Source organism: Lithobates pipiens, unplaced genomic scaffold (genome assembly GCF_037356315.1).
Source record: "Lithobates pipiens isolate NorthernLeopardFrog02 unplaced genomic scaffold, aLitPip1_a1.2 Scaffold_18, whole genome shotgun sequence".
NCBI classification, from domain to species: Eukaryota; Metazoa; Chordata; class Amphibia; order Anura; family Ranidae; genus Lithobates; species Lithobates pipiens.
Genome location: NW_027507758.1, coordinates 227,443,170 through 227,515,258, shown reverse-complemented (window position 1 = coordinate 227,515,258; position 72,089 = coordinate 227,443,170).

The following is a 72,089-nucleotide window of genomic DNA, read 5'->3' as shown; positions in this document are numbered from 1 at the left end:
ACCCGCCTCTGCGTGTTGGATGATCTAGAAGGTGCCTTAGTTGGATATAGGGCCAGAACGGGAAAGAGCCAGTGCGGGAGAGGTTCACCAGATTAGATTGCGTTAAGAATCGACCTCTGAGAAAAAAGTGTTTGGCCAGCATTTGGTCGTGTGGCCATTCTGCCGCTGGAAGGTTTCTGATAAACCCAGCGGAAAGTCCGGATTGTGGTGAACCGGAGTAATGGGGCATACCTTCGCCGAGATTTCAAATTTATCGCAGGTCCTTTCATAAGTGGTCAAGGTAGGCCCAATAAGTGGATGAGCCAGCACCTTGGCTGTTATATGCTCCTTAGCTAGCCACGGTAAATATTGTAGATCTGGATGCGCCACCCGTCCCTCCAAATCCACCCAATCCTTACAGCGTTTTTGTGTACATTCCAGTCGACAATTCGCGCAAGATGCACCGCCCAATAATATCGTTGTAGATCAGGTAGAGCTATGCCTCCTTTATCTTTTGTCAGAGTCATTTTATCCCAGCTGATACGCGCGGCCCTGCCATGCCACAAGAAAGCCCTACATATTGATTTGTACATGCCAAAGAATGAGGTTGGCAAGGGAATAGGCAAGGTCTGAATTTTATACAAGAGGCATGGGAGGACAGACATTTTAAGGATAGACGCTCTTCCAAACCATGATATGTTGGACTTGTCCCATTTTTGTATGTCTTGCTTAATTTGTTGGACTTCTGTCAGAAAATTCCTACAGTACAATTGCGACAGATCTGCTGGTAACTGAATACCTAGATACTGAATCGTATCTTGCTTCCACTGGAAGGGAAAGGTATGTTGGCATTGGGTCATCAACTCCACAGGAAGGGAAATGTTCAATGCGAAGGACTTAGTGTAGTTGATCTTTAAATTTGAGACGGAACGAAAATGGTCAAGTACCCCTAAAAGGTTGGGCAGGGAAGTCAAAGGGGAAGATAGGAAGAAAAGGATGTCGTCCACAAATGTGGCTATCTTAAATTTGCGGTCTTGTACCCGAATACCCCTGATGTCTGAGTTGCCTCGTATACAGTGCAGGAGGGGTTCTAGCGAGAGGATATATAGGAGGGGGGACAATGGGCACCCCTGTCTAGTGCCATTGTGGATGGAGAAGGCATCCGACAGGCGTTTACCTTCACCCGCACCCTGGGATTGGCATATAGGGACATGATGTGGGTCCGCATACCGGGCCCCAGGCCTATCGAGCCCAAAACCGCGTCCATGTAGTCCCATGCCAGCCTGTCGAACGCCTTCTCCGCATCCAACGATAAGAAAAAGCCCTCCTGCGAGGAAGCGGTGAGCCAGTGGTGTAAATTGAGCGCTTTAATGGTGTTGTCCCTGGCCTCTCGACCAGGGACAAACCCCACTTGGTCTAAGCCGACCCATGCAGGCACATGGCGGGATAGGTGGGACACCAAGACCTTAGCGTAGATCTTCATGTCCGCGTTTAAGAGTGAGATTGGGCGATAGCTTGCTACATTAGTGTGATCCTTCCCTTCTTTGGGAATGACCGCCACATAAGCTTCCAGTAGACTCTCCGACTCGCAGGAACCGGTGGAAAGCGAGTTAAACGCTCTGAGGAATCTAGAGGACAAGATTTCCGCAAACGTTTTGTAATATAATGCCGTAAATCCGTCCGGGCCCGGATTCTTACCCGGTTTCGTGGCCTTCAGCGCATCTATAAATTCCTCATGAGATAGCGGGGCTTCTAACGCTTGGGTATCTGCTTCTGATAGGGCTTTGGGGCTATATTCTTTGAGGAGCTCCCTGATCAGGGTCGCACGCTTAGCTGCCATCCCCTGATCCAGGTGTTCCTGGATGAAGGTTATAAAGCTTGTCATAAAACAATTGAAATTGCCTCGCTATGTCCTCATAGAGTGGACTGTACCGCCAGAATCTACTATGTGGTGAATGTAGTAATGTAGTAAGCGACCTGGTTTATTACCTTGTTCATAGAACAATTTATGTGAAAGAATATTGCGATGCCTTGCCAGTTTATGCAATTCCTCCAACAACTGTGACCGCGTTTCCACCAGTTCCTGCGCAGTCTTCACTGCCAGGGTGCACTTGTGAATAGTTTCCAACTTGCGCAATCTGGCAGTGAGGGCCCTAATCAGGGCTTGACTCTCCCTCTTCTTCAACTGGCCACGCACAACACATTTATGCGTTTCCCATAAAGTCATTGCCGAGACATCAGGGGTGTCATTCTGTATGAAGAATTCACGTAGGCCTAATTTTAGGTCTGCTAAGTCACCGGGCTCCATCAGCGTAGACGCGTCCAATCTCCATAGTTTGGAAGATGTCACAATTTCAGGGAATACTAGGGACATTGTAATAGGGTGATGGTCGGAGAGTACCATATTTTCAATAGTGGCTTCACGGAGGCATGGCAGGTCTGCTTGGGTCGGAAACAGATAGTCCAACCTGGAATAGAGATTATGGGGTGGCGAAAAGAAAGTATAATCGCGATCTTTAGGGTGCAGAGTTCTCCACCCATCGTGCAGAGATAATGAGGCTAGTTGGGCCTTAATTTGACGCAGGGCCGAGTAAGGGAGGGTGGAGGTGCCAGTGGAAGTATCCACTAAGGGGTCTAGAGGGACATTAAGGTCACCCCCTAATATGAGAATGCCGGCTTGAAACAGGGTAAGTTTTGCAGTGATTTCTCTAATGAAAGCTACCTGCTTAGTGTTAGGACAGTATACGTTTTCTAGCGTCAGAGGTCTGTCATTCCAAGTGCCTTTTAGGAAGACGAATCTCCCTTCACCATCTATCAGTTGATCCTCTACCACAAAGGGAACGGTTTTGGAGAGTAAAATGGAAACCCCTTTTGATTTTGAATTATGTGTAGAGGCGTGAAACGCCACTGGGAATTGTTTATTGGCAAAATGAGGAACCGATCCAAACTTAAAATGTGTCTCCTGTATAAAAAGGACTTGTGCTTTGAGTCGACGGGCTTCTGATAGTATGCTGCTGCGCTTTTCCGGAACATTAAGTCCCTTGGCACTGAGGGAAAAGATTTTTAGAGATAGAGGAGCTGAGTTTGTGTGCACACTGGCCATGGTTGACCCTGCCCAGATAGCTCTCAGGGCAGAACACCTGGCAATTTAGACAACAAACAAAAAAAAAACATTTGTTGAAGCTGTGATTGGTGGGGGCAGTTGGTGAGAAGAGAGGAAAGGAAGAAGAGCAACGTGCATGGGGTAAAAAAAAAAAGGGGGGGTGAGGGGGGAGAAGGGAGATGACAAACAGAAATAGAGGATAGAGGGTGAGATGAGACGCAGACAATAGAACCCACAACCAGATAAGACTGGAGCTTACACTCCTAGGTTATCGGGTCTATTCCTGATGGGACGGGGTACCCCCTAAACACTGAGTATCCCTAGAATAAATGCCGGAGACGGGAACAGTCCTGCTAACCTGTCTAGAAGAGGAAACTGCGGGGGATTCCGGCTGTTTTCAGAGAGGAACCCGCCCCTCTGGGTTAGGGAATAGGCTTAATGCAAAACTAAGTAGCTGCTACAGCGAACCAGGGCTAACAGCAACTGTGGCTACTTTGAACAAAGTGCTAACGGTGGACCTAAGCTATCCGCTTCGCTCCCCCACTATGAGAGCGGGTCATGGAAACATTATAAGCACAGCTTCTGACTCCGGGCTTCTCAAGGAGAAAGCACGGAGCAAGTTACTGAAGGACATCCGTTACGTGCCTCCAACCCCCGAGAGCCCCGCTTTCGGCGTCCCGACTCAGGATAGCGAAGCCCCGAGTCCAGAGCCCCGGGGCTCCCCTAGGGGCAGCCTCACGGCGGAACCAGGTCCTCACCCCTCCACCCGGTGAGAGCCCCAACATATAAGGACCACCCCTAAGGCCAGGACTGTCCGACGGAGGTCACCCAGTCCGGCCCAGCCCCTGCAATTTCCAAGGGTAGGACACCGGACCGTGAGGCCCCCCACGGAGAGTCGCGATGCACATGGAGTCAAACACACCTCCCAGAGACTCCTGTGATACTCTAACACATTAAGGTATTCTCTATTAGAAAATGCATATAAGAAACGACCATGTGAACATTACAAGAAAAACTGTGTCCGGCACCTCACCACATTAATAACAACAATAACCCATTGTAACCAGGAGATACTGTTCTTTCACTGGAGGATAAACATTGAGTATAGCCAGCTGGTGTGCAAGTATTCAGCACCGCAGGGTCATGTCCAAACATACAGATAATGGTAGGAAAGGTGAAACCTAGGGATTGGTATAGTACCTAGGCCCACAGTGTTCATCTCAGGTTGATTGACACAGTCAGTCCATTGTCTGCCCATTGGAACACAGTGCAGCTCTTTTTTCCCAGTGCAGAAAGGGTTAGAGGTAGCAAAGGGGCGCTCTGCCCAGTGATCAAAACCCCCCAAAACAGCGTACTGCAAAGGTATAGAGAGACTGTCAAATAATGAACATTTGTAAGAGTGGGCCAGTTGCCATGCCTAGTATACAAACCCCACAGAGAGAGCGAGGGTTACCTTATCCACAGCTACCAGTCCAAAGTGCAGTCTTTGATGCGCTGTAAGGCTTAGTACCCTGAAGGGTTGAATCCAATCCAGGTAGGACCTGATTGCCACTACTTGTACTCACCAGCCAGCAGGTCTAACGTAACAGTCCTCGTGTGCATAACCAGTGGCTAACAACAGCCTAGGGCAGTCAAACAGTGGAACAGACTAACCTTGTGTCTTGGTGAGGTGCCAAAGTCAAAGTCTCAGATGTGCAGGGTGCACTAGGCTAAAGACGATCCTCTATGCGCCTACGAACCGATGAGGGCACTGCTCCCAGATCGCGGTCCGAGATGTCATCCAGGCCTCTCTGTGTCGAGTTGGAGGTTGATCTGCGTCGGCGATGTCTGCTGCGGTGCGAGCGTGGGGTTAGTTCTTGCGGGACCTGGATCCACGGCTCAGGCCACATACAGTGCCTTGCGAAAGAATTCGGCCCCCTTGAACTTTTCAACCTTTTGCCACATTTCAGGCTTCAAACATAAAGATATAACATTTTTTATTTTTTGTGAAGAATCACCAACAAGTGGGACACAATTGTGAAGTGGAATGAAATCTATTGGATTTTTTAAACTTTTTTAACTAATAAAAAAATGAAAAGTGGGGCGTGCAAAATTATTCGGCCCCCTTGCGTTAATACCTTTTAGAGCCACATTTTGCTGCGATTACAGCTGCAAGTCGCTTGGGGTATGTCTCTATCAGTTTTGCACATCGAGAGACGGAAATTCTTGCCCATTCTTCTTTGTGAACAGCAGTTTTTAGCTCTTTCCACAGATTCTCGATTGGATTCAGGTCTGGACTTTGACTTGGCCATTCTGACACCTGGATACGTTTATTTGTGAACCACTCCTTTGTAGATTTTGCTGTATGTTTGGGATCATTGTCTTGTTGGAAGATAAATCTCCGTCCCAGTTTCAGGTTTTTTGCAGACTCCAACAGGTTTTCATCCAGAATGGTCCTGTATTTGGCTGCATCCATCTTCCCCTCAATTTTAACCATCTTCCCTGTCCCTGCTGAAGAAAAGCAGGCCCAAACCATGATGCTGCCACCACCATGTTTGACAGTGGGGATGGTGTGTTGAGGGTGATGAGCTGTGTTGCTTTTACACCAAAAATATCATTTTGCATTGTGGGCAAAAAGTTTGATTTTGGTTTCATCTGACCAGAGCACCTTCTTCCACATGTTTGGTGTGTCTCCCAGGTGGCTTGTGGCAAACTTTAGACGGGACTTTTTATGGATATCTTTGAGAAATGGCTTTCTTCTTGCCACTCTTCCATAAAGGCCAGATTTGTGCAGTGTACGACTGATTGTTGTCCTATGGACAGACTCTCCCACCTCAGCTGTAGTTCTCTGGAGTTCATCCAGAGTGATCATGGGCCTCTTGGCTGCATCTCTGATCAGTCTTCTCCTTGTCTGAGCTGAAAGTTTAGAGGGACGGCCAGGTCTTGGTAGATTTGCAGTGGTCTGATACTCCTTCCATTTCAAAATGATCGCTTGCACAGTGCTCCTTGGGATGTTTAAAGCTTGGGAAATCTTTGTATCCAAATCCGGCTTTAAACTTCTCCACAACAGTATTACGGACCTGCCTGGTGTGTTCCTTGGTCTTCATGATGCTCTCTGCGCTTTCAACAGAACCCTGAGACTATCACAGAGCAGGTGCATTTATACAGAGACTTGATTACACACAGGTGGATTCTCTTTATCACCATCAGTCTTTTAGGACAACATTGGATCATTCAGAGATCCTCGCTGAACTTCTGGAGTGAGTTTGCTGCACTGAAAGTAAAGGGGCCGAATAATTTTGCACGCACCACTTTTCAGTTTTTTATTTGCTAAAAAAAGTTTAAAATATCCAATAGATTTCATTCCACTTCACAATTGTGTCCCACTTGTTGGTGATTCTTAACAAAAAATAAAAAATGTATATCTTTATGTTTGAAGCCTGAAATGTGGCAAAAGGTTTCAAAGTTCAAGGGGGCCGAATACTTACGCAAGGCACTGTAAGTGTGCTGTACCACTCGGGGACAGATACTCTCGGTATACCCAGGCTGTCACAGAATGCCGGTAAGTCGGCCGGGGTGCGCAGTGAGGCGGAGCGGTTACCAACAGTCGCCACCAGGCAGTAGGGGAATTTCCATCGATAAATGATGCGTCGTTCCCGCAGGACATTCAAGAGAGGGCGGAGCTCCCTTCTATGTTGCAGGGTGATGGCAGACAGGTCCTGGAATATTTGTATCTGTGGGCCCTCATGTTGTAACGGACCCTGATTCCTAGCTTGGCGCAGGATGTCTTCCTTCTGGCTAAAGCTGATCAAACAGCACACCACATCTCTTGGGGGGTCTGTATCATGACCTTTAGGCCTGAGAGTTCTATGGCACCTTTCCATCTCTATGGGGGCGTCAGGGGGTCTTCCCAGTAGTGTATTACAAATAGCCCACACTGTTTGCTGTAGCTGGGGGTTTTCCACTGACTCTGGGATGCCTCTGAGCCTCAAATTATGCCTTCTCCCCCTATTGTCTAAGTCCTCGATATGCCTGTGCATGTCTAGCATAATCTGCTCTTGTGCACTGGCTACGTGTTGTACCTGCTGTATTTATGCTCCATGGGTCATGGCTGCCGTCTCCACGTGTTTCAGCCTGGTCACCACCACCCTGATCTCCGTCTTCAGATCCAAAATCGACGCGGACAGGGTAGATTTAATGTCCATGGCAACTGTCTGTAGGTCCGCCAGGCAGAGGAGCGGTGAGTGCTGCGCGCCATACGCCGGAGATCCAGCGTGTCTCGGGGAGTCAGGTGAGCCTGCCTGCGCCGCCATGTCCGCGGCCTGTGCGGGAGCCTCCGTCTGCTGGGTCCTGAAAAGCTCGGGTATGGTCCGGCTCAGCTGCGTGCTCTGCTCATGCTGCGAGTGGGGAACCTGGGCACTCCTCCCCGCCATCCCTCGCTATCAGATCGGGCACTATAGCTGAAGAAAAGCTTGTGCTGTAGACCTGGTCGTCGGAGCTCAGTTCTTAAGCGGTCATCACGGTCCTGCGCCAAGCCACGCCCCCCCATGATACAATATATTATTGAGATAAAGTCTGAACAATTCATAATATATACAAAGTATCTCGACATAATATTAAGTCTCAATGTATAAAAATAGTTCATAATATAAAACAATTATCTCAACATGATTAAATAGTAGTAGACCTTGAGCATGCAGACCAAATTGCAATGGTATCATATAGACGTAGTAACAATAGAAGATTGGTTCATTATAATAAAAATGTAACATAGTACAACCATCTCAAGCCATGATTTGGCGGTCTAACCTGGAAGGGCTAAAAAAAAAGGAAGGCAGGGAGAAAGTGCAGAGGCTGGTGTTAAGACATATTATCCAACCATGAGCTATCCTGGCCCCTCGCTCACATGTCCTTTAAAGGCGGTGACCTGTCCAAGGTACCTTGGAGGAAGGTCAGTCAAAGGGATCTCACAGCCTGCATGTAGCACCCAGTAAAACCTAGGACAAAAGCCAAGGAAGAGACTAGCAGCCATAATGACACCAAAAAAGCTGATACTTCCCCTTTAAGAAAGTCACTGGGTGGCACAGTGGTGTAGTGGTTAGCACTCTCACCTAGCAGTAAGACACCACCTGCCTGGAGTTTGCATGTTCTCCCTGTGCCTGCAGTTTCCTCCGGGTACTCCGGTTTCCTCCCACAATCCAAAGACATGCAGGTAGGTTAATTGACTTCTGTCTAAAATTGGCCCTATATGAATGGGGACCTTGGATTGTGGGCTCATTGAGGGTAGGGACCGATGAGAGTGTGCAATGTACAGGGAGAGGGACAATTGTAGACACTCACTCAGGTTGAACTGGATGGACTGGTGTAAAATCCCACCGGGACCTCATGCCGTTTTTATCAATGAACTTTTATGTGTATTGCCGGACTGGCAATTCATTATAGCCGCGAGTAGTTTTAAATTACTTTTTTTTCCTCTAGAAATGTCATTTTGCTGTCAGACTGTTCTAAACATGGGAAACATGCGCCATTTTACAGGCATACTATAGACACCCCCCAGGTACGACATTTAAAGGAATATTACACTTTTACTGTTTCACTTTAAGCATTATTAAAATCACTGCTCCCAAAAAAATGTCAGTTTTTAAAACTTTTTTGCATTGATACATGTCTCCTGGGGCAGAACCCAGGTCCCCAAACACTTTTTATGACAATGACTTGCATATTAACCTTTAAAATGAGCACTTTTGATTACTCCCATAGACTTTTAAAGGGTGTTACGCGGCTTTCGAATTTGCTGCGAACACCCCAAATTGTTCGCTATTCGGCGAACGGGGGCACACAGCCAATGTTCAAGTCGAACTCACGTTCGACTCAAACATAAAGCCCATCCCATATTAAGACAGAGGAAAGTCCCATTGTCTGAATACAATGTCACAGCAGGTGGGATTCCTCGTTCCACATTTATGTTCATTCAGGCCTCTGGCTGAATGAAAAAAAATAAAAAATAATCATCTGTGGCCAGCTTAAGTTCCAAAATAAAATATGTTTGGAGAAGCTGAAAGTGTCATATGATATGTTTTACCCTGCAAAGCTAAGAATTGTTACTTGGGTAGAAACACGCATTTTTGATACACCAGCTGATGCATATTTATTGATTAATAAGAATGAGAAATACTTATTAAATCATTGGCTGGAATAAAATTGCATCTGACAATACTAGAACACAATAGTTTTTCAATTCCCTTTTTTCTTTTTTTTTCTTTTGGGAGTATGAGGCATGTATAGTAGAAGGACTATTCTCTTAAGCCCCATACACACAATCAGACTTTTTCAACCAACTTTCACCAAAGCACGTGTTTTTTCTGCTCTTTATCGCCACCTTTGGTCAACTTCTGCATTGTTGTCTGATCTTTTGCATTGGTTCTGAGCATGCGTGTTTGTAAAGTCTGATGGTTTTCTGTACACACGATCGGACCATTGGGCTTATGTTGTCAAAAAGTTTGTCTGTTCACACAGCCAACATTTGTCTGATGAAAAAGGAAAAAGTTTGTCCGATGGAGCGTACACACGGTTGGATGTCGCCTTAAAACAGCTAATTTGCCTGTTTGTTTTCAAAAAGTCTGATCGTGTGTATGGGCCTTTAAATGTTGGCTGTGCGAACAGACAAACTTTTTGACAACATAAGTCCAATGGAGCAAAGTCCGATCACAGAAAACCATAGCATTTTACAAACAAGCATGCTCAGAACCAATGCAAAAGATAAAACAACAATACAGAAGTTGACAAAGGGTGCCGGTAAAGAGCAGATAAACCATGAGATTTGGTGAAAGTTGGCTGAAAAAGTCTGATCATGTGTATGCTTAACAAGTTCACAGCTAACGCCCTTTGTACAGAAATCCATGGGAAAGTTTGTTTAAAGTCCGATCGTGTGTATGAGACTTTAGAATGACTAAGGACTAATTGCTAATTCAGGGTTTAATGTTGCCCCTTATTTTCCTGAGAAAAGATTTTGAGTGTTTGTGAATTTCTGTTCTTCTCTCCTTCTGGCCCTTTTGTTACTGAACTTGACTATGAATCATTGTCAGTGAGGAATGATGCTTCACATTATAATTTATGTATATTGTGTGATATGAATCGTGGCAGATAATTTAATTTTTATTTCCTGTTTTTTTAACACTGGTTTTGAGCAGTTGTTATCATCACTGGGAAACTGGTGTTATTTCACATTATAAATAATATATATTGTGTGTTTGTTCCACCGACTGGTCCTTTTAATACCAATCTCAAGCTTCTATTATTGTCAATGATGATCCATTATTGTCAATGGGAAATGATGATAATTTAACATTATAATTTATGTTTATTGTGTGATATAAACTGTGAGAGATGTTTTTGTCTCTTTTCTAGTTCTTCTGGCCAGGTTTGAGCAGTTGTTATTGTTAGCTGGGACAAATGCTATTTCACATTACAGTTACAATATATATCACGTGGTTTTAATCGAGGAAGATATGCTATTGACATTTTTTTGGGGGGAATGAAAGTAAGTGACATGCAATTATTCACTTATTTACACGGTGTTAGTAAACTTATACACAGGCTGATATATTTTACTTGCAGGGTCAGCCTTACAAATCAGGGGCCCTCATACAGCCTACCTGACAGCCCCTTTCCCCCAATGTGCCCCCAATACACCCAGATACATGATGAATGGGAACTAACAACTGCACTATAGTCACAAGGCAGTGGAGGTGAGGAGACCCAAGGCAGTTAAGAAGAGTTGGGGAAGGTGACAGGGTGAAGGAAAATGCTATCATGATATCAGCTTGTCAGGGAATTCTATTCAGTTATTTAACTCCCCATTTATTTTATGTAGCAGGACTTTGGGATAGTCCTAATTGTACTAGATGTGGACAGGATCTGGTTAGTATAAGCCCCTGTACACACGGTCGGACATTCTGCCAACCAAATCCGTTGGATTTTGTCTGACGGATTGTGTCTGAAACTTGCATACACACGGTCGGACCAAGTTGTCGGATCTTGCAGTTGCCAAGAACACGGTGACGTAAGCCGTGTACGGCGGGACTTGAAAAGGGAAATTCAGCACCACGTCCGGCACCCTTTGGGCTCCTTTTGCTGATCTCGTGTTAGTAGAAGTTTGGGGAGAGACGATTCGCGCTTTTCACATTAGTGATTCAGATCGCTACTGCTCTTCAGATTCTGCTTGTCTTTGCGTATCTGATAATCAGTGCGTGCAGTCATTAAGTATTTGTTTCTCATTGTGCACTATATCTTGGTATAGTACGCTTTGAAAGGCATTTTTTATTGTCTGCTTGCTTCTGCTATTCAGTTCGTTCTTTCAGGCCTTGCTGTTTATCGGTGCTTTCTGGTGTCCGTTCTGACCAGCCGACCGTTTTAAAACCATGTTTCATCTACGTACTCGTCGTAGAGTTTGTGCTGTGCAGGGGCTTCATGTTGGGGTTCTTACCTTGACACAAGCCTGGTCCATGAACAGGAAGGGCAGGCATTTGTGGACCAAGAATTGGTTGCGCCAGCGTCACTAGTTCTCGCACATGCCTTTGCTCCGTGAGATCCGTGAGAATAATCCTGATTTCAGGAATTATCTCTGGATGACGGACCCCGTTTTTTACCGTCTGCTGGCTTTGCTGACCCCTTATATCACTAGGCAGGATACCTGCATGCGGCAAGCCATCACTCCGGAGCAGGGGCTCATCGCCACGTTGCGCTACTTGGCAAAAGGGAGAAGCCTTCAGGACCTCAAGTTCTCTCCAGGCATCTCCCCCCAGGCTCTGGGGATCATTATTCCAGAGACCTGTTCTACCATCATTCAGGTCCTGCAGAAGGACTATATGAAGTTTTATCCTTAAACATCACATTCAATGTATTTCATGAGTGCTAACGTCTTGCATTTCTTTCCTCATTCCCTAATTACCATCATTGCAATATGCTCTAATTCATATACTCTGCCCCTTTGTCCTCAGGCATTTTTGCCTCACTATATTCCCCACCATGCTCTTCTTGGCCCATAAAACTATAGTCTAGTCACTTACCAATGTCTTTTGTCAGCTCCATAGTATTGCTTTCCCCTAAACACCCCCTAAAATGTCTACAAATGTTATGTGTGTGCTTCAATTCATGCAGAGTGACTTTTTTGAAATTTTTGGGGTTGTGCCAAACTCATTAGTAACCCCCCTCCCCCCAACTGCTAGCTCAGCTGATAGCAATCCTCTATCTGATGTCTTGAGCAAACCCAATACACAGTATACCTACCTTTTTGATGATCACATTTATGGACGAGTTCACCTAAGCATGTAGTGCAAGGGCCTGCCTCAATACTTTCAAATGCTATTTTTTTTTAACATATTAATTATCTTGATATGTAATAGCAGAATGTCAAAATGTGCTTCCATTTTGTTTTCTTTTTGTTATTATGACACTTCTTACCTGTCCGGTGGGCTGCCAATAGTGTAAGTAAGGAGGGGCTTTCCAAAGTATCACACATTATTTAGGCATTCAGCTCTCAATCAAGTGGAGAGGGTTACCTGTCCTAAACATCCCCCCTGATTTTTTAGCAAGGGCACATCAGATGGGGGGATGGGGGGGGGGGGTGATGACTCTCATAAGGGGACCTTATACTTTAGGCTTTAAATACTCATTTCCCAAAATGTTATACTAATTTTGACCAAAAATGTTGGTGTCTAATCTGCTTGCAATGTTGATTTGTCAAATTACTAAATTTTGTTCTTGTTTCACTACACAGTGTCCTTCAACGCCACAGGAATGGCAGACTGTGACCTCCCACTTTGCCAGTTTTTTTAAAGTTGTGTCTTTTTCACCAACAGTGCAAACCCAAGTTCTGAGCGAGATGAGGGGACAGTCTCTTCTTCAGATAATGTTATTATGTTGTGGGTCTGCTACACACACACCTTGTTTTTGTAACTTATGTATGTAGTGCATTACTGACCAAAATCGTGCTCATTTTCAGCACCATGGCAGGAAAATGGCATGATTGTCCAAATTTACACCTCACTGTGGGTGCTTTTTACTAAAGGCACATCCACTATGCACTACAAGTGCACTGCAAAAGTACACCTGAAACTGCACTTGGAGTGCAAAGTGGAGTTGCCTTTAGTAAATCACACTCCTTCTCAGCACAAACTAAAATTTTACTACAAATAATTTTTTTGCGCACATTGTTGATAATTAAACTTTTTAATATAAGCACATTCACATGTGCGTTTAAAAAAGGTTTTTACAACAAACCAAAAAATTGTGTGTATCAAAAACAGAATTTTGTTTACTTGTTGTTTTTGTGTAAACAGGCATGTATCAAACCGTAAAATACAGAACACAGGAACTTACAAAGTTCAACTTTGAAAAGTGAAGACAATATCCGACATGAGTATGTACAAACTGGGCTGATATTGCCTTCATCACATGGGGTGTGACCCCTGAAAAATCCAAACTTGGAAGATGCACAGAGTGTGTCAACATGTGCTATCTCCCATCATGGGGGATCAATGTACATGCTTTGGGGCTGCAACCCCTTCATCTCAGACACTTTACACAAAACACGTACATTAATCCCCCATGATGGGAGATAGCGCATGTTTACACACTCTGTGCATCTTCTAAATTTGTAATTTCGATAAATACAACATTTTTGGTTTCAAATAGCAAAAATAAAACCCTATCTAGTTTTTTGTGTTTCACAATCTCCCCAAAACATCAATGATGTTCTTCATTTTATTTTTAACATCATTGATGTTTTGCTGTATATTTTCCAAATCCTGATTGCACCCCATTATCTCCCCAATCAGGATCTGGGAATCTTCTTCCACATCACCTACAAAACAAAGCAAAAAAACACACCATGTAATAAAAATATGGTGACATACATTGATGAGCTTATCGGAAGCTGTGTTCTCCGACACTCACCTTTTGTGGTGACAATTTGCCCAACCTCCACGATCTCTCCTTCCTCCTCCTCCTCCTGCTCCTGCTCCTCTGTTTCTGCTTTTGGAAGTTGGCCTTCTTTGGGAAGGGTGTGGTCCCTGGCGTCCTCATACTTGACGAGTCTTCTTTCCCCTATGAGAATGTAAACAAAGAATAATTAGTACACAAAGGGCAGAAATAGGAATCTGAAACATTGCTTGGAAGTGTTGTACAATTGTGTTTTTTGGCCGAGTTCCAAGGTGAGAACATTATTGTGGACACTTTGTTAAGCTGGAATACTTCCCTGCAGAATGATGTTTCTTACGAACGAATGAACCCATGAACTTGAAAGTGGCCATTTTAAAATGCACAACATGAAATCAAAGCACATGGAGCAGTATGCAAGCAAGAATAATCATATGAACACACGACAACTACTTAATTTTTTTAAGAACACGCTTGATCCTTATGTACTGCTCGTGCTCCCTCAGTTTCAGGTCTGACCAGCGTTTTCTCAGTTGATCCTTGGATCGGCGTACCCCAAAATTCTTATGAAGACTCTTCACAACTTTAGACATGATCTTGGCCTTTCTGATATTTGAGTTTGGGTAAGGTCCATACTTCCCATCATAGTCGGTCCTGTTCAATATGTCGACCATCTCCAACATCTCTCCAAAAGACATATTTGAGGCCTTAAATCTTGTCTTCCTGGATCGGGACGTTTCAGGCTCCGGGCTTTCCTCACCCTCCTCCTCGTTAGTGGAACTATTATTAGTGCGCACCTGCGTTCTCTCTGCCATGTGCTCTCCCCACTGCGCCGGAAGCCAAAGGGCGGGGAATAGTCTAGAAAGAACGTCAGGGGCGGGCGTAGTTTCACGCATGCGCACTGTATATAAAATGCAACACGCGTGTATCATCCGTACGATCTGGGAAGAGAGTGAGGCGCGGACGCGACAAACGTGCAAACGAAGGTAACATTTTTAACTTGGTGCTTCACTAGACTAGACTGCTTCTATATAGGCTGATGTTGGGTAGGGATGAGCTTCGTGTTCGAGTCGAACATACGTTCGACTCAAACATCGGCTGTTCGCTCGTTCTGTGAATTCCGAACGTTATGGGCCGTTCGCGCCAAATTCGTGTGGCGCTCACGGCCCACAATACACTGCGTCATCGCAGTGCATTGCTGGCTCATGATTGGCCAAGCATGCACTGTGACCCTGCATGCTTGGCCAATCACAGCGCCAGCAGCGAGGAGAGCCATGATTGGCCACAGGCAGGATGCCTGTGGCCAATCATAGCTCAGGCTGTGTAGTACACGCCCCACACTATATAAGGCTGCCAGCGAGGCGGCCTAGTGTAGTGTGTTGGCATCTGAAGCAGTTAGTGGGTGTTCTGTGTACCTTCAACACAGTACACACCGATCGTTTACGGCCGATTTTCGATCTTGCTGTTGTGTAGTGGTTGTTGTCTGTGTGCCCTGACCGCAGTATACACCGCTATATTCACCTCACCTATATAGCTAGTGATCTATCTTTTATAATAGAGCTTGCAGTCAGTAGTGTTAGGAGCTTGTGCGTGCTGTCTGCGTGCTCTGTACCCAGTACACACCACTATATTCACCTACATAGCTCTTCTCTATTTGAGCCCACTTGCCATCTGCAGGAGTTATTGGAAGTTGTGTGTGCCTCCAGCACAGCACAGTATACATCTGTATATACCCCTTTATCTCTGGTGTTCTATAAAAAAGGCATCTGCAGGAGTTAGTGGGTTTTTTGTGCCTCCAGCACAATATACACCTGTATCTACCCTTTATTGCTGTTCTCTAATAGAGGCATCTGCAGGGCTTAGTGGGTGTTGTGTGACTCAATTACAGTATACCCCTTTATCTCTGGTGTTCTATAATAAAGGCATCTGCAGGAGTTAGTGGGTGTTGTGTGACTCCAGCACAATATACACCTGTATCTACCGTTTATTGCTGTTCTCTAATAGAGCCATCTGCAGGGCTTAGTGGGTGTTGTGTGACTCCATTACACTGCTGTTTTACCCAACTCCCTTCAGGCCATTACCATGTCTGGAAGGCCAGCAATGAGAGGCAGACAGGCGCGAGACGATAAAAGAGACAACAGTGCTGGTCGTGGACACTGTGCATTGTCATCAGCACGTGGCCATGGGACACGCTTGTCCTTCTTTTCGGCAGCTGGACATGTTGAACCGCAACATGCCAACGACTTGGTAGAGTGGATGACCAAGCCCTCTTCATCCTCCTCATCCTCTCTCACCCAGTCTCAGGGTACTAGCAAAGCAGCTGCCAACGCATCGTCTTCCCTCCTCTCAATGTCATCATCAGTGACTCCTTCCCTAGACCCACCACGTCCTCCTGAGTAGTCTCCTGAACTCTTTGAGCACAGTGTTGGGTACATGCTCCAGGAGGATGCCCAGTGTTTTGTGGGCTCTGATGATGACACTTAGCTAGAGGAAGGCAGTAGCGTGAGCGCAGAGAGAGGGGATGCTCAAGAAGGACAGCAATCTGGCAGTCATGTTCCACAAGCTGCAGCATACTGCCAGGTTTGCTACAGCGATGAAGAGGGAGGGGATGATGAGGGCACTGACTCCACGTGGGTGCCTGGTAGGAGAGAGGAGGAGGAGGAGGAGGAGGCACATGTCCAACGAGGCAGGATGCCCTCCGGGGGCCAGCTTAGGGGCAGCACACCGACTGAATCACACCGCAGAGCTCCAACTGTGCAGGGCGCTGCCTTTGCGCGTTATTCTAAAAGTTCTTTGGTGTGGGCCTTTTTTGAGACGAGTGCATCAGATCGCACCGCTGCTATTTGCAACATATGTCTCAAGCGTATCTCGCGTGGCCAAAACATCAGCCGCTTGGGCACCACATGCTTGACCAGACATATGTTGACCTGCCATGCAGCTCGTTGGCAAGTGTACCTCAAAGACCCACACCAAAGAACAAAGCGGACCTCTCCTTGCTCCTCATCAGCTAGCATCTCCAACCCCACTAGACCTTCAGTCCTCTCTGAAACCTCTGAGAGGAATGAAGGTGTAGAATTAGGTGTGTCACAGCCAAGTGCTTCCGGGAACTCTGCTAGCGGTACACCCACGTCCGATTATAGCAGGCAAATGTCCCTGCCCCAGCTGCTGGACCGGCGAAAGAAGTTCACTCCCAGCCATCCACATGCCCAGCGGTTGAATGCTAGCTTGGCTAAATTGCTAGCACTTCAACTGCTGCCTTTTCAGTTGGTAGACTCGGCCCCCTTCCGTGAGTTTGTACAATGTGCGGTTCCTCAGTGGCAGGTCCCCAAACGCCACTTTTTCTCACGGAAAGGGATTCCGGCTCTCTACCGGCATGTGGAAGGCAATGTCCTTGCCTCGCTGGACAGGGCGGTCAGCGGTAAGGTGCATATTACTGCTGACTCATGGTCCAGCAGGCATGGACAGGAACGTTACCTGTCTTTCACGGCCCATTGGGTCACTCTTCTGGCAGCTGGGAAGGATGCAAGACAAGGTGCAGTAGTGTTGGAGGTTGTTCCGCCACCACGCCTCCAAAATGCTACTATTGGTTGTGACACACCTCTCTCCTCCACCCCCTCCTCTTCTTCTTCCTCCATGGCCTCTTCCAGTGCTCTGTCCTCAGAACCAGCGGTGCTCCGTAGGCGTTCCAGGGGCTATGCAAGTACGCAGGCAAAACGATGCCATGCCGAGCTTGCGCTGGTTTGTTTGGGGGACAGGAGCCACACTGGGGTGGATGTTTTGTCAGCTCTGCAGGGGCAGGCCAAGAGGTGGTTGACGCCATGCCAGCTTAAGCCAGGAATGGTGGTTTGTGACAATGGCACCAACCTCCTCTCCGCCCTCCGACAGGGACAACTAACCCATGTGCCCTGTGTAGCTCACGTCCTTAACCTGGTGGTGCAGCGGTTCTTGGGCAGGTACCCGGCTTACAGGATGTACTGAAGCAGGCCAGGAAAGTCTGTGTGCATTTCCGCCGATCATTTAATGCCTGTGCTCGGCTGGCTGAGCTCCAAAAGGAGTTGAACCTGCCCAAGAACCGCCTTATATGTGACATGCCCACCAGGTGGAACTCAACGTTGGCCATGCTGCAGCGGCTGCACACGCAGCAGAGGGCCATCAATGAGTACCTGTGCGACTACGGCACCAGGACAGGGTCAGGGGAGCTCGGTTTTTTCTCACCACGCCAGTGGGGCATGATCAGGGATGCATGCACTGTCCTGTCACCGTTTGAGGAGGCCACAAGGATGGTGAGCAGTGACAGTGCATGCATCAGTGACACTGTACCTCTTGTCCACCTCTTGGAGCATACGCTGATTGGAATAATGGACAGGGCACTTGAGGCAGAACAGAGGCAGGAAGAGGAGGACTTCCTTGCCTCTCAAGGCCCCCTTTATCCAGACAGTGTTCCTGCTGTGCCACCCATCACACAGGAAGAGGATGAGGAGGAGGAAGAGGAGGAGGAGGATGATTGTGTCAGCATGGAGGTGGAGGCTGGCACTCAGCATCAGCAGCAGCAGCAGTCTTGTAGGGATGATTTACAGTCCCAGGAAACACGTGGACTTGTACGTGGCTGGGAGGAGGTAGCTGCAGATCATGTTGCCCTTAGTGACCCAGAGGACTCTGGACCGAATGCCTCAGCTAACCTACGCTGCATGGCCTCCCTGATCCTGCAAAGCCTGCGGAAGGATCCTCGTATTCTTCGGATCAAGGAGAGGGACCATTACTGGCTGGCCACTCTCCTTGATCCACGGTACAAGGGTAAGGTTGCCGACCTTATCTTGCCATCGCAGAGGGAGCAGAGGATGAGACATCTCCGGGAGGCCTTGCAGAAAGGTCTGTACAACGCGTTCCCAGAGACTGGGAGGTTACAAACTCCTGGCCCTGGACAACGTGTTGCTGAGGCATCGGTCAGAAGGAGCGGTGGAGAAGGTGGCCGTCTGACTGATGCTTTCAGACAATTTTTTAGTCCGCAGCCCCAAGGTATGATCGGTTCCAGCAACCATCGCCAGCGTCTGATTTACATGGTGCAGGAATACCTAGGGGCAAGGTCAGACTTGGACACCTTTCTCACCGAAAATCCTCTGGCTTACTGGGTCTTGAGGATGGATCACTGGCCAGAGCTTGCACAGTATGCAATTGAGCTACTGGCCTGTCCTGCATCCAGCGTTCTTTCGGAACGCACCTTCAGTGCTGCTGGTGGCTTTGTTACCGATCACAGGGTGCGCCTGTCCACCGAATCAGTTGATCGACTGACCTTCATCAAGATAAATCAGTCTTGGATCACCCACAGCTACCAAGCACCTGAAGCTGATGTAACCGAATAATTTTTTTTGAAATATCACATCCCTTCAAGACTGTCTATGCTGATGCTGAGTGACTGTCCTGTTATGTTGATTGTCTATCCTCTTCCTCCTCCGCTGATATGTTGGAAGAACATTTCTGGTTCTGGGTGATGCCATTAGCCCAATTTTTCTGCCCCTGTTTAACAGAGGTGTTTAAGTACAATTGTTGATGCAATGCTTTGCAGCAGGGCTAATTCCTGCAATAAAACTAGAGTATATGGGAGAGGTTGCAGTGTGGTGGCACCAGCACCGGTGGCTAAGGCCCAATTTTTCTGCCCCTGTTTAACAGGGGCGTTTAAGTACAATTTTTGATGCAATGCTTTGCAGCAGGGCTAATTCCTGCAAAAAAACTAGAGTATATGGGAGAGGTTGCAGTGTCGTGGCACCAGCACCAGTGCCTAAGGCCCAATTTTTCTGCCCCTGTTTAACAGGGACATGTAATTACAATTCTTGATATAATATTTCACAGGAGGGCCCCTTCCTGTGGCCACCCAGAGTAACTGTGAGGACTTATAGTGTTGTGGCACCAGCACCACAACCACCAAAGGTCAATTTTTCTACCACTGTTCAACAATGGCACGTAATTACAATTCTTGATATAATCGTTCACAGCAGGGCGCTCCAGCGCCCAGCAAGAGTCACTTTGAGGGCTTACAATGTTGTGGCAAAACCAACACCTTGTTCTGCCATTTCTGCAGAGCATATAGGGCAGGCCCCTACTTTCAAACATCCAACTTACAAACATCTCCTTCTTGCAAACGGAAGGAGACAACAGCAAGTGAGACGAAAAAAGATGGACGACAAAACAAATTATACAGGGGTGATAACCCTTCCCTATGTTTTCCAAAAAGCTTAAAAATAGTTTTTTTGACTGGAGCTACACTTTAAAAATGTACCAGTTGAAAATTACAAACAGATTCAACTTAACACAACAAACCTACACAGTCCCTGTCTTGTTTGCACCGCCTGTATACTGCTGTTCTGAGTATATAGGGCCTGGGGGCCACACGCATTTCCTTTTTTTAATATGGGTACAGGGTTCCCCTTGATATGCGTACAAGACCCAAAGGGGCTGGTAATGGGCAGGGAGGGCTACCCATGCCATTTTTCTCAATGGTTTTCAACCATATTGCAGGAACCAGATATAACATTAAAACCGCAAGCAGTTTTCAATGATGTTATTTCTGTTTAATGTCATTTTGTGCAGGGACTGTTCTAAACACAGGAAACACGTGGCACTTCACAGGCATACTACAGACACCCCCCAGGCACCATATTTAAAGGAATATTTCACTTTTTTTTTCACTTTAATCATCATTAAAATCAGTGCTCCTGCCAAAACTGCCATTTTTAAAAACATTTTAGGCATTGACCCATGTCCCCTGGGGCAAGTGCTAGGTCCCCAAACCCTTTTTAGGACAGTATCTTGCATATTAGCCGTTAAAATTAGCACTTTTAATTTCGAACGTTCGAGTCCCATAGACGTCAATGGGGTTCTAAAGTTCGTTCAAATTTGGGGTCCGTTTGAAAGTTCTGGTGCGAACCGAACCGGGGGGTGTTCGGCTCATCCCTAATGTTGGGACAAGATTAGGAGGGTTTTTAATGGCATTATTAGTATTTGAGGGTTTGTCTTGTGTTGTTGCAGACAATATGGATCCATTCCAAAACCTACATTTTATGGGGCTATTCCTAGAACTCTACAAGGAGATGCCCTACCTGTGGCAGTTCCACAATGAGTTTTATGCCGACATAACAAAGAGGAACGCAGCGCTGGAGAAACTGATTTCTTTGGTGCGGATCATGGTCCCCATGGAAGACATGGCCTATCTGAATAGGAAAATTGGGGCCATGAGGATTACTTATTTCAGGGAGAGAAAAATAGCACCTGGAGTCCTTCAGAGCAGGAGATACAGATGCCGTTTATTACCCCAGGATGGTTCACTTTGACAGGCTGCATTTTCTGGTAGACCAGGGGGTACCCAGGCCACCACTCAGGCCACCACTCTCCAGTCTTCCTTCAAGGCATCCTTCACCCCCAGCTGATGCTTCCAACGTCCAACCTGGGCCTTCCAGGCAGCAACATGTGGTGGGGCCCAGCTTGAGACAGGTATTGCATTGTTGAACATATTTCTTGTGTTACATTTAATGATGTTAACTAGATGTTCTTATTGAATGATAGTATTTTATTCCTGCGCTACCACTGGTGATCTATCAAATGTCAAGGGCTGCTGCTACTACCGGAATGGATCACACCGAATCCACTTAAGATGAAACTTAAGATATGTTGGTATTGCGCTGCCCCTATATTAAATAACCCTCCGAGGGTGATAAGTATAATGCCTAGTTACATAAATCAATAGTGTAATATAAAAAATATATATATAAATGTCTATTGAATAATATCAAAAAGTGCAAAGTGCTACATTAAATAAAATAAGATAAACACACCACAGAGGTGATAGAATCCAAATAAATGAAAATCAAGTGAACAAAGGTAAGTAACTAAAAACAGTCTCTTAAAAAATTACTATTTTGATAAAGTGCAGAGAAAATGCAAAAAAAAAAAGTAAAAAAAGTAAATGCACTACAGAGTCAATTGAAAACCTCCACGGAAACACAACTGCTTCAATTCAGTGCAAATAAGTAAACACTCTCCAGAGGTGATATAAGTGAACCACCCTAATAATAAACAAATGATATACAAGAAAATAAGAGAGTATACCTAGACCAAAAAGAGGGTACCCTCTCCTGATCACATGGAAATAAACTTTAGAATTAAACAAAACATATATATATAGTAGTAAACACACTACAGAGCCGGCTGTAACATACGTTATATCAGAATGAATCCGGCCTCTATAGATTAAATATACATATTGAAATCCATCAAAAAAAAAAAAAAGATATAAATATTCAAGTCCATAAATAAACAACAGTCTCCTCCGTGGAGGTTTTCAATTGACTCTGTAGTGCGTTTACTTTTTATTTATTTATTTATTTTATTTTTTGCATTTTCTCTGCACTTTATCAAAATAGTAATTTTTTAAGAGACTGTTTTTAGTTACTTTTGTTCACTTGATTTTCATTTATTTGGATTCTATCACCTCTGTGGTGTGTTTATTTAATTTAATGTAGCACTTTGCACTTATTGATATTATTCAATAGACATTTATATATATATATATATATATATATATATATATATATATATATTATATTACACTATTGATTTACGTAACTAGGCATTATACCGTATATACTCGAGTATAGGCCGACCCGAATATAAGCCGAGGCCCCCAATTTACCCCCAAAAAACTGGAAAACTTATTGACTCGTGTATAAGCTGAGGGTGAGACATGGCTGTCCATCCCTGTGTGTCCGTCCATCCCTGTGTGTGTGTCCGTCCATCCATCCATCCATCCATCCCTGTGTGTGTGTCCGTCCATCCATCCCTGTGTGTGTATCCATCCATCCATCCATCCCTGTGTGTGTGTGTGTGTGTGTGTGTGTGTGTGTGTGTATCCATCCATCCATCCATCCATCCCTGTGTGTGTGTGTGTGTGTGTGTGTGTGTGTATCCATCCATCCATCCATCCATCCCTGTGTGTGTGTGTGTGTGTGTGTGTGTGTGTGTGTGTGTGTGTATCCATCCATCCCTGTGTGTGTGTGTGTGTGTGTGTGTGTGTGTGTGTGTGTGTGTGTCCATCCATCCATCCATCCCTGTGTGTGTGTCCGTGCAGCCTTGTGTGTGTGTCCAGCCTACCTGTGTCCCGAGCCGCCGTCGTCCCGAGCCTCCTCCGTCCCGAGCCTCCTCCGTCCCGAGCCTCCTCCGTCCCGAGCCTCCTCCGTCCCGAGCCTCCTCCGTCCCGTGCCTCCTCCGTCCCGTGCCTCCTCCGTCCCGTGTCGTGCCGATGGATCGCCGCTCCAGGATCGCCGCTCTTCTCGGCGGCCATTCTACAATTCAAAAGCCGCGCCTCCGCCTCCGCCTGTGATAGGCGGAACACTCAATTTCCCAGCAGCCTGTGTTCCGCCTATCACGGACATCCTCTCATCCTCATCCATAGTATGAGAATGAGCGGATGTCCGTGATAGGCGGAACACTGACTGCTGGGAAATTCAGTGTTCCGCCTATCACAGGCGGAGGCGGAGAAGGAGGCGCGGCTTTTGAATTTTAATGTCCGCCGTCTGTCTGCTCGATACGCTGATCGAGCAGTCAGACAGCGGTGACTCGAGTATAAGCCGAGGGGGCACTTTCAGCCTCAAAAAAGAGGCTGAAAATCTCAGCTTATACTCGAGTATATACGGTACTTATCACCCTCGGAGGGTTATTTAATATAGGGGCAGCGCAATACAAACATATCTTAAGATGTTCTTATTGATCAGTAAGTTGTGATTTAACAAAGTAGTTTACATCTCAATAGACAGTAGTGACCAAAAATGATTGGGACGGGAAAGAAAAATGCTGGGCTCAGAATGATAGTCTGTTCTATTTGGTAACATTCAATTAGCAAAAGCCAGGAGCACAAAATGGTGTGATTGATGATCAAAAAACTAAAACTATGCCCCCTTTTCATACACAGGAAGACCTCAGTCGGGGGGAGGCTATGGCAAGTGGCAGCCAGGAGGTTGACCAACGCCCTCCTCCTCCTGCCCCAGCTACAGGAGCCCAGCCACAGCCTGGAAGGATGCCTGGTGGGAAGTGCCCAAGGAAGACGAGAGAGTGATGGCCTGGGTTCAGTCTGGTCTGCCAGAAGATGCAGCCTCTTGAAGATCCACATCCTGGGGACATAAATGGCATCTGAATTTCCTGTTCTCTAGGACTTCGGGACCAGACTTCTCTCCCTGAGATATGTACTCCTCAGGCCACCAATTTTTTATATTCTAATTTGTTCATGAGTAACAAGTTTCTCCAGCGCTGCGTTCCTCTTTTTATTTGATTGCGACCAAAATAAAAAGGTTTTTTGTTTGATGAAATACTTGTGTATGTGTTTTCCTTCCAAAAGGCCAGTTTATTTGTGAGCAGGCAGGTACATTTAAAAAAAAAATAAGTGAAATGAATAACAAGGGGTACCAACACTAAACAACCTCCTGTAGATTAAAAAATAAAAACAAAATATCAAAAATACAATAATGTTATGGTAAGTTTACACACACAAAACACCCCAAAAATAGGAGAAATGAGCAAACTGTCTTTAACCACTTAATAACCGCCCTATAGCCGAATGACGGCTTTAGGGCGGTTTCTTAACTGTGGGAGGCCGTCATATGACGTCCTCCCAGAATTCCGCTCTCGCGCGCCCCCTGGGGCGCGCACTCGAGAGCATCCGTGACCGCCGGGTCCACAGGACCCGGCGCATCACGGATCACGGTAAACGGCCGCTCGTCGCGGCCGTTTACCACGTGATCGCTCCGTCAAATGACGGAGTGATCACTTGTAAACAAACCGGCGTCATGTTATGACGCCGGTTCCTCCCTCCCCCTCTCTGTACCGATCGGAACAGCGGAGGGGGAGGAGATCGGTGTCAGCAGCGATGTGGGCTGCATCTGCAGTGCCCACATCGCTGCTCACCGAAAATTAACCCCTCAATTCCCTGCAAATACTCTGCAATACCCTGCCATTACTCGGCATTACTCTGCAATACCCTGCAATACCCTGCATTACTCTGCATTACCCTGCATTACTCTGCATTACCCTGCATTACTCTGCATTACCCTGCATTACTCTGCAATACCCTGCAATACCCTGCAATACTCTGCAATACTCTGCAATACTCTGCAATAGTCTGCAATAGTCTGCATTACACTGCAATACTCTGCAATACCCTGCCATTACTCTGCATTACTCTGCATTACTCTGCAATACCCTGCAATACCCTGCAATACCCTGCAATACCCTGCAATACCCTGCAATACTCTGCAATACTCTGCAATACTCTGCAATACCCTGCAATACTCTGCAATACCCTGCAACGCTCTGCAACACCCGCCAATACCCTGCAACACTCTGCAATGCTCTGCAACACTCTGCAATGCTCTGCAACACCCACCAATACCCTGCAACACTCTGCAATGCTCTGCAACACCCGCCAATACCGTGCAACACTCTGCAATGCTCTGCAACACCCTCCAATATCCTGCAATGCTCTGCAACGCAATACTCTGCAACGCCATACTCTGAGATACCCAGCCATACTCTGATATACCCAGCCATACCCAGGCATAGTCGGTGATACCCTGCAATACCCAGCCATAGACACCCCCCCCCCTCCCTCCCGCCGCCCTCCGGTGCTTCTACCGACTCGCCAATACTATCAAATCCAGAATCTTTTTTTTTTTTTTTTTTCAGGCTTCCCAGCTTAGAGGTGAGATGTGGGATCTTATTGACCCCATATCTCACTGTAAAGAGGACCTGTCATGCCATATTCCTATTACAAGGGATGTTTACATTCCTTGTAATAGGAATAAAAGTGATCAAAAAATTTATTTTTGGGGAAAAAAATGTCAAACTAAAATAAATAAAGTAAAATGAACAATAATTTTTTTTTTTTTTTTAAAGCGCCCCTGTCCCCATGTGCTCGCATGCAGAAGCGAACGCATACGTAAGTCCCGCCCACATATGAAAACGGTGTTCAAACCACACATGTGAGGTATCGCTGCGTACGTTGGAGCGAGAGCAATAATTCTAGCCCTAGACCTCCTCTGTAACTCAAAACATATAACCAGTAAAAAAAAAATTAAATCGTCGCCTATGGGGATTTTTAAGTAGCGACGTTTGGCGCCATTCCACGAGCCTGTGCAATTTTGAAGAGTGACATGTTAGGTATCGATTTACTCGGTGTAACTTCATCTTTCACATTATGTAAAAATTGGGCTAACTTTACTGTGTTTATTTTTTTTTTTAAGCACAAAACTGTTTTTTTTCCAAAAAAAGCATTCGAAAAATTGCTCCGCAAATACCGTGCGAGATAAAAAGTTGCAACGACCACCATTGTATTCTCCAGGGTGTTTGCTAAAAAAACATATATAATGTTTTGGGATTCGATGTAATTTTCTAGCAAATAAATTATGATTTTTACATGTAGGAGAGAAATGTCAGAATTGTCCTGGGTGCTCCAGAACGCCTGATGGCGCTCCCTGCATGTTGGGCCTCTGTATGTGGCCGCACTGTGTAAAAGTCTCACACATGTGGTATCGTCGTACACGGGAGTAATAGCAGAATGTGTTTTGGGGTGTAATTTGTGGTATGCATATGCTGTGTGAGAAATAAACTGATAATATGACAATTTTGTGAAAAAAAAAAAAAAGTAAAAAAAATCTTGATTTTGCAAAGAATTGTGGGAAAAAATGACAACTTCAAAAAACTCATCATGCCTCTTACTAAATACCTTGGAATGTCTTCTTTCCAAAAAGGGGTCATTTGGGGGGTATTTGTACTTTTCTGGCATGTTAGGGTCTCAAGAATTGAAATAGGCCGTCAGTACTTCAGGTGTGATCAATTTTCAGATATTGGCACCACAGCTTGTGGACTCTATAACTTTCACAAAGACCAAATAATATCCACCAATTTGTACTTATTTTTACCAAAGATATGTAGTAGTATAAATTTTGGCCAAAATTTATGAAGAAAAAATTACTAATCTGCTAAATTTTATAACAGAAATGAAGAAAAATTCATTTTTTTACAGAATTTTCTGTATTTTTTCTTTTATAGCACAAAAAATAAAAAACCCAGCGGTGATTAAATACCACCAAAAGAAAGCTCCATTTGTGTGAAAAAAAGGACAAAAATTTCATATAGGTCCAGTGTTGCATGACTGAGTAATTGTCATTCAAAATGTGAGAGCACCGAAAGCTGAAAATTGGTCTGTTATTAAGGGTGTTTAACCACTTTCAGACCGGACCATTTTGCTGGTAAATGACCAGAGGTCTTTTTACAATTTGGCACTGCGCTGCTTTAACTGGTAATTGCGCGGTCATGCAATGTTGTACCCAAACAAAATTTGCGTCCTTTTCTTCCCACAAATAGAGCTTTCTTTTGATGGTATTTGATTGCCTCTGCGATTTTTATTTTTTGCGATATAAATGGAAAAAGACCGCAAATTTTGAAAAAAAATGATATTTTCTACTTTTTGTTATTAGAAAAATCCAATAAATTCAATTTTAGTCATACATTTAGGCCAAAATGTATTCAGCCACATGTCTTTGGTAAAAAAAAAGTCAATAACTGTATATTTATTGGTTTGCGCAAAAGTTGTCACATCTAAAACTAAGGTACGTTTTCTGGAATTTACGCAGCTTTTAGTTTACGACTGCCTATCTCAGTTCTTGAGGTGCTAAAATGGCAGGGCAGTACAAAACCCCCCCAAATGACCCCATTTTGGAAAGTAGACCCCCTAAGGAAATTGATAAGTGGCATGTTGACCCCATCGAATATTTTATTTTTTTGCCTCAAGCGATTGAATAATGACAAAAAAATATTTTTTTTTTTTTTTTTTTACACAAAGTTGTCACTAAATGATATATTGCTCACACATGCTATGGGCATATGTAAAATGACACCCCAAAATAAATTCTGCTGCTTCTCCTGAGTACGGGGATACCACACGTGTGGGATTTTTTGGGAGCCTAGCCGCGTACGGGGCCCCGAAAGCCAAGAACCGCCTTCAGGTTTTCTAAGGGCGTAAATATTTGACTTCACTCCTCACTACCTATTACAGTTTTGAAGGCCATAAAATGCCAAGATGGCACAAAACCCCCACAAATGACCCCATTTTAGAAAGTAGACACCCCAAGCTATTTGCTGAGAGGCATGTTGAGTCCATGGAATATTTTATATTTTGCCACAAGTTGCGGGAAAATTACAAACTTTTTATTTTATTTATTTTTTTCACAAAGTTGTCACTAAATGATATATTGCTCACGCATGCCATGGGCATATGTGAAATGACACCCCAAAATAAAAATTCTGCTGCTTCTCCTGAGTACGGGGATACCACATATGTGGGACTTTTTGGGAGCCTAGCCGCGTACGGGGCCCCGAAAACCAAGCACCGCCTTCAGGCTTTCTAAGGGCGTTACAGTTTTGAAGGCCATAAAATGCCAAGATGGCACAACCCCCCCCCCCCAAATGACCCCATTTTGGAAAGTAGACACCCCTAAATTTAGGGGTACACTAGTGAGACTAGGTAATAAATGGCGGGTGCCCTGAAACTATAAAAAAATAACTAACCAACCAGCGTCACCTGTAACAGTTATATGGTGATCACTGGTGAAAGGGTTAACTAGGGGGCAATCGGGGGGCTTTATGCGGTAGTATATGGGGGCCCCTGGCGCTATAAAAAGTTGCGGCGAACCTAAATACCTACCTGCCTAACTAGCGTCACCTGTGACACTAATACAGCGATCAGAAAAATGATCGCTTATTAGGCTGGGTTCACACTGGAGCGATGCGGGAACGCCACGAATCCGCGGTGGGTTCCCGCATCGCATGCCTCCCGGCGGCAGTTCACACTGCCCTATGCGAACTGCTGGGAGTGTCAGTGAAATGTTAATGACACCCCCAGATCAGTTCGCATATCGCAGTGCGATCTGCAAACTCGGATCGCATGGTGTGAACACCCATGCGATCCGATTCTGCTGCGGACCAAAAAAAGGGTCCCGTGCGAGTTTGCGGCGGGTGCGGCGGGTGCGACACGAATTCAGCCATACTATCTGTATGGCTGAACTCGAATCGCACAGAGATCGGATGTGATTTGCACTGCAGTGCGGTGCGAATCACATCCGTTCTCAAACCGCTGCAATGTGAACCCAGCCTTAGTGACACTGGCGACGGGGGGTGATCACAGGGTTAAACCTTTATTGGGGGGGTTAGGGGGGTACCTTAGAACTAAAGGGGGCTAACCCTAACTGCCCTAACAGTTATTACAGTCACAAATGACACCCGCCGGGTGATCAGGGGGTTAAACCTTTATTAGGTAATAAATGGTGGGTGCCCTGAAACTATAAAAAAATAACTAACCAACCAGCGTCACCTGTAACAGTTATATGGTGATCACTGGTGAAAGGGTTAACTAGGGGGCAATCAGGGGGCTTTATGCGGTAGTATATGGGGGTCCCTGGCGCTATAAAAAGCTGCGGCGAACCTAAATACCTACCTGCCTAACTAGCGTCACCTGTGACACTAATACAGCGATCAGAAAAATGATCGCTTATTAGGCTGGGTTCACACTGGAGCGATGCGGGAACGCCACGAATGCGCGGCGGGTTCCCGCATCGCATGCCTCCCGGCGGCAGTTCACACTGCCCTATGCGAACTGCTGGGAGTGTCAGTGAAATGTTAATGACACCCCCAGATCAGTTCGCATATCGCAGTGCGATCTGCAAACTTGGATCGCATGGTGTGAACACCCATGCGATCCGATTCTGCTGCGGACCAAAAAAAGGGTCCCGTGCGAGTTTGCGGCGGGTGCGGCGGGTGCGACACGAATTCAGCCATACTATCTGTATGGCTGAACTTGAATCGCACAGAGATCGGATGTGATTTGCACTGCAGTGCGGTGCGAATCACATCCGTTCTCAAACCGCTGCAATGTGAACCCAGCCTTAGTGACACTGGCGACGGGGGGTGATCACGGGGTTAAACCTTTATTGGGGGGGTTAGGGGGGTACCTTAGAACTAAAGGGGGCTAACCCTAACTGCCCTAACAGTTATTACAGTCACAAATGACACCAATGCAAAAAAAAAAAAAAAAAAGCAATTGGTGTCACTGTGACTGGGGGGGCAGGGGTAATTGGGGGGGGGTGATCGGGGGGTAAAGGGGGGGTGTGAGTGTGCCTGGCATGTTCTACTGTATGTGTGGTGTGTTGGTGCAACTCACCGAACCTCTCTCCTCGGTGCCGGAACGAAAAATACCGACACGGAGGAGAGAATACATCACTTCCTCTCCTGTGTTTACATTACAGGAGAGGAAGTGATGTCACAATGGATTTCCATTCGTCGAGAGCGATCGCGAGGAGGTGGCCATGAATGAATGGCCGCCCCCTCATCCCGGATCGCTCTCGAAGGAATGCCGACCGCCGCAGGCAGGGACTTATATATACGCCCATATGCCTGCCCGTGCCATTCTGCCGACGTATATCGTCGTGCGGCGGTCGGCAAGTGGTTAAGTGCCCAGTGGTCAAGTGGTTAAAGGAGATTTTTAGGGAATCCAAAAAAAAAACATCCAAAAAAGAATAAACAAAATCTAAAATTGTGTAGATGTGACGCAAACTAAAATTGTATTGCTGAAATGGTTAAAAAAGAGTAATGAAATATGTTCGGGAGAAGTGTGTGTGACTATGAGCATTAAAAGAAGTTAGTTCTTGCAGCATTGTAAAGAACAAGAGAATGCGGTTCATGAAAGAATTTTTAACATTGCAGCGTGATGAATGTGCTATATCACTTACGAGCAGTAGTTTTACCTGAACGAGCGCTTCCGTGTCGGAATTTGATTGTGAGCATGCGTGGCGCCTTGTCCGTCGGAGTAGGCTGCACATGATCGGAGTATGTCCTTTCGGACCAGTTTGTCGGAAAATGTTTCCAGCAAGTTGGAAAATTTGGTCCGATGGATATTCCGACGGAAACAGTCCGATGCATACCACACACAGTCGGATTATCCGACAACACGGTCCAATAGGACACATTCCGACGGATTCTCAGACCGTGTGTACAAGGGCTAAGAGTATAGATGACTTGCTGGTACTTGTGGTAAACCACCACAGATGTCAGTAGGACAGCAAAGACTGTTGTGTAGAAGGGACATCTCAGGGGCGTGGCTTGAGGTCCGAGGAAGATGGTCGCTAGTTGCTGAGCTCTCACTCCCTGAGGTCCTGCTACTGTACAATCGGATACCACTTAACCATCTAAAATGGGGAGCACACCGCAGAACCCTTCGGGGTTACCCTCCCGCTCTTCCAGGAGCCAGGATACCCTTAACACTCAGCAGATCCCGGAGATTTTCCGAGCGCGGCCTAGAGGACAGGCGGCAGACAACCAGGCCGCCCCACACGAGGCATCCCCTCATGGCAGGAGAGCCGCCAGATCCCGTAGCAGAAGCCCGCAAGCTGCTTCGCCTGATGCTGCATCGCCTCAAGCGCTTAGCCTGGCGGATTTAAAGGCAATGACAGCGGACATAAAAGGGGCACTTTCGGCGGCTGTTTCGGAGCTCAGAGCAGACTTTCAATCCATGGTCCTGAGAGTTGAAGAAGTTGAGGAGACGCAAGCCCGCCATGATGTCACCCTTTGCAGAGTTCAACAAGTTTCTGAATCCCACGCGATCCACCTCCGCGATATGAATCGCCACTTAGAAGACCTTGATAACCGCGGACGGAGACACAACATTCGGGTGAGAGGCTTGCCCGAGTCTATCGAAGCTTCCCAACTATCCCGCTCTGTCACGGCCATATTCAATGGCCTCCTAGAAAGACCACCAGATACGCCCATCATCCTGGAGAGGATTCACAGGGCCCTGAGACCCAGAGGCAGAGAGGCAGATCCCCCCAGGGATGTCATCTGCTGTATTGCTGACTTTCTATTAAAAGAAGAGATCATGCGAAAGGCGAGGAACGGGGAAAGGATACACCACCCAGGTTCTGACATAAAACTTTTCCAGGATCTCTCAGCCATCACGTTACAAAGGAGAAGGGAGCTGAGACCTGTACTAGATGTGCTACGAGCTCGTGCCATCCCATATAGATGGAAGTTTCCTCTATGTCTCTCCGTATCCTACAATGGTCACACCGTTAATCTCAGGGTACCGGAAGACTTGGATCACTTTTGTAGCTCGCTTAATCTACCTCCTGTGGAAGTACCTGACTGGTATAGCGATTTCCGTTTGCCTACCTTACAGAGAGCTGATTCCATGGATGGCATATCAGAGGCTGGGAACTACAGCATCAACAGACGCAGGAGAGCTCATCCCCCTCCTCCCTCTCCAAACGCCCGAGGCAACTTCAGGAATCACAGCCCCACTGCCTCGCCTGATCACAGGAAACCACGACGTTCTTAATTCTTTCCACCATGGAGCGGTATGTTCACCTCTTCCCAGCTTACTGTCTACATACCTCTATCCTCTACCAATATACTGTTCTAGGCTGAGTTCAGTTCGGATGTGCACTCCCTCTCCTCTTCGCTTTACACGATGTGCTCTACACTGCTTGTGAACACACAGCTATCTATCTACAAGTCTCCGCTTTCCAGCACTAACCCGTTCGGGATTGTGAGCAATTCATCAGCGGTTTTCCCTCCTCCTTTCCTTTTGAGCTTTACACTGCCTTCGAGAGTGACCTTCCCTCATGACCTGTTACACTGCCTCATTGCTGAGACTTAGCGGTATAGGATCCATTAGTTCCAGCCACTCATCTTCTGCCACAACGAAGGGACACAGAACTGGCTCACCACCGCGCTTTGACATGCAACATTTCTTCAACGAAGGGACTTTCCGTTTTTCTTTTCTTTTATTTCCCTTTCTCTACTTTCGTTTCGTTTTGTTTTGCTTGTTCTCCTGAGTTGTCATGTCGGATTATCGCTGCCCCCTCCGGGGCTGCCTCCCCTCCCCCGGTAGCCACATCTCTCCCTCTCCTGCTAACTCTTGAGGGAAAGGACTCGAATGGTTCTCCTACCGCTGATGTTGCAGCGCAATAATGTTGTCCCTATCGCTCCTATACCGCTTTACCTCTTTGCTTGTGTGGTCTAAAAGTCTGATAGTTCATGCCTGATTTATAGATGTCTTTCAGTTATCTTATCAAACGTATTAATTTGGTTTGATACTATGGACACAGAGGAGGAGGAAGTTTCTCCACGATCTATTCACATTCCCTTCTCTCTGTGTGCATACACTATGCATAATCAGTTTATTATCTGTTCTCATCTCTGCTCCTCAGCAGCTCCCGTGATGGGATATATGTTCTTTACTTTATGTTTGAGTTTATTTAATGTTCCCTTTTCCACTAAGCTCCCCTCCCAAGGGCTCTATGCAGTTTACAGTCGTTTTATGGTCGCACCCTCTTTACAGGTCGGTATTGTGGTCACAGATCTGACATATAGCTTGTCTATGACATAGTTGGACCGTTTTGTTAAGCTAAGGTTTATAGATTATGTTTCTCCTTTCCGTCGTTAATCTTTTGTCCCCTATGTTGCTCGAATAAGATTAACAGGATATTGGGTGGCATCTCTTGTTCTCTCTCTTTATTTGTACTATTATGCCTCTCTCACTGCATTTAGCTTTATATATCTGTAACGATCAACCTGTTGACTGTCACTGGCATTATAAGGCGACTCCCTCTTTAGGTCCAGTTTGCTCCTTTATATGCTACAATCCCCGAACAGACACATCCTACTCCCCTCCCCTAGCAACGCAACCATTCCTTTTATTTGATATCCTCTATTTCCACTTCTCTGACCTCTAGGAAACACGAGAACGACTCATCTTGTTTTGGTCACCAATCACTCTCCACATCGGAAATCTCTGTGAGATTCTCCTGACCCATACTGGTTTTTATATTTTGTTGGGAATACCTTTCGGTACTTTCCGACCCCAGTGAACTTCCACCTCACACGTTTTTTTTTTTTTTTCTTTTTTTTTTTTTCTCTTTTCTTTTCTTTACTGGATCTTCTTCTCACTATTGTGCCTACCCATTCATACCTTTGTCTAACCCCTACCATTGCTCTCCCTTCCCAATTTCCCCTCCCTCTCACACCCCCCTTCAACCTTATTTAGAGATCTATCACTCGTCTCACACTCCTTTGTGCTCTTACTTTTTTCTCTCCCACCTCAGACGCCAGAACGCACACCAGGATGCCAATCGCTAACTCACTTAAGATAGTGTCTATGAACGCTAAAGGATTGAACGTCCCAGAGAAACGTTCTAGTTTTTTAGCACATATGAAATCCCTGAAAGCCGATGTGGTTTTCGTTCAGGAGACCCATTTTAGCTCTCAAGCCACTCCAAAACTTGCCAATTACCACTTTCCACACAGTTATCATTCCACTACTCCGAATTCCAAGACGAAGGGTGTTTCTATATTGATTGCCAAAAATACTCCGTTCCAACTAACTGATTCCGCTATAGATGATCAGGGAAGGTTTGTTTTCCTCAAGGGTGTTCTACACAACAAACCCATCACACTAGCTAATATTTATAGCCCTAACTCTTCGCAAGTCCCCTTTTTTAGGTCAATCACGGATCACCTAACAGCCTTTCAATCAGGTATTCTCATATTAGGGGGTGATTTTAATCTCCCCCTAGACCCTCTGGTAGATACATCGACTGGTACCTCTCTTCTCCCGTATAGGGCCCTAAAACAGATCAAGCTATCTTTTCAACAACTTCTACTTCACGACACTTGGAGGACCCTACATCCGACTGAAAAGGACTATACATTCTACTCCAACCCGCACGACCGGTACTCTAGAATAGACTATTTACTATTGACTCAATCTGATCTCCCATACCTTCAGCAGGCTACGATAGAACCTATGGTTTTATCAGACCATCATCCCATTTCAATTACTTTGAAGTTGCCCGTAATACAAGACCGCACACATACATGGAAATTGGACCCCACAATACTCTCTGATACTGCATTGACTTCCCAAATACAACAAAGCCTACAGGATTACTTCATAAACAATGATACTCCAGACACCTCCTTCATCACACAGTGGGCTGCGCATAAAAGTGTGATAAGGGGGAAATTAATATCTATCACGGCCAAACTAAAAAAAGATAGGAAACAACACTTATCGGGTTTATACGAAAAACTTAAAGTCCTCGAAACAACGCACAAACGTACATTAGCCGCCCATACTCTGAACGATCTTCAACTAATTCGTACCTCCATTAGAGAGGAACTAGGAAAAGCAATTCACAAGAAATATATACTTGCCCAGCGACAATTCTACGAATTCCGCAATAAGAGCGGCCACCTTCTAGCCCAAGCTCTGAAGACTAAACGAGCTAAAAATACCGTTCATATCATACATACCCCCACAGGTAAAAAACTCACTTCCAATAGAGACATCGCCAAGGAGTTTGAATGTTTCTATTCCGCTTTGTATAACATTAACCAATCGGATACACCCCTCGCAACTAACCCTATCAGGAAAAATAAAATCATTGACTTCCTGGAAAAATTCTGTCCCAAAATTAACAACGCAGACATAGTGTCAGACCTGGATAACCCCATCTCGCAAATAGAATGGGCGACCGCCCTCAAGCAAACCAAGAGTGGCAAAAGCCCTGGCCCAGATGGCCTGCCAGCGGTCTACTATAAGACCTTCTCGGAGGTTCTTCAAGAGCCATTTAGGAGAGCCTTCAACTCCGTATCTGACACTATGCCTCTCCATCAAGACATGCTCGAAGCCCATATTGTAGTGATACCGAAAGGCAACAAAGACCCGACCCAGACTGAAAATTATAGGCCTATTTCCCTTCTAAATACTGATCTGAAAATTTTCTCCATAATTATCGCTAACAGACTTCTCCCACTTATCCCCAAATTAGTTTCTACTGACCAAGTTGGTTTTGTCCTAGGCCGAGAGGCAAGGGACAACACGCTTAAAGCCCTCAACATCCATCACCTGATAACGTCGACTGCCCAGAGGGGTTTCTTCCTTTCACTTGACGCGGAGAAGGCATTCGACAGGGTGGCATGGGATTACATGCAGTGGGTCCTTCAGACCATTGGTTTGGGACCCCAGATACGTAGATTTGTTGATTCACTGTATGTACACCCAAAAGCGAAGATCAGAGTCAATAACACCCTGTCGGATGCCTTCTCCATACACAATGGAACCAGGCAGGGATGCCCTCTGTCCCCGATTTTATACATCCTTACTCTGGAACCCTTCCTGAACAGCCTACGGGCAAATACAGACATCACAGGGGTCCACTCCACAGTGAAAGAATATAAAATTGCCGCTTACGCGGACGACATCTTAATGTTCCTTACTAACCCTCACATAACGATCCCCTCCCTGTTAAAAGAATTTAACCTATTTCATTCCCTCTCCAACCTTAAAATAAACTTCAAGAAATCCTATGCCCTAAACATTTCATTATCTCCCACGGAAGTAGAGCACTGTAAACATAATTTCCCTTTTCAATGGACTGATGAAAACATCACATACTTGGGGGTCCAAATTACAAAAAAATTGGATGATCTGTACGCTAAAAATTATATTCCCACACTTAATAAAATTATATCTGACCTGAAAAAATGGAATAAACCGATCTTTTCTTGGTTTGGTAGAGCCTCTATTTTGAAGATGAATATATTGCCCCGTCTTCTTTATCTTCTGCAAGCTATGCCTATCAAAATTCCTTTGGCTTTCTTTAAATCCTATAAGCAAATTTGCACCAATTTTCTATGGAACGGGCGACAACCCAGACTTAGTTTCTTCCAACTCTCCCTTCCTAAAAACAAAGGTGGAATAGGCCTTCCAGATATCAGCAATTACTACAAAGCTACTCATCTAACTAGGATAATAGACTGGAACGTTCATTCGCCTTTTAAAGATTGGGTAGCCCTAGAAGCTTCATTCATAACTGCCCCTCTGCAACATTTACCTTGGATTGATCATTCTAGTAAGATGGCCATGGTCAAATCTCACCCACTTGTTGCTCCTACTATACAATGCTTTCACACTACCTGCACACAAAATAACATTTCGTCCCCTTCTAGCCCCCTTACCCCGTTGAAAATGAATCCAAATTTTACTCCGGGTATGCACAAGTCCTTCCTCGTTCAGCATTGGACACAAGAACCGATATTGGCTAAATCCTTCTATAAAAATGGTCGAATGCTCTCAGCCAGACAATTGGCTCTAGATATGCGTTCACCACCCATACCTTTTTGGACATTCCAGCAAATTCAGCATTTCCTGACACATTCCTCACGACACTCAGAGTACTCTAGGTCTCTGACCCCATTTGAACGACTTTGTTCCTCCACGACGCCTATGACACATCTTATCTCTCTAACTCACTCTCTTTTGTTTGAAGGCTACGATCCAACAGTCTCTTTAGCTTGTAAAGCCTGGGAAAGAGATTTAGACACTCCCCTCTCCTGTGAGGACTGGGAAAACATTTTGCTTAACATTCATAAAGGCACGCTAAATGTCTCCACCCAAGAAAATGGGTTCAAAATCCTGAGTCGTTGGTACCGTACTCCTTCTCTACTTCACACCTGGGACCCACATATTCCAGATACCTGTTGGAGATGTAATAACCATCGGGGCACACTTCTACATCTGTGGTGGGCATGCCCAGCTATACAACCCTTTTGGCAACAAATCCACGAGGTAATCCTCAAGATAAGGGACGCGATTGTCCCCTTTACTCCGGCCCAATATCTTTTACATCATAATACCTCCCTGAAATCCTCTTATCGAAAATCTCTGACACTCCATCTGATTAGCGCAGCCAAACAGTGCATCCCGATCTACTGGAAGTCCTCCAATATACCCTCCATTAAAGAATGGTTACACAGAGTTGACAAAATTGCTAACATGGAAAAACTGATTCACATCACTAAAGATACACCGACTAAATTTGGTTCGAAGTGGACCCCGTGGCAGATATTTATAACCTCTGATATGTTTCAGGATTTAGCTAGATGATATCCTTATTTGCAGGATCTACTGATCACTAATGTGAGACGAGTGATAGATCGTCTCTCTGTACCCCTGTCCCACCTTCTATTTCAATCTCTTTATCTTTCTATGGCTTCTCCCCCTCCCATGTCTACCACACAATCTTGTCTCATTTTGCCCATACCTGCCTCAGTAATTTGAGATGTTGATAGCACCATTCAGGTTTCTAATATGTAAGATTTGATCTTTGTTAGATTTATTTGCGGGCAGTAAACATAATCTTAAAGGTTCTTTACTTTGTGCCAGATGACTCCCATTTTCCAAGTGTTCAGTTTTATGTCCTATGTTACATCTGTTGTTTTTGTTATTTGAGACATAACATGCTGTTTATCCACCTTCCTTTTCCCCTTGTGATGCATTCATGTATTGAAGGTGTAATTCTCTGTATCTTGTTATACTGAAATAAAAAAAATTTTGGAAAAAAAAAAAGAAGGGACATCTCAAAATAACAGAGTCTGATAACACATGTGAGTCAGACGGAAGCATAGTCGAGATGAGTTTGATCACACACAGGTAGATCAAAATCCAAATGGTACACAATTACATCAAGGACAGAGTAGGATCAGAGCAAGCTGGGTAAAGTAAGAGTACACCAGGTTGCTATCTTGGGCACTGGTGGTTGGTACAACATGAATAGCAAGCAGCTGGCCAATCATTCTCATTTCTAGGAAAGAGCTGTCTTAGGTGAATTTTGCTCAGCCTAAAAGGAACAGCCCGAGCCCTGGTACTGATATCCCCCCCCCCCTTATTCAAGGGGTAGCTTCTGCACCTCCAGGCTTTCTTGGATGATGAAGATGAAAGTTCCTCTTGAGTTATACAGTGTGATGATCACAACCTGGGCAGCAGGCACAGGTTCAGTGGCATCTGGCTCAGACTGTGTGTAGGTGCTTTTTCCACTGCAGATGTCTCTCTCTCAACCACAGTGGCATTGAAAATGGAGAGAAAGTCAAGAGGAACTTAACTCCTTATATGGTTTCCTGGGTCACAGGGGGCAACTATCCAACTAGATGCTGGTGCCCCATGTGGCCCTGTTGCCCATCTTGGGCCAAGTAGTGTCTAGCTAAGACCTTGGCTGGCAGACGTGGCGTGGATTTCACATGTGGCTAGAGTAGAGACAGGTAACCCTTTTACCAGGGACAATGCTTAGCATCAGGGAGAGGTTGCTGAGGAATAGGGAAAGTGCCAGGACGCACCATTCTAACTGGAAGCTCTCCATTTGGGTATGGATCCCCCAGGCCACATTCAGCTCATCAAGACAGACACTGTCATTAAATTTGCGACCATCTGCCACTGACTCTTCGCTGTTATATCCTGTGAGTGCTCTCGGTTGGGCTGCTTTCCCATTGGGCTTGTTGTGTATTGCCATACTTCAGTTACAATAAATTCCTGTTTCTCTGTAGGTCCTGTTTATGGATGAGCTGAACATCCCCCAGTTTGGTTCACACCAGAACATATCGAACAGGCAAAAAATTCGGAAGAACACACTAACACCGTTAAAGTCTATGGGACACGAACATGAAAATTGTGCTAATTTTAAAGGCTTATTTGCAAGTTATTGTAAAAAAAAAAAGTGTTCAGGGACCTGGGTCCTGCCCCAGGGGACACGTATTCTAAAGGAAAAATTGTAATTTAAAACTGATCGCCGCTGTAATGAATTGTCATGGACCCCCCCCAGTCCATTACCAGGCCCTTTGGGTCTGGTATGGATTTTAAGGGGAACCCTGTGACAAAATTTAAAAAAATGGCGTAAGGGTCACCCCAAAATCCATACCAGGCCCTTATCCGAGCACCCAACTGTCAGACCGCAGGAAAAAAAGGGGGGCGAGAGAGCGCCCCCCCTCCTGAACAGTAACAGGCCACATGCCCTCAACATGGTGCGGGTGGGCACCAGGCACATTTATGTCAAAGAGTGGCCCCGCCCTCAGAATAACTGCCACAGAGAAGAAGCATCAGTCAGCGGGAGCCTCCATGGAGGCGGAAGGTTGCGGCTTTTTTAATTTTTTATTTTTCGGTCCATCAGGCAGCGTGAATTTACCTGGGGGGAATTTTGATTTTTTTAATAAAGGACTTTTCCCAAGCTGTCCTTTGTGTTTTTTATAGTTTTTGACACTTTTTTTGTGAAATGGTAATGTACCCCATTACCAATTCACACGGGAGAAGGCCGGGATCTGGGGGTCCCTTGTTAAAGATAGCTTGATAGCTTCCTGATTCCGATAAGTCCCCCTGCCCGCAGACCCCCACAACCATCAGGCAAGGGTTGTGGGGATGAGGCCCTTGTCCTCATCAACATGGGGACAAGGTGCTTGGCTGGGACCCCAAAGCATCCTCCCAATGTTGAGGGCATGTGGCCTGGTACGGTTCAGGGGGGGCGCTCTCTTGTCCCCCCTTCTTTTCCTGCAGCATGTCAGGTTGCGTGCTTGGATAAGGGCTTGGTATGGATTGGGAGGACCCCTGCGCCATTTTTTAAAATTTTTTGGCACAGGGTTCCTCTTAAAATCCATACCAGACCCACAGGGCCTGGTAATGGACTGGGGGTGGGGGGGACCCATGCTCTTTTTTTTCAATGAGTTTTATCTATATTGCCGAGACCCGACAATTGATTACAGCTGCGATCAGTTTTAAATGACAATTTTTCCTTTAGAAATGTCATTTTGCTGTGGTACTGTTCTAAACACAGGGAAAATGCGCCACCTTACAGGCATACTATAGACACTCCCAGGCAAGATATTTAAAGGAATATTACATTTGTATTGTTTCATTTTAAGCATTAAAAATATCACGCTGTTTAAAAAAAATGTAAATTGCATTGATACATGTCCCCTGGGGCAGGACCCAGGTCTCTAAACACTTTTTATGACAGTAACTTGCATATAAGCCTTTAAAATTAGCAATTTTGATTTTTCATGTTAGTGTCCCATAGACTTTAACGGAGTTCTGGCGGCTTTCGAATTTGGCACAAACATCGCATATTGTTCGCTGTTCAGCAAACAGGCAAACACACAATGTTCGAGTAAAAAACTTACGTTCGACTCAAACATCGGGCTCATCCCTAGTCCTGTTTCTCTTTCTGCCACTGCACCCACACACATATGAAAATACTCTTCCTTGAGGAGGTGTAGCACCAGGTAAGAGAACAATGGAACAGTCATAACTGTGATGAGGCAGTAAAAGTGCCAACCAACCCTTTATAAAATATATCCAGGTAGTCCTGGAATGCTGAGTGCAGATTTCTGCACACTGATTGCACCGAGCCAAAATATTTACTGTGCTACAGTGATTCACTTGATTGTGACCATTAAGTCAAAGAAGGCCTAGAATCAAAGATGTGGATGGAGAGTTAATGACGAGACAAGAAATCTTCTCCTGGTGCGAAGGTCCCACTTGTAGCTGAAAAGGGTTATTGAGGGAAGATGATTATCCACAAAATCAGGCAGATAGGACAATCAAGAGTATGAGTTTTTAGAAACAAGCAGGTAACAAGAGCTTTATCATGAAAAATTACCAGCTGCCTTGGATCCACAAACGCAGGTAGCTCATGAGACCACTTCCCATAGTTCATAACAGCAGGGATCTAAAAGCGATTATCCTTTTGAGGAGTTGAAAGCAGTTCTAGGGTGACCTTTTCACCATCATCTGGGGTCCTGGAGTTTCCCAGACGTATGGCATAGATTGCAGCTTCTGAATGGAGATCTGAATTGCCAGTTCCTTAACATAAATTAAATAATGAACAAGAAAAAGAAACTGCGCTAAGGTAAACAACAAATTATGTACTAATTGTTCATAAAGAAACCCTGTTCAGCTGCGGCTTAACCCTATTACATAACTACAGAAAAAACACATGAAAAAAATAAAAGCTCCGCTAAACCATAAATACAACACAAAGTTTTGAAAGGTAAGAACCTATCGTGCATAAACTCAATAACAATGTGCAAATGTCAAATAGACCTATTACACCCTATCTCAAGAGAAATTGGGAAATAAGGATAAATAATAAATAGTCATGTAAAATGGACAATGTGATGAACACCCAATGTGTTAAAAATTATAAACGTGACAAATCGCAAAAAAAGTCCTTTTGAAAAAAATTGACAAATGAAGAATTATTGAATCTTCCACTGTGTGACTAGTGCTTGATCCACCACCAAATATCCAAATTTACTTCTTACAGGAACTTCATGACCCCCCACTACAGAGGGTCACACAAAGCATGTAAGTATAAATTATCTTCCACTTCGGAAAGGATCCTAGCTGTTCTCCTCACTCCACCGTTATCGTAACCAGGTTATTGAATGAGCATCCTCAACCATCTCCCATACATTGAAAACATCTCGAGGGTATACGCCAATTGCATGTAAAAGAGATGAAGCTCCAATAGTATAAAACCCTTTATTACATGGATCAAAATATAAAATAAAATGCACTTACAAAGCACAAGAGAAAGGTCAGCCTTAAGTCCGCTGCGCCGGCCGGACGCACATGGACATACCCGTCCTTCCTGGATACACACTACTTTGCACGGGGTGACGTCAGCACATCGCTCATCCCTACGCGTTTCGTAAAACGATTACGTCATCCAGGGAGCTTCATCTCTTTTACATGCAATTGGTGTATACCCTCGAGATGTTTTAAATGTATGGGAGATGGTTGAGGATGCTCATTCAATAACCTGGTTACGATAACGGTGGAGTGAGGAGAGCAGCTAGGATCCTTTCCGAAGTGAAAGATAATTTATACTTACATGCTTTGTGTGACCCTCTGTAGTGGGGGGTCATGAAGTTCCGGTAAGAAGTGAATTTGAATATTTGGTGGTGGATCAAGCACTAGTAACACAGTGGAAGATTCAATAATTCTTCATTTGTCTATTTTTTTCAAAAGGACTTTTTTTTTGCGATTTGTCACGTTTATAATTTTTAACACATTGGGTGTTCATCACATTGTTCATTTTACATCACTGTTTTTATTATTTATCCTTATTTCCCAATTTCTCTTGATAGGGTGTAATAGGTCTATTTGACATTTGCACGTTGTTATTGAGTTTATGCACGATAGGTTCTTACCTTTCAAAACTTCATGTTCTATTTATGGTTTAGCGCAGCTTTTATTTTTTTCATAAATTAAATAATACTGTAGGTGTTGTGCTAATCATTTACATGTAAACCTTTTCAATATAAACCAAATAATCAACACAGTGCCCCCTTATGTAACAATAAACCAAACATATGATGTAACTAATTTGTGACAGTGCAAATAAATCAATAAAATATTTTGTTGATGTGAACTACTGTGAGTGGTTAAACCAATGCTTTCTTCACCAACATACAGTATGCTGTGGGCTATAAAACACCTCTTCCAAAATCACTCTTTGCTCCCAAGTGCCCACTCCCAAATTATGTATTCACCAAAAACTCTGTGACCCCTTAATAAGTTAATAAATGGGTCCAGAAAATCTTTATTATATGCTGTACTTCCAACCCGCCTTCAAGGTCACCTCTTTAATTTAAATCTACATTACATGCAGAAAATGTATGCTGCCCTATAGATAACAAACTTTATCAGTAAACCTAAATACAAACTAATTTCTGCATACCTTATTAATAATAGTTTAATTATTACCTCCTCAGTGCTCTGTTTGCTATGTGAAATACATTTTCTGACTTTATTGTTGCAGTACTAATTCCTTACACTACTTATTGGCATTCCCTCTTCTTTTCACTTTCAATGACTAACACTTTGACCTTTATCTGTATGACACTATTTCCATTATAGACACTTTAATGTCAAAAAAAGTAAAAGCATGCATACATGTGAATGGAAAAATAATGTAACATAGAATTTTGTATTGTCTCTGCATAATAATGATATAAATCTGCCTTTCACAATTCCGGCATAGAAGACCTTCAGTCAAGATAAATGTCACTAGTAACCTTATATAAGGATAAGTTATGTCCACCACTTTTTTTTTTCTTAAAGATATAGCAACACCCAGTGGCAACAGCTGGTAATTTTTTTTGGGGGGGTGGCAAACAGCGCACCCACAGACACCCCCATCACTCGGGTAACCCACACCCCCCCTCCGGTTGGGATGGTTGGGTCTGGACATTAAAGTGTCTATAATGGAGCACTTACCTCATATATGGACAACAGGCGGTGGGTATCACGGGTAGCTTCCCACTCCCCTGCTCTCCTCTGTGAGAATTACAATGGCTTCTGTCTCCTTCCTCCTCCTCTGGGTATTCATTCGCTATTGTTGCACAACTGGGTGGGCTTGGTTCGCAGTGCTCTGCGTCCATGTGCCCTTAATGGACAGGTCACCCCTGGCAACACCTGATATAAAAATTTCCCTCAGCTGAGTGCATGTTTTTCTGTACAGTGGTTTTTGGATGGGTGATTAGGAAGAGATGTTCACTGATGAGTCACAATGTGAATGTAATGTTTAAAGAATTTTTCAATAAATTGTTTTGAAATGTATTGGAAACTCTATTGGAGCTCTCCCCTTTTTTACCATTTATGAGCTGTTTGATTGATCATTTATGAGCTGGAGATCGCTGCAGATGATACATTAACCCTGTGGGGTAAACTGCATATTTGCCAAACATTAAAATGTGAGTCAAAATAATCTGGTGAGTCTAAATCTAATGAGGAAGTGGTGGCAAGCTCTCAGATGGTACAGTGCGAAGCTATAGTAACCTCATATTACTGGAATACTATGGATTGCCCTTCTATGAACATTCACACTATTTTGTTCATCTGGACTTTGATAAGAACTTTTTCAATTCCCTTCAATCTCACTGGGTGTTATCTCAGTTAATTAGTCTAAGCATGTGTATGGTTATTAACTACTGTATACATTTATTACACTCATTTATCCTGTAGCGCGGCTATATACCTTTTAAAATTTTAGGTGAAGTTGGTTATAGAATAAAATAACACAAATTAAACATTCTTTGATAGTGGAAACAGTGCATTAAAAAAAAAAAAAAAAAAAAAAGGAAATGAGGTAAAACATCCTCCTTTAACCACTTGCCGACCGCCGCACGACGATATACGTCGGCAGAATGGCACGGGCAGGCATATGGGCGTATATATAAGTCCCTGCCTGCCCGCGGGTGGGGGGCCCGATCGGGCCCCCCCCCGGTGCCTGCGGCGGTCGGCATTTCTTCGAGAGCGATCCGGGATGAGGGGGCGGCCATTCATTCATGGCCACCCCCTCGCGATCGCTCTCGACGAATGGAAATCCCCCGTGACATCACTTCCTCTCCTGTAATGTAAACACAGGAGAGGAAGTGATGTATTCTCTCCTCCGTGTCGGTATTTTCCGTTCCGACACGGAGGAGAGCAGATCGGTGAGTTGCACCAACACTCTACACACACAGTAGAACATGCCAGGCACACTCACACCCCCCCTTTACCCCCCGATCACCCCCCCAATTACCCCTGCCCCCCAGTCACAGTGACACCAATGTCATTTTTTTTTTTTTTTTTTGCATTGGTGTCATTTGTGACTGTAATAACTGTTAGGGCAGTTAGAGTTAGCCCCCTTTAGTTCTAATGTACCCCCCTAACCCCCCCAATAAAGGTTTAACCCCGTGATCACCCCCCGTCGCCAGTGTCACTAAGGCTGGGTTCACATTGCAGCGGTTTATGAGAACGAATGTGATTCGCACCGCACTGCAGTGCAAATCACATCCGATCTCTGTGCGATTCGAGTTCAGCCATTCGCCGCACCCGCCGCACCCGCCACACCCGCCGCAAATTCGCACGGGACCCTTTTTTTGGCCCGCAGCAGAATCGGATCGCATGGGTGTTCACACCATGCGATCCGAGTTTGCAGATCGCACTGCGATCTGCGAACTGATCTGGGGGTGTCAGTAACATTTCACTGACACTCCCAGCAGTTCGCATAGGGCAGTGTGAACTGCCGCCGGGAGGCATGCGATGCGGGAACCCGCCGCGGATTCGCGGCGTTTCCGCATCGCTCCAGTGTGAACCCAGCCTAATAAGCGATCATTTTTCTGATCGCCGTATTAGTGTCACAGGTGACGCTAGTTAGGCAGGTAGGTATTTAGGTTCGCCGCAGCTTTTTATAGCGCCAGGGACCCCCATATACTACCGCATAAAGCCCCCTGATTGTCCCCTAGTTAACCCTTTCACCAGTGATCACCATATAACTGTTACAGGTGACGCTGGTTGGTTAGTTATTTTTTTATAGTTTCAGGGCACCCGCCATTTATTACCTAATAAAGGTTTAACCCCCTGATCACCCGGCGGGTGTCATTTGTGACTAATAACTGTTAGGGCAGTTAGGGTTAGCCCCCTTTAGTTCTAAGGTACCCCCCTAACCCCCCCAATAAAGGTTTAACCCCGTGATCACCCCCCGTCGCCAGTGTCACTAAGGCTGGGTTCAGATTGCAGCGGTTTGAGAACGGATGTGATTCGCACCGCACTGCAGTGCAAATCACATCCGATCTCTGTGCGATTCGAGTTCAGCCATTCGCCGCACCCGCCGCACCCGCCACACCCGCCGCACCCGCCGCAAATTCGCACGGGACCCTTTTTTTGGCCCGCAGCAGAATCGGATCGCATGGGTGTTCACACCATGCGATCCGAGTTTGCAGATCGCACTGCGATATGCGAACTGATCTGGGGGTGTCAGTAACATTTCACTGACACTCCCAGCAGTTCGCATAGGGCAGTGTGAACTGCCGCCGGGAGGCATGCGATGCGGGAACCCGCCGCGCATTCGTGGCGTTCCCGCATCGCTCCAGTGTGAACCCAGCCTAATAAGCGATCGTTTTTCTGATCGCTGTATTAGTGTCACAGGTGACGCTAGTTAGGCAGGTAGGTATTTAGGTTCGCCGCAGCTTTTTATAGCGCCAGGGACCCCCATATACTACCGCATAAAGCCCCCTGATTGCCCCCTAGTTAACCCTTTCACCAGTGATCACCATATAACTGTTACAGGTGACGCTGGTTGGTTAGTTATTTTTTTATAGTTTCAGGGCACCCGCCATTTATTACCTAGTCTCACTAGTGTACCCCTAAATTTAGGGGTGTCTACTTTCCAAAATGGGGTCATTTGGGGGGGGTTTGTGCCATCTTGGCATTTTATGGCCTTCAAAACTGTAACGCCCTTAGAAAGCCTGAAGGCGGTGCTTGGTTTTCGGGGCCCCGTACGCGGCTAGGCTCCCAAAAAGTCCCACATATGTGGTATCCCCGTACTCAGGAGAAGCAGCAGAATTTATTTTGGGGTGTCATTTCACATATGCCCATGGCATGCGTGAGCAATATATCATTTAGTGACAACTTTGTGAAAAAAAAAAAAAAAAAAAAAAAGTTTGTAATTTTCCCGCAACTTGTGGCAAAATATAAAATATTCCATGGACTCAACATGCCTCTCAGCAAATAGCTTGGGGTGTCTACTTTCTAAAATGGGGTCATTTGTGGGGGTTTTGTGCCATCTTGGCATTTTATGGCCTTCAAAACTGTAATAGGTAGTGAGGAGTGAAGTCAAATATTTACGCCCTTAGAAAGCCTGAAGGCGGTGCTTGGTTTTCGGGGCCCCGTACGCGGCTAGGCTCCCAAAAAGTCCCACATATGTGGTATCCCCGTACTCAGGAGAAGCAGCAGAATTTATTTTGGGGTGTCATTTCACATATGCCCATAGCATGTGTGAGCAATATATCATTTAGTGACAACTTTGTGTAAAAAAAAAAAAAAAATTTTTTTTTTGTCATTATTCAATCGCTTGAGGCAAAAAAATAAAATATTCAATGGGCTCAACATGCCTCTTATCAATTTCCTTAGGTGGTCTACTTTCCAAAATGGGGTCATTTGGGGGGGTTTTGTACTGCCCTGCCATTTTAGCACCTCAAGAAATGAGATAGGCAGTCGTAAACTAAAAGCTGCGTAAATTCCAGAAAACGTACCTTAGTTTGTAGATGTGACAACTTTTGCGCAAACCAATAAATATACAATTATTGACTTTTTTTTTACCAAAGACATGTGGCTGAATACATTTTGGCCTAAATGTATGACTAAAATTGAGTTTATTGGATTTTTCTAATAACAAAAAGTAGAAAATATCATTTTTTTTCAAAATTTGCGGTCTTTTTACGTTTATATCGCAAAAAATAAAAATCGCAGAGGCAATCAAATACCATCAAAAGAAAGCTCTATTTGTGGGAAGAAAAGGACGCAAATTTTGTTTGGGTACAACATTGCATGACCGCGCAATTACCAGTTAAAGCAGCGCAGTGCCAAAGTGTAAAAAGACCTCTGGTCATTTACCAGCAAAATGGTCCGGTCTGAAAGTGGTTAAGGAGATATACCTGTGTAATTAAAAAAGTAAGGTACTAGTGCGCACAACCCCTATAAATTAACTAATTCCTAATAAATGCCTAATTAACTAAAAAACCAAGGAAGCCGCCAACACAAATAATGTTCTCAACACTATCTAAACAGATGCATATAAAAGTGTGTGGCGCTACCTTTAAAATAAATACCAAAATAAAACAAGCTGAAATCTAAATAAATGTGCAAATAGCAAAACTCAATGCTAAAAACGCAAGCACCACACAAATGTGTATACTGGCTAAAAAGTGTGAATCACCTATAGCAATGTAATAAATACCAATCGCATACAATGTGCAAAGAATCGCATAACATGTGCAAAGAATCGCAGAATATTGCTAAAGATATATAAAAAACAAAAGTGTCCAAGAAAATGTTCAAACTGCTGTTCCAGTGCTTAATAAATAAATTCAATATAAGAAGTGCAAATCACCTATAGCAATGTGATAAATGGAGATCACATAAAATGTGCAAAATCGCATAACATGTGCAAAAAATCGCAAAATAGTGCTAAAAATATAGAAAACAGAGTGTCCAATAAAATGTTCAAGCTGATGTTCCAGTGCTTAATAAATAAATTAAATATCCAAACGTGCTGATAAAAAACATGCCGTATTCACTCGGATGTAAACATGCTCCACAAACCACCTTCAGTGCTCCACCAGTGCACCCCCCGTTTCCCCCAGCCTCTCACCTTAATGGTAGACCCCGCAGGGTCAGATACACATGTAGGGGGAATAGATGAAATGGTTCCTTCTCAGTAATCCTCACAAGATAATCTCACAGGGTAACCCCACAAGGTAATCCAGTGCCAGTAATCATAGGGGAAGAAAGGGGACTTTCATGTGTAAAAACTTAACTTTTATTTAAATAATAAACAATATCCACTCACATGAAAATTCGAATATTGCGCTGGTAAACATAGGAACTTCCTGTCTCGGCCACGGCCAGAAGTGATGAACGTAACACCTGGCTCCTCCGTGACGCGTTGCGTCACAGACACGTGACTTTTTCAAAGGGTCCCTATCTGTGTAATTGGAATTAGGGTGTGATATTGAGTATTAATTTCTGATATGATGTTAACAATTTTATTCATGATATAGATATATGTTAATTGGTTTAGACAACCTTTGGTTGTAAATGAAATATTTTATATAGTTATTTTGGAAAACTTGTAATATGGGGTTACTTTGAATTAAAATGAGGTTACTTTAGATTAAGATGAGGTTGTTAGCCTAGATGGATGGGATACATAAGAAGTGTTTCTACAAAAATGAAATCTAAAGGTCTGATAATAATTTGATGTGCAGTCCATGATGTGAGAGTAGTAAATAAAATTAAAATTTAACAGGCCCATTACACCAAGTCAATACTCCCTCCTAGGATATGTGCTACCTGCAGCCAGCTGTCTATAGTTTTTGATCTGGCTGATGATTTTTCAGTTTTTTTGTATACAGTTTGTTGGTACTTTTGTGTTTTTATTTATTTTAATTTTTGAAATCCAAAGCAAATGTGTGGATTGTGAATTTATGTGTCCCTTTTCCTTGTACAGTAAGTGCAATGGTAAGCTGAAGAAAACTTTGGATTTATGTATTTCTCTGCATGACGGCACAGTATTGTTATAATATATTATCTTGTGACATCATGAAAATTATATAAGTTGGAAACAAAGGACTTGTGCTATCTTGCTAAAACTAGCAACAGAGCAAGCATGTGAGCTATCAAAACAGTATACATTTTGTATAGATGGTAGAGAATTAGGGAGCTTTTGGGGTGGTGCATGATTTCGGTTCTATTTGAAGGGCTAGAAGCATTTTACTTTGGTGGGTAAACCAAACAAGCATGCTAAGTTAAAGTGGTTGTAAACCGCTGGATGAGTTTTTTTTTTTTTACCTGCAAGGTACAGGTATAGTGTGCTAGTATGCATTGCATACTAGCACATTATGTAACACTTAGCTGCAAAGGAACCATTCCATCTTCACCCGTCTTCCTTCCTGGTCTGCAGACTCCGGCTGTGTGACTGACTGGAGCTGCCATGACATCACTCCTGCGCATGTGCAGGGGAGCTGCTGTTTAAGGCACAGGACTCTGAAGGAATGGCCAGGTGGGTCATCGGTTTCATATATAGTAAATATCTCCTAAACGGTGCATGTTTGGGAGATATTTACAGTACCTATAGGTAAGCCTATAATAAGTCTATCTATAGGTACAAGTCAGAGATGAAAGTTTACTTCCACTTTAATTCATTGGCTGTCTTCAGCCTTCCAGCTTCTTGCTGAGGTACCCATACTAACATTAAAACTCACACATGGAAGCAGACCAGGTGACTAAGTATGCTGTATTACAGCCCCGGACACTTGCTGGGTCTGTGCAACACACAGATTCCACTCTAGTTCTGTCCCAGTGAAGCTGGAATGTTCTGGGACCCCAGAACAAGTATAAAAAAGTGGTCCACAGGGAGCAACTTCTTATGAAACAGAACTTTGGAAAAAGGTGATCATTAATGTCTGCCAGACACTCTTTTCCCTCAAGCTTGACACATGGGCCGTGTCATCAATCAAAAGCAGTTATGGTACTTCCAGTTCCGGCACCGCATGGAGTAGCTGCTTCTCCCATCAGCTCCTGCAGCTAGACTCCGAAACCGGCCTGTAAAACCCGTGGAACCTGCTCTTGGGGAAAAAATGGCCCGTGATCGTATGCGGCCACAGCGGCGCGAACGGCACAGCAGCAAATCAAGGCCCCGGCTTCGGCCAACACGGACCCTCCTGTGGACACAGCACCTGACATGGAGGTGGGCAGCAGCCAGCCTCCTCCCCCCTCACAGCATGTCGCCACTCACCCACAGATCACTACCGCACAGCAGGACACTGCCTCACCACAAATCATGGCCTCAAAACAGGTCAATGCCCCATACAATAACCATGACCACCACACAGAAGACATTGTACAGGCTGGACCGGATACACGTCACTCCACGCCTCATTGAAAGAACCCTTCCAATGGCACTACAGCCTCTGTTGCTGTTAATCATCAACCAACCTTACGGACCAGTCCAGGCAAAGATGACCCTCATCTAACCCTCCTTCTGCTTTGTTCTCTCCTCTTGATCGTTTCCCCCCATGTACTGGTAGGTTGTACCTTTATTCTGTTAAACACATTGTTGATCTGTTAAAACACAATGTTGATCTGTTAAAGCTTGTTTAATACTTTTATTATTTCTCTAAAAAAGCAGTGTTCTCCCCTGGCCTCCCTGCACAGTTCAGAACAGACTCCCCATACACAACCCAACCTGCCAGCATAATCTACCCTCCAGGCCTCCAATACACGGGCATAGAAGCTGCAGTCAAGGGGTCTTGTAATGAGAGCTGGACTTCACAGTGACTTCCATGCGGAAATAAGTTCTTCAGTATTACTGTACTGTTTCTAACTTTTACCTCCTTCCTTTTAAACCCATACCTCCCCACGCACTCCCATCATATAACTCCGCTGCACCAACAGAACCTAACTCAGCACTCCCATATGGCGTAGCCTCCTATGTATCCTTGTTTTTATTTTCCGCGTACATACACATGTTCTCTCAACTAACTCTTACAACACCAGCCCATACCTCTAACATAGCCCCACCAGTATAATTTCCTGGAATGTGAAGGGGCTCTGTTCCCCATCCAAGCGAATGAAAATTCTTCGCCACCTCAAAAGGCTTAAAGCTGACATTGCCCTACTCCAGGAAACTCATCTCTCCACTTCTGACTTCCAACGGATGAAAAAACTCTGGGTGGGCACAGTTCTAGGCTCTGATTCCAACGGCCGCAAAGCAGGAGTTCTAATACTTATACACAAAAACCTCCCCTGTAAGGTCCTATCTGTTGACTCAGACTCTCAGGGACGCCTCTTGTCCATACATGTTCAAATAGGGACCAGAGATCTAAAAATCTCGAACATTTATGCACCCAACAACACCGCAAAACAGTTTTTTTAGTACACTAACAACCTGGCTCTTTCGCAATCCACACCTCCCACATATAATTGGCGGGGACTTTAACACCACCCTACACCCAATTGACGGCAGATCCTCTCCCGAGACCCCTCCAAGATCCCAACGTTCCAACACTTCTGGCCTTCACGATAGAATCCCTCCATCTCCATGATATTTGGCGCCTTCATCACCCAACTGATAGAGAATTCTCATTCTATTCCAACCCCCATAATGTCTTCACTAGAATTGACTACCGTTTCTGCTCCAGCAACCTTGTCTCACTGATACCTAATGCTGACATACACAACATTGTTATATCTGACCACACACTCATTTCAGCGACACTGGATAATCCTGACCTACACCCAAACCCCAAACTATGGTGCTTCCCCTCCTACCTTCAAAACAATTCTGACTTTTGTACATACATGGACAACGCATGGTCTGAATACACTTCGACAAACGCAACTCATGTAAATAACCTGAATCTGTTCTGGGAAGCGGGCAAGGCATTTCTCAGAGGAAGCATTATCTCTTATGTGGCCTCTTTCAAAAGGAACACACTTAAAAATTACAAAACAGCCAGCTCCCGACTTCACCATGCTCAACGTTCCCTGTACACAGATGACTCCCCTGACAACAGGAAGATTTGGCGGGTAGCTAAACAATCTTTTTACACTTGGGCTGAAACCCTGGAATTAACCAAAAAAGCGCACATGGATGCCACCCTCCATAAATGTGGTAATAATGCAGGCAAACTACATTCAAGACTCTATAAGGGACCCCACCGTCTAACCTATATTACCTCTCTACGAGACGAATCAGGTACTATCAAAACCTCACAAAAAGGCATAAACTAAGCTATGTTACACTACTATTCCTCACTGTACGCGATTGGCCCTATAGACAACTCAACTGCACTTTTCTTTCTTGAGAAAATAACCCTCACACAAATTTCTCCCTCCCAATTAGAGGCTTTAAACGTACTCATCTCCCTTCCTGAAATATCAACTGCCATTCAGAACCTAGCCCCCTCTAAAGCCCCAGGCCCAGGCGGCGAATTCTACAAATCCCTACAATCACTCCTAGAACCCACCCTCCGTGACGTATACCATCACATATGGACAGACGGCCCCTACCTACCCACGGGTAACCAAGCCATCATTAAGCTATTTGCAAAAAAGGGGTAAGGACCCACAAGAACCATCTCACTTTTAAATCTTGATGTCAAGATTCTCTCCAAAATCATAGCCACTAGATTAGCCTCCATTATTCCCTCTTTGATACATCCTGCCCAATCGGGTTTCGTGAAGGGCCAGACTGCCACCATGACCATTAGAAAGGTGATGATGGCTCTAGAACACGCTAAATGCAACCCAGGGGGAGACCATACAATCAACATCCTAGATGCGGAAAAAGCCTTTGATAATGTAAGTTTCGAATGGCTTTCCATGGTCATGACCAAAATGGGATTCTCCGGCCCTTTCACTCACCTTATCATGCAATGTTCAGATGAATTTCATCTCCACAAAGACACGAGACAGGGATGTCCTCTATCCCTCCTCCTTTTCAACATTGCCTTAGAACCCCTATCCAGGTACCTTTCCTACATAGCCTCCCTACATAGTATCAAAATAGGCGAACACGAATTAAGAACTGCACTCTTCGCTGATGATGTCCTTATATTCACAGCTAAATCTGTCTCCGATATGCTCACGATTAAATCAACCTTTGACCAATTTAGGATATGCTCGGGCCTTCGCATAAATTACAATAAAAGTGAAATACTTCCCATAGGTACTCATTCCCAACCTCCCTGGGCCCACCAATCCATTTTCACTGTCGCAAAATCGCATATCACTTACCTAGGAATAAAAATAGGGAAACTCCCCTTCTCTCTCTACCACCTCAACTACCCCCCCCCCCCCCCCACTCACAAAAATCTCTCAAGAATTAGATAACTGGATGGATCTCCCCCTTTTGCTCCTGGGAAGATGCCATTATACTTTATCCAGACCATCCCTTTACTTCTACACCATAAAGACACAAAACTCCTCAATTCTGCTATCTCTAAATTCCTTTGGCGAAACAAAAGACTGCGCATAGCCTTCACAAAGTTATATATTCCCAGACACGAAGGGGGTATCATCCTCCCAAACATCAGAACTTACAATTTAGCCTGTCTACTGAGGATAGGTCTGGACTGGGTTGCCCAAAAATCTCGCTACTCCAATCATCACTTGGAAACTGCAGTGGTTCACTCCTACTCCTTGGTAGCTCTCCTCCACTGCAAGTGGAAATCCCTACCACCTCTACTTCAGCACAACCTCCTGCTACGGGACACTGCAATTGCCTGGAGAGAAGTAAGGAAAAGTCTCAAACTATCACCCTTCATCTCCAGCCCTCTTCCAATACAGGGAAACCCAAGCTTCCCTCCAGGTCTGGAACATCAACCCTATGTCACCTGACAGCAAAATGGCCTCACAAAATTCTCTTTAGTATGTGACTTGGAGACTGGTCGCCCTATCACTTTCCAGACGTTAGCTGACAGATTCTTGATTCCTTCTTGAGAGGAAGGGCTCATATCTCCTTCCTCTCGGCCAAACAAGACCAAAAAGCCTCTATCTGCCCTCTCTGTCAACACCCCAGGCCCTCCCTGACACATCGCTTCTGGTCATGCACATACATATCCATCTTCTGGGACCAAGTCCTATCCTATATCTTCGAAATAACCTTGCTTAAACTGCCCAAAGACCCCCTGCTCCTTATCTTTGGACACTGGGACCCCCAGCTGCTGCCCTGGTCACTCATTTCCACCCCTTCCGGCAAAGACTGGTCCCTGACATGCCTCCTACTTGCAAGAAGAGCCATCCTTAAAAACTCTATCTCCAACGTACAGCCAAATGTCTCACAAGTTAAAAGAGACCTCTTACAACTACTATTCAGAGACAAACTCAACATCAGATGAAACTCGAGGAACTTTCATTCTCATACCACGGGCCTTTCTCAACACCGCAAGTGCTGTCACTTTCTTCTCTGACTGCAAGTCCTACAACAACATAACAACATGAGGACCTCGCTTTACAACAAGACACAAAGCCTCATGCAAGATCATCTCCCTCCTACCAACCCCTCCTACTCCTCCAATGTCACTACGGAGAACAGTATCATCGATTCCACAACCTCAGTGTCTACCCCAAGATACCTCTTTAACTAGAACTTGGTGCTCATCCCCCTCCCCCACCCCCTCCATTTTTTTCTTCCCCCCCCCCCATACTTCCTGGATCATTTATTGGTGTTCCCTTGGTAAATATAGGATCCCTTCACCCTAGATCCATCCAGTTACCCCCCCCCCCCCCCCACCCTGTTTTTTTTTTATGTGAACTTTACAACTTCCTAGCTCCTAGGAGATTCATTGTTACTGGTATATACTTGGATATTTTCTTCATAATTGCTTTTCCCTGTACAAAAATACTGATACTGTTGAAAGTTTACTCTGTATGCCACATCTTTCAATAAAATCTAATGAAAAAAAAGCAGTTATGGTTGCCTTAGTAAATGAGTATAGGATAGAACTAGAGCTCAACACAATTGTTTTAAAATATATCGTTTCTTGTTTTACCTGTTACCAAAAGTTGAATATCCCTTTTAGAGATTTCATAAAATATATATCCAGATGCCCAAGTCAGGATCTTATGAGTATTCACTTGTCGGACATGTTTTCTGAATAGCCAGAAGTTTGCCCAGTGGCAAATGTTACTGCAAAGGCCACAGTAAAAAGCGTTATCATAATTAGTTTGTAAGTACAGAGTCCCAGAAGCTAGAGAAAGGAACAGAGGAAATCGTTTTTATGGGCGATTTCTTTTTTTTTTTTTCCATTCAAAAAAGATTTATTGGCAAATGAAGACACAAATTACATGGGTATGCAATAGACACTGTACAAACGAAACAATGCATAACAAGATCAAAACTGTGTCAATAACATTTCTTAGTCGGCTATTGGGGTATCATCTAGTACAACCAAGTCCCTCCATAGCGGGCCCTACCGGACCTAGGAGAGCAGATCATTATCCAACCCCGGGTTCCATAAGGAATCATTCATTCCCAATGAACAGCCAAAAGACATATCAAGGAAAACTAGTTGCTTATCGAAGAAACCAAGTATAGGGATAGACAAGGAGTGGGATGGAGAGTGGAGAAAAAGGAAAGAAGAGAAAGAAGAGCGCCTTGTTCCAGAAACTCTAGTAAGTTAACAGGAGCAATGTTAGTGTGGTATTAAAGTAATAGAGAACGTATTGTCAGGATACCGCCTCACGTCAGGCTTCGGCCCGTGTATTCCCCGAAAGACTGAGAGTATTTGAAAGCAAACCACGGAGACCAGGTCCTATGGTAACCATCTACTCGCTCATCAGATTGGGCCGCCGTATCCTCCATCTCACAGATAAGAGCAATTTTAAGCAGCCATTCTCTTATAGTAGGGGTAGTTTTGGATTTCCAATATAGTGGAATTAGAGAATTGGCTGCATTTATCATATGTCTGGAAAGCGACTTCTTGTATTTCTTAAAGGAGGTATTGGTGATGTGGAGCAAACAGCATGCCGCATCCAACCCTAGACTGGTCTCCGTGATCCGCCCGATCAGCTCCCTCACCCCTGACCAATATGTCTGTAGTCGGTCACATTGCCACCAAATGTGTAGCAAAGTGCCCTCCTCTTGATCACATCTCCAACACCTATCAGATGAATGCGGGAACCATTTGTGAATTCTCTCCGGAGTGGCATACCACTGGGTCAACAATTTGTAGGACGTCTCCTGCATTTTCGTGCTCAATGAGCATTTGTGTGCTAAAATACAGGCCTTGTCCCATTGGTCGTCCGAAATCGGTGTACCTAGAGCCCGAGCCCACTTCTCCCTGAGCCCGTGGTCTTCTCGTGGACCCAGCGATCTTAACCAGGCATATGCAAGCGTAGTGGTTTTTTGGGTGGGTTCACCCTTCAAGCAAACTGATTCTAGGTCTGTCACTGCTCTCGTGAAGTGTGGTCTACGTGTGGCATCATTGCAGTAGCTCCTAAGTTGGAAGTATGTCCAGAGTGGTAGTCGTGGCAATTCACTGTCAACTTTGAGATCTGAGAAATCTTTTATCAGGTTGCCGGTGAAACAGTCCAACGCTAAGAGCGGTCTATTCAGTCTCTGTAGTCTGAGTAATGGGTTCTGTAAACCCGGCGTAAAATCCGGATTATCTCGGATAGGGGTTAAGGGGCTCAGAGGGGTGGAGAATTCAGGCTGTTTAGCTAATGTATGAAAAATATTGAGAGTAGTGCCTATAGTGGGGTGGGATAGCATAGATCTGGGATATCTAAGCCGCGGGATCCAGGGGGAGAACTGGAGATTGATCGTGCTGGCTTCCTCTTCCAAGAAAACCCAGTCTTTAACCTGGGAGTGGCAATGCCAATCTATAATAAGCGCAATATGCGCTGCATAGTAATAAAGTTTGTAATCAGGCAAGCCTAGGCCACCCCTGTCTTTGGGCTTGGTCAGAAGAGACTTTTTCAATCTGGGGGGTTTTCCCGACCAGATAAAACTTGTTTGAAGGGAGTGTAAGGATTTGAAAAAGCTCATGGGTATCCTGATGGGCAAAGTGCGAATCAAGTAAAGTACCTTTGGCAGTATAGCCATCTTACATATGGCCGCCCTGCCAAACCATGAGAAGTAACCTGATCCCCACCTCTGGAGGTCCTGTGTGATGCTTTTAAGTAGGGGGGGAAAGTTCTGCGCATACGTCAGTGAGAGTCTGGGGGTCAACCAAACTCCCAGGTATTTAATAGCTGAGGCTGTCCATTTAAAGGGGGTACCGGCTCTGGCCACCGACAGTCGGGCCTCGGGAAGAGACACATTCATGGCCATCGATTTAGAGTAGTTTATTTTGAAGTTGGAGACATATCCAAATCGTGCAAATTTGTGTAAAAGAGAGGGAATAGAAGTGTGGGGTTCTGTTAAAAAGAACAACAAGTCGTCGGCGTAAGCCGCGATTTTGAAAGCTCTCTCTTTGAGTTGGAATCCCCTGATCGATGGGTTCATGATGGTGTGTCTTATGAATGGCTCTAGTGCGATAATGAAAAGCAGGGGCGACAATGGACACCCCTGCCTTGTGCCATTCTTGATAAGCACTGCGTCTGAGAGTGAACCATTCACTTTAAGCCTAGCCGAAGGGTTCCAGTACAGTGCCGAGATCCAAGCCATCATGCCGGGGTCTAAGCCAGCACGCCTACACGCCTCAAACATATAATCCCAGGCTACTCGATCGAAGGCCTTCTCCGCATCGGTTGACAGGAGAAAGCCCTCGATCTTTCGCTGGTGCGCCATATGTATCAGGTTTAGGGACTTCGTCACATTGTCTTTTGCCTCCCTACCCGGCATGAATCCAGCCTGTTCGGGTCCAATCAATTCGTGGAGTAGGGGTTTCAGTCTGTTAGCTAAGATCTTTGCTACCAGTTTCACGTCCGTATTTAGGAGGGATATGGGCCTATAACTTGAACAGTTAAGTGGATCCTTCCCCTCCTTGGGAAGAACAGTAATAAAGGCGGACAAGAAGTCGTTTGAGTTCGGTCTCTGGGATGTCAGAGAATTCATTGCATTTCTAAAGGGATTGAGTAAAATTTCGGAAAATGTCTTATAATAAATGGCGCTGAACCCATCAGGTCCCGGACTCTTGCCCGTCTTCAACTCTCTTATAGCTGTCTTAATTTCGGAGTCGTCAAAGGGTCTGTCCAACTGTTTGCTGTCTTCTTCGTTAAGTCTGGGGAGGTTAGCTGCGTCTAAGTAATTCCGAATCGCTTGGGCCCTGTCTCCCCCCAGATCCGGCGGTCTCTGCTGGTTCGGAAGGTTGTATAGGTTTGTATAGTAGTTTTGAAAGTGTTGGGCAATCTTCTCAGTTTCGATATCTGTCTTCCCATCCCCACCAGTGATACCCCTGACGTGATTGTGTGTTATTCGAGTGTTCAGGGCCCTCGCCAGAACTTTACCCGTTTTGTCCCCATGTTCATAGTAGACTTTCCTTCTAAAAAATAAGAACCGTCTGGTAGTATTGTCTAGAATCTGTTTAAGGGCTTTCCGTGTCTCAAGTAATGATTCTGCTGAGTGTACCGTAAGGGAACGTTTATGTAACGATTCAAGGGATCTTATTTTTGCGGTCAAGTCATTAATCATTTTATCTCTCTCCCGTTTTTTCCGAGATCCCATGCGTATCAGCTCACCCCTAATGTGACATTTATGAGTTTCCCATATCACTAAGGGGTTCATCCCGGGTGTGTCATTTAGCTTGAAGAATTCAGTCAGTGAGGAGACCAAGTCCGGTAGTAGCGCGGGGTCTGTTAGTAGTGACGAGTTTAGTCTCCACGTGTTATGTCCGGTCGGGACATTTGTCCAGTCTAATGTCATAGATATTGGAGCGTGGTCAGAGATTGATTGTATCCCAATGTGTGCAGCACTCAGCCGTGGCAAGTCTCTCTGAGAAACGAAGATATAATCTATTCGCGAGTGGCGGTTATGAGGAATGGAAAAAAAGGAATAGTCCCTGCCCTCAGGATTCAGGTGATGCCATGAGTCCACCAGGCTCAGGGTATGCAGGAGCTTCTTAATGCTTTTAAGAGCCCTGTAAGGAATGGCGGTTTTGCCATTAGAGGTATCCTCAGTCGGTATGAGGGGTACGTTGAAGTCTCCACCCAAAATCAGTCTACCCGAACCGAAGCATTTCAGTTCATCTGTCAGTTTTCGGCAAAAAGTGAGTTGAGCCGAGTTGGGGAAGTATACGTTTGCCAGAGTCAAGGGAATCCCTCTGCATTTCCCCTTGAGGAAAAGGAACCTCCCTTCTGGGTCGACCAGTGTATTTGTGACCTCAAAGTCAGCATCCCTGCTCACCAGTATTGAGACCCCTTTTGATTTGGACCCGGGGCTGGTGGCATGGTATGCGTCCCTAAAGTAAGAGTCGGTCAATCTTGGTGTGTGTCCTGTCTTAAAGTGAGTCTCCTGTAAAAATACAAAACTGGGCCTACCTTTTTTAAGTTCTCTTAGTAAAGTGGTTCTTTTTTCGGGAATGTTAAGCCCTTTGACATTGTGAGAGACTACCGTTGGGTTACGTCCCAAATCAGAATATGCCATGGTTCAGACTCAGGGAGGCGCGGGATCCGACACCTGCTGGAACACTCCTGACAAGATAGCAAAAAGTTATGACGTACACAATAATCAATAGCATACAATATATTGCACTAACGTTTGTATCGTGGCAAGGCGAAGTAAAGAGAAAGAAAGCAGGGAAGAAAATAAAGAAGATGAAGTGAGATGAAGACGGAGTTGTAGGTTACACCCCCTTAAGATAAAATAACCGTCTCAAGGGGGTCAAAATTAGTGCGTGAGACTGGCCCCTAAGTAACCCGCCTGGAGCACTATTGTGGGGTTCGGGAAGGCCCTCCCCGGAGACAGCAACCCTCACCGTGCAGGCCACCTCAGGTCAATGAACCCGATGTCTGCACTGAGAGGGTATGTATCCAAAGGCACCGCACCGTCGTCTACGACAGTGGTAACTCAACTGTAAGTGTAAAGAACCGTCTTGGGCGGCTCCATGAAGCCTATGGCAGGTGCTAAATGGTCTGTCACAGCAGCAAACATTTAATGCAAACTGGTATCTGATTAATAAAATAAAAAAACAGTAAACTAAATCCAAAACAGGGTTAAAAAACCCCGAAATATAACAAGCAAGCCTAGCAAACGACAATAAATGATAAATTAAGGCACATTCAACCGCCAAATGCATCATACCCACCCGCCACCCACTTGAGAACGAGCTGAGGGGGCTGGTGCTGCCCCATGCAGGTATCCCCGCCCTTAGACACATTTCCTTAAATACCATCACCCCTCTAGGGCTGCACCACTCAGAAAATCAGCCATTGTCCCACAGCCTAAATACCCCAAAGTTGTAATTGTTTAGTACTGGTGAGGTAATTTCCTCAGAAACACCTAAGAATCGGGGTTAAATCGAACGGAGCATGGTCTCAGAGGGAGTCGCTTCTGCGGTATGTAAGCAGTTATGTAGAAATGTTCTGTGGTTGGCGGTGGCGGAACGTGGAACATGGAGCCCCCAAAGGCTAGATGGTGGTCAGCTGGGAAAAGAGCAGCATTGATGTTTCCGGGCAGTAGGTAGGTACGAGCGCATTACAAATCTTAAGCTTCCATCAGATTCCTGGAGGAGTGTGGACGACTTCGGGGAGTTCCCCTTGACGAGAAGTCTCCTCGTCCCTGCCTCTGTCGTTTGGTGTGGTGCTTTTCCGGCGAGGCGAACGGTGAGAAAGGTGGGCTTCTGTCCTTAGTTGGCATGGAGAACTCCTGATACCAATCGGGTAGAACGATCGGGTCAAGCTGGAGAGCAGCGCAAAATTCGGGGAGTTCTGCAGGCGTTCGTAGGATATGTTGCTTACCTCCATGCGCGACCAGCAAAGCGAAGGGAAAGCGCCAAGAATATCGCATTTCTTTCTCCCTTAACCTATCAAGCAGGGGACATAGAGCCCTTCGGTTTCTCAAAGTTATTTGGGACAGGTCTTGGAAAAGTTTTATATTCTCCCCATTGAACACTATTTGGTCGTTCCTGCGAGCCTTAGCCATTACATCCTCTTTAAGTGTGAAGCTCTGCAAGCAGCAAATGATATCGCGCGGGGGCAGGGTATCGGGGCCTCTCGCTCTGAGTGCCCTGTGCGCTCTGACGAAGTCAATGGCAGAGTCCTCTGGACGTTCGAGTAGAGTATTGAATACCCTCTGTAAGACTGAGGTGATTTGGTCAGGCGCAACGGACTCTGGTATGCCGCGTACCCTGATATTGTTACGTCTCCCCCTGTTATCCAGGTCCTCTAAATGTCTGCTCATCTCTATGAAATGTAGGGAGTGAGCTGTGACAGCCTCGTCAAGTCTGTGTATTGACCTGTCTCTCATCTTCCCCGCCGTCTCCACAGCCGCCATTTTTTCCTGCATTACCAGGAAGCTGGTTTTTAAGTCCGTGATTGCTGCGGAGAATGAGGCCTTAATGTCGGCTGCAAAACCAGACATATCCTCGTAGGTAAGTGGGTGCGTGGAACGGGAGCTGTGCCTACCGTTGTCCTCGGCGGCTGATTGCGAGTCCTCGCTGTAGTCCTCGTCCGCATGGACCGGCGCCATCTTGTCCTCCTCCGGGGCCTGTAGTGCTGAGGCCTGGTTCTTGAAAATGTCAGAGATGTCCCGGCCGGGATTAACTGCCACCGAGCGGCGGGGACGAGTTTGGTGCTGGTGCTTATTTTGCTTGCTCATTATTGCGCCGTTTGCTGCTGTAATCAGACGGACTGGGGCCGCTTTCCGACGGAGCTCTCCCTCTAGGCTGCCATCTCCGTTGCGCGCCAAGCCACGCGCCATGGGCGATTTCTTACAAGAAGTTCAGAGGTTTAATTTTACACCCCCCACTGTCTATGTAGTGGAAAAAGTAGAGTAACTAAAGGGATGTCAGAAGATATTCAGGACATAGTTCTCAAGTTTCTAATATTTTATTAAGCCCCTAAGGAGATATTGGACTCTCTCCCTTTTTGGTTGGGAGTGTGTTACACACTTGCTTTTTTTCTCAACAGCTGAAGTCCTCCACTCAGATTTCACAGAGAATGTTGCTGATCTCTTAAACTTTTTGACAAACTCGTTTATGTGATTTCTTCCCAATTCCAGATCCTAACAGTTTGGAATGATCTCATAAACTAAAACCAGGTGACTTGTGGATTGTTAAAGGACATGTATCTATAAGGGAATGTTTGGATACACAATACAACATCCATTTAATTTACAGTTTACAAAACTTGAAGGAAAAGTCACCTGGATCCACACTAGACACTGTAAAAACAAATCAAACACAGAGATACTTTCATTTAGTCATTTTGTTTTTTCAGTTGGGGTACTATTTATTTAACTGCTTTAATTGTAAGGGATACAAATATGTATAATGTGATTTGAAATCAGGTCACAGGGTAAATATGCTGATCCACTAGATGGCAGGAACACTGGAAATAGATGTATGCTGGTAACAACAGATCCCCCGTATCATAGCCACAGACTCTGATGTATTCATACATAGAATAACAAAAGGTGCAATATAGTACTCTCCATTGAGAATATAATAAGCATTTATTATAAAAACAATTTGCACTTACAATTCAGGCACTGTACCCCAGTGCTAATGTAATTAGGTAGACAGACAGAAAATTCATCCACGAGAATCAATGGAGGACGTGAGCGACGTCACGTAGGTCACGTGGTTCCTTATGTCTTACATCCCAAAGGGGCGTGACTTCATCAGTGGTGACAGAATGACGTACCCTAGCATGTCACCTCTGATCAAAGGAGGAATTACACGAGGGGAAACCATGGAAACACAACAAAACATTACCAATAGCCGAAGCTGACACCTCAGGTTATCGAAGGTATTACACACGGTGAATCACCGTAGCAACCCTATAAACAACCAAAACGAGGACCGGAAGTCATAGAACATCCAGAGTCAGACAAACAGCATTAGTAATAAAGGTGTATAAATACATACATAAAAACGGCATATATGATTCCCTCAAAAATAAACAGGGAGGGGTAATTGTGCCATATTTATATCTTAAAAGAAGAAAGACAAAAAAAAAACATTAATAGAAGAGATCTATTATGCAATGGACCAATTGAGATCCAATAAAACACATCAAACATAATAATAATACAGATCAAACCCACATCTCCATTGATCCTCATATACAGTATATACATAAAAAAGGAGGACATAATAACAAAAACTCAGAAATGAAACAATTTACATCAAACTCAACGTTGAGGCCTGCTGGTACTAAAACATTTGTCTCATATATCCAGTGAGATTCTCTACAACTGAGTTGACGTATGAAATTGCCTCCTCTCCACTAGGGATGAGCCGAACACCCCCCCCCCCCCTCCCCGGTTCGGTTTGCACCAGAACCTTCGAACTGACAAAAAATTCGTACAAAAAAAGTACGAACTTTAGAACCCTATTAAAGTCTATGAGACTTGAACATTCAAAATCAAAAGTGCTAATTTTAAAGGCTAATATGCAAGATATGCAACAGACAACACCAGCAATAAGGGGTATCTTCAGGTGTATACTGTGCTGGAGGCACACAACACCCACTTTAACTCCTGCAGATGCCTGTATTAGAGAACACCAGCAAAAAAGGGTAGATACAGGTGTATACTGTGCTGGAGGCACACAACACCCACTTTAACTCCTGCAGATGCCTGAGAAAAGAACACTGTCGTTGCCTATCTTGCTCTTTCCCTACACGCCGGAACACACTACACTAGGCCGCCGCGCTGGTGGCCTTATATAGTGTGGGGCGTGTACTAAACCCCCTGAGCTATAATTGGCCATAGGCATCCTGCATGTGGCCAATTACGGCTCTCCTCGCTGCCGGCGCTGTGATTGGCCAAGCATGGGGGGTCACAGTGCATGCTTGGCCAATCATGAGCCAGCAATGCACTGCCATGGTGTAGTGCATTGTGGGTCGTTCGTACCACACGAATTTGGTGCGAACGGTCCATAAAGTTCTGAATTCGCCAAACAGACAAATGGCCGATGTTCGAGTCGAACATGCGTTCGAGTCGAACACTGAGATCACCCCTACTCTTCACTGTTTTGTTACTCTTTCGATACCCCAAAACCTCAGACCCCCAGGATTCTGAAATAATTTGAAATGTCTTGATACATTATGAGTCTTAAGTCCATTCTTAATGTTGTTCACATGCTCGCCCAACCTAACATGAAGGGTCCTGGGGGTCCCACCGACATACTGCAGGCCCCATTTACCCTCAAGCATGTAAACAACACCAACCATGGCACACGTAATCAATTTCTGGATCTTATACTCTCTATTAGTTACTGAGGACACAACATTTTTTCTCTTTTTAATGTTACATTTTGAATGCTTGCACGCAGTACACCTACCACAAAAACCAGAAAGGAAAGAAAATAACCGGCTTTCTGAGTGTGTCGGTGGATCAATAACACTTGGTGCTAGACGGTCACAAAGGGAAGGAGCTTTTTTATATATAAATGATGGCCGTTGTGGTAAATGGGGGCCCAACACCTTATCCTGTTTAAGGATAAACCAATTTTTTTGTATAATCCTCTCAAACTTTTTATGTTGGACATTGTAATTTAATATCATTTTAAAGTTAGAGACATTGCTACCGCTCTCTCTGATCTGATTGTAGACCAATGTATTTCTATCCATACTGCTTACTCGTTCTATTTCACTATCCAGGGCAGCTTTTTCATACCCCTTTTGTTGGAACCTAGAAGAAAGAACCTGAGCTTGAGATACTGGGTACAGTGCCTGAATTGTAAGTGCAAATTGTTTTTATAATAAATGCTTATTATATTCTCAATGGAGAGCACTATATTGCACCTTTTGTTATTCTATGTATGAATACATCAGAGTCTGTGGCTATGATACGGGGGATCTGTTGTTACCAGAATACACCTATTTCCAGCGTTCCTGCCATCTAGTGGATCAGCATATCTACCCTGTGAAGAGACTGCTTATGTGACCTAACTGATACACTCAGGGGTCCACACGCTGAGGTGAGTGGTTAGGATTCACTGTTGGTGGAGGCTGTCACATGATCACCTTGTCTGTTTTTTTACACTCTTTGGTGCTTTTTGTGAATACTTTACCAAGGACTCTTTTATTATCATCATTTTTTTTATATGTTTTGTTTGTTTGTATATGTGCTGCAAATATATTATCTTTTATATGTCTTCCATTTTATGTAAAATTGTCTGTTTTTAACTATGCTAATATGTCAGCCTTCCCACAGCTAAGTTACAAGGGCAAGGTGGCAACATTATGCAGCATCAACAACCTGGAAGGAGTTTGGACATTACCCAGCAGGTGCTGGCGGAGGTCAGTGTAGAGGAGATTGGAGACATGGATGATCAGGAGCCAGAGGTAGGTAGCTGGGTGACAGCTAGAAGGAGGGGTAGAGGAAATAGTGCTAGGGAGGCCAGTCCTGAGTTGATCCACCCCAACAAATATGCCAAATTTCATGATGCTGGGGATATAAGCTCAGGGGGGTGGTGCTGGAGCAGGTGCCCTCCCCTAGTTGCCAGGGAGGTGACGGCTCCAGTAAGGAGGGGGGCAGAGATGCAGGAAAGGATAGACAGGTACTGGTAGTGGGGGACACAGAGAGGCTGTTTGGAGGACCATTACTGGAGGCCACCCTGTCCACGTTTGGGAAAGTAGCAGTTTGATCCTTATATATCACATGTGTGATTCTGTCTGTTTGACCAGTTGAATATTCAGTGGTCCATCTCAGCTGGTAAGAATATACTATTACTGGTGGAAGGATTGGTCACTCTGAAGAGAAGATTTTCCTCACTGCGTGGTGTTTCCTCCTATATATTATGGGCAGCTACACAATAATGTAATTATCTTTAGTAAGGACGGGCTGCACCTTAATGGGGATGGTACAGCTCTATTGAGAATAAAGATGGTCACAAAGTTGGAGGGGCTTTTAAACTAGGTGTTGGGGGGAGAGGGTTTAGAGATAGCAATAACCAGCAGTGAGCATAGGACAGAGGGGAATATAGGAGACACTAGTGAGATTACACCCATGACATCTAATGCCGGGGTAATGAGTTGTCAAATCAAAAATGAAGCCGGGGAAATCATAAGAAAAAAAATATGCAACAGCACAAAACTCAGAGGAATGTTCACAAATGCCAGAAGCCTAGTTAACAAAATGAAGAAACTGGAGCTGCTATTACACGAGGAGAATGTGGACTTTAAAAAAAAGAGGGGGGGGGGGGAAACAAGGGGGACATTGGGACTTTACATGAAGTATGTGGTAGCAAGAGAGTACAAGGTGAACTAATAGGAATTTTATTGATCGTTGCAATTAGATTTACAAGAAATAAATAAATACAATGATAAACAAAGTAATAAACAATGCATGATAATGGTAATAATGATAATAATAATAATACAGCATGATAATAACATAAATATTACAAAGTATCATAATAATAAAACTCCAAAGTTCACCGCAGCAAGATTGAATAAAAGCATATGTAAGATAATGTCTGCAGGACCAAGGTCTTTGTGCACCAATTAGGGTAATATCAAAATCTGAATGTATTCAAAAGAAGCACGGCATATGATAGCTCTACGCACGTTTCGTGGCCTTTATACCACTCATCAGGAGCAGAGCACGTGTTCAATCTATAATAAAGAGTAATATGATATTCAGAAGTAAGGTAAATGAAAAATAAAAATAGTAATGAAAACGCATGAAAAAAGGTTGGGGTAAACGAGTCACCCACACCTAATACATGCTTACTCACTTAGGTAAGTGCACTGATAGTCTAGTAGGTGGGTGCCGCAAGCCGTCCAAAATACACCCCCAACCGGGAGCCGTGGTGGGTAACTCAATGGAGATAGCCACAAGGCCGCAGCACAAGCAGGCATGGAATCACCACGAGGCACTTCTATAGAGAGTGAAAGATTAGAACCATTAGGAGATATGCAAGGTGTGAAGATGGTGAAGGATTAAGAAAGATAGTAAGGGGAGCTGAATGTTAAGAAGAAAGAGAGAATATAAAAAAGTTAGGGCTCACCGAGCAAAAAAGTGAGGGGACCAAACATAGGGCTGTTAGCCATAGGAATGCAGTGAAGGAGTGAAAGATTTAATTAAAAGAACTGCATGTGATCTGGTGTATAAAAAGCCTTGAGTGACCACACCCTCTAAAGAGCCGCCCCCATGAGTATCACCACAAGTCATCCCACCACCGTCACGCCGCATGGCGAAATGGGGGGAGAAGAGGGCTTCCGCCAGCCGGATAGTATATATCTCCAGTCTGGCGGCTCCGAACTGCCCCCATAGTGCCAGCAGTGTGTAAAACTCAACTGCAAGGACGTAGCAGCAATAAAAGAACGCTGCACATCCTGCGTGAATTGCGTGACGTCGACGCACAGTGAGACGCATCCACCCATCAGGCGTCCAATGACGCAAAGGATGGGAGGAGACTATCAGTGTGCGTCACAGCTCCCGGAAATGGAGATGGAAGCCGGACGTCATAGCAGCACATCCCCACAAGGCACCAGCAGAGCAGCAGACAAGACTGGCAGGTCCAAAATGGAATATATATTGCACATGATTTAAAACTATAAATGAGGTAGTAAACAAAAAGAAAATTGATACAAAAGGTAAACAAGATAATTACATATAGATGAAAGGGGCTGGCCAAGGTCAATAGTAGCAGAGAAGTACTGATACTTAAGCTGATAGAGCATTACCACATACTTCCATCCCTGAATTCATGTGATGCATAATGGACATTGATTGGGACTTTTAACGAAGCTATGGCCTGGTAAGGTCATGTGCTTCCATCCCACGGGACTTTAAATGAAACTATGGCCTGGTAAGGTCATGCGTTTCCATCCCTATTGTATTAAAAAAAAGAGGGGGGGGGGGGGGGAAACAAGGGGGACATTGGGACTTTACATGAAGTATGTGGTAGCAAGAGAGTACAAGGTGAACTAATAGGAATTTTATTGATCGTTGCAATTAGATTTACAAGAAATAAATAAATACAATGATAAACAAAGTAATAAACAATGCATGATAATGGTAATAATGATAATAATAATACAGCATGATAATAACATAAATATTACAAAGTATCATAATAATAAAACTCCAAAGTTCACCGCAGCAAGATTGAATAAAAGCATATGTAAGATAATGTCTGCAGGACCAAGGTCTTTGTGCACCAATTAGGGTAATATCAAAATCTGAATGTATTCAAAAGAAGCACGGCATATGATAGCTCTACGCACGTTTCGTGGCCTTTATACCACTCATCAGGAGCAGAGCACGTGTTCAATCTATAATAAAGAGTAATATGATATTCAGAAGTAAGGTAAATGAAAAATAAAAATAGTAATGAAAACGCATGAAAAAAGGTTGGGGTAAACGAGTCACCCACACCTAATACATGCTTACTCACTTAGGTAAGTGCACTGATAGTCTAGTAGGTGGGTGCCGCAAGCCGTCCAAAATACACCCCCAACCGGGAGCCGTGGTGGGTAACTCAATGGAGATAGCCACAAGGCCGCAGCACAAGCAGGCATGGAATCACCACGAGGCACTTCTATAGAGAGTGAAAGATTAGAACCATTAGGAGATATGCAAGGTGTGAAGATGGTGAAGGATTAAGAAAGATAGTAAGGGGAGCTGAATGTTAAGAAGAAAGAGAGAATATAAAAAAGTTAGGGCTCACCGAGCAAAAAAGTGAGGGGACCAAACATAGGGCTGTTAGCCATAGGAATGCAGTGAAGGAGTGAAAGATTTAATTAAAAGAACTGCATGTGATCTGGTGTATAAAAAGCCTTGAGTGACCACACCCTCTAAAGAGCCGCCCCCATGAGTATCACCACAAGTCATCCCACCACCGAGAATGTGGACTTTATGGGAATAACAGAAACTTGGTTTGACAACTCACATGACTGGCTGGCAAACATCCAGGGGTATTCCTTGTATCGGAATGACTCGGTGGGTAGGAGAGGGGCGTGTCTTTACATTAGGAATGATTTACAGTTAGAAGAGTAGAACAACATCAGTGATGGGGCAAGAGGTGGAGTCCGTATGGGTGGAACTCCAAAGGGTGGAATTAAGTGGGAAATTACTAGTGGGGGCATGTTACAGGCCCCCTTACCTGAAGGAAGAGGGGGAGTTGCATCTACGCTCACAGTTATAAATGGCAGCAAGACAGGGAAATGTCATCATAATTGGGGAATGCAACTATCCCGACATCGACTAGGTGGAAGGGGACAGCCCACTCATTAAAGGCCCGCCATTTCTTAAATGTTCTATAGGACAACTTCATGTCCCAATTGGTAGATTCCCCAACTAGAAGTATTGCATTGCTTAATCTTTTAATTACAAATGATACAGATCTGATTGCAGATGTGGAAATATGGGACAACTTGGGAACTAACAGCCACATAATTATTACATTCCACATAAATCATAGGAAAGGGAGGCACAAGGCGAGTACAAGAACACAAAATTTCAAAAGAGCCAACTTTTCTAAACTGCGTTCAATGCTGCAGAATATTAAGTGAGGTAAAATCCTTGAAACAGGGAACACAGAGGAAAAATAGGACTGCTTTAGGAACATATTAAATAAATGTATCACTGAGTGCATTCCAAGGGGTAATAAATACAGAAAAACAAAAGTTACACCTGGGTGGCTGAATCAAAATGTAAAATGTCATATTAAGGACAAAAAATAGCATTTAAAAAGTACAAAGTGGAGGGGTCATTGTCAGCATTCCAACAATACAAGGAATGCAATGCAAGGTGTAAAAACACAGTCAGGACTGCTAAAAAAAGACTATGAGAGACAAATAGCAGAGGGGAGAAAAAAATAATCCCAAGAGGTATTTTGAATATATTAACAGTAAAAAGGTGAGGTTGAAACACATAGGCCCCATAAAGACAGGGAGGGGAAGATGGTTACAGAGGACAAGGAGAAGGCAGCTGTTCTAAATGCTTTCTTCTCCTCAGTAGTGATGGACGAACTTCCGACGGGACGTTTCGCGAAAGCGAAATGCGAACGGACCCAAACGTTCGCGAAACCGAACGTTCGCCGCGGGCCCCATTGACTTCAATGGGAGGCGAACTTTGCAAACCTTCATGTCGAATTTGCGGCCACGTGGTAATTATTAGGGGGTAAAACGTAGTCCCACCATCTGGACAATGACATAATACATGTATGAGGTGAATTTGGGATCGATAACTACAAGCATTTTTATTTTATTTGGGAAATTGTTCTAACAATTCAGGACTATGGAGCTAATGAAGGCAATGGAGGAGAGGGAAGGTCAGGGACCAGGGTAGGCAAAGAAGAGGGTGCAGGAGATGATCACCAGCAGCGTGACATACCGGAATGACACATGCACCGTGATAGAGGCATCTGACAGCAGCACCGTAATACAGAGCACTGACAGCAGCACCGTGACATACAGCGCTGACAGCAGCACCGTGACATACAGCGCTGACAGCAGCACCGTGACATACAGCGCTGACAGCAGCACCGTGACATACAGCGCTGACAGCAGCACCGTGACATACAGCGCTGACAGCAGCACCGTGACATACAGCGCTGACAGCAGCACCGTGACATACAGCGCTGACAGCAGCACCGTGACATACAGCGCTGACAGCAGCACCGTGACATACAGCGCTGACAGCAGCACCGTGACATACAGCACTGACAGCAGCACCGTAAGCAGCCCCAGGAGGAAGTCAGCACAGCACAGGGATGGTGTGATCCCCTCATAATAAGAACCCCCAGGAGGAAGTCAGCACAGCACAGGGATAGTGTGATCCCTTCATAATAAGAACCCCCAGGAGGAAGTCAGCACAGCACAGGGATATCATAAGCAGCCCCAGTAGAAATATGACACCGCTCAACCTCTTCAAAGAGGAGGGTAGGGGCATATAGTACGGTGTGCTTTTTTGGGTCAAGGAAGTGAGCCAAATGAATTAAGAAGGTCTGTGTGCTTGATTAAAAAAATAGTTTATAGACATATACATGGTCTACTGGTCACATG